This window comes from Microtus pennsylvanicus, chromosome 5 (genome assembly GCF_037038515.1).
Source record: "Microtus pennsylvanicus isolate mMicPen1 chromosome 5, mMicPen1.hap1, whole genome shotgun sequence".
Taxonomy (NCBI): domain Eukaryota; kingdom Metazoa; phylum Chordata; class Mammalia; order Rodentia; family Cricetidae; genus Microtus; species Microtus pennsylvanicus.
In genome coordinates this window covers 43,993,533-44,054,480 of record NC_134583.1, presented here as the reverse complement: position 1 = coordinate 44,054,480, position 60,948 = coordinate 43,993,533, and the positions used below count along the sequence as shown (strand labels likewise).

Below are 60,948 nucleotides of genomic sequence, written 5' to 3'. Positions count from 1 at the left end.
GGTGACCAAGAAAACAAGCAAACAAATGCTAGTTAGAATAACCACTTGAGTCCCACACCATGAGAGAGAGCCCATACCAGAAACTAGACACAAGACAGACCAGAAACCCAGGATAGAACCAAACACAACTGGGGGGGGGGGAAAGCCAATCAGAGAGGTGTCATCCTGCAACCAATGAGAGCAGATACAGAGACCCACAGTCAAACACTAGCAGAGCCAGGGAACCTTTCAGAAGAGGGGAGAAGGAACTGTGGTAGCGCTCTAGAACACAAGAACACAGTCCACAGAATCTAAGTAGGGCTCATAGAGGCTCATAGAGACTTGAAGTGACAAACACGGAGCCTGTCTAAGTCCAGGCTCAGCCTTCTACATATATGTTATGGTTGTGTAGTTTGGTGTTCTTGTGGGACTCCCAAAAGTGGAAGTTGGGATGTCTCTAACTCTTTTTTGTTCATGGGACCCTTTTCTTCCTACTGGATTGTCTCATCCAGCCTTGATATGAGAGTTTATGCCTGTTCTTACTGCAACTTGTTAATCCATGTCCCGTTGATATCCCTGGAAGGCCTGTTCTTTTTCATTTTTTTAGAGAAATGGAGGAAGAGTGGATCTGGGGTAGAGGGGAAGTGTTGGAGGGACTGAGAGGAATGGAGAAAGAGGAAACTGCAGCTGGAATATAATTTATGAGAGAAGAATTTTTAAAAAGGGATGTGGGAAAAAAGGAACCCTGACGCAATGCTAGGGCAAATGAAGCACGCTACAGCTGCTATGGAAATCTGGGAGGATGTTCCCCCAAGAGGTAAGACTGCCAGCACCGTATGACCCAGCTGTGCCCTCTCATTCGCATCTTCCGAAAACTCTTAGCTGACATACTGTAGACATAGTTCCATGTCCATGTCCATTGCTGCATGATTCACAATAGCTAACAACTGGGACCAGCTTAGATGTCCATCGACAAATTAATTGATAAAGAAAACACTGCATAAATGCATAATAGAATTTTCTTGTAATAGGTGCATTTACTTTTTTATTTAAATTTTATTTAATTTTACATAGCTCCAGTTCTCCCTCCCTTCCCTTCTCCTGCCTCCCACCTCCCCTCATCCCATCCCCCATCCATTCCTTAGAGGAGGTGAGGTCTTTCTAGAGGAGTCCACAAAGTCCTCCAAGTTGAGGTAGGACCAAGCACCCTGCATCAAAACTAAGCAAGGTATTCCACTATAGGGAATGGTCTCTAAAAGCTAGTTCATGCACCAAGGATGTGTCTTGGTACCATTGCCAAGGGTCCCCCAATAGGTCAAGCCACATAACTGTCACCCACATTCAGAGGCTTAGTTCAGTTCCATGCAGGATCCCCAGCTGTCAGTCCAGAGTTCTTGAGCTTTCTCTGTGGTTTTCCCCATCATGATCTTGACTGTCCCCCTTACTCATATGATCGATCCCTCCTCTTTCCCTTCAACTAAGTTCCAGGAGCTCAGTCCAATGCTTGGCTGTGGATCACTGCCTCTGCTTCCATCAGTTACTGGATGTAGGTTCTATGATGACAACTAGGACAGTCACTAATCTGATTACAGGGAAAGGCCAGCTCAGGCACCCTCTCACTTTTGCTAGGAGTCTTAGCTAGGGTCATCCTTGTGGATTCCTAGGAATTTTACTGGCACCTGGTTTCTCCCTAACCCCATAATGCCTCCCTTTATCAAGATATTCCTTTCATTGCTCCCTCTCCCTGTCCCTCCCCCAACTTGGTCATCAAGAGACCCCTGTGCTCCTATCCTCCATCCACTCCCTTCTACTCCTCTTCCCAGTTGACTCAGGAGATCTTGACTATCTCCGTTTTTTGGGGTCCTTCATGTTTATCCCTCTTAGGGTCCTCCTTTTTACCTAGCTTCTCTGAGGTTGTAATTGTAGCCTGGTTATCCTTTGCTTTACAACTAACATCCACTTATGAGTGAGTACAAACACAGTAGTGTTTGTCTTTCTGGATCTGACTTTTCTCACTCAGGAGCAGGCACAGTAGAATTTTATTCAGCTATAAAGAAAAATGAGATGCTGACATTTGCAGGAAAATCAATGGAACTAGAGATCATTCTTTTAAATATGTCTGATTCAGAAATACAAATAACATGTTTTCTTTCATAGGCAGAACCTAGATGTATAGGAGAGTGTCGTGAAGGTAGAAAGATGACCATGAGAGGGGAAAGAAAGATCTTCACGGATTAAAGAGGACTGAGAGTGTAAGGCAGTTATTATTCAAGCTTAAGGTTTCAAAACACAAGAATACTAGCTCCAAAATTCAAAGAAAGAAGTGGGAAAAATCCACAGAAATTTGAACATGTTTGTTGTTGCAGCATCAGCTGGCATGGATACAAGGGCCCCAGTCAGGCCTATATTTAGCAAGCAACAACAGTATTTATTCATATGTAAAACAAAGAGAAATGGATTCAAATTCTCAAGGGTTTATTTAACTTGCAGTGGATATGTTCTACATATCCGCCAGACCTTATCTTCTTTCTCTAAACAAACAGAGCCTCAGCTAATGTGTGTTCAAAATGATAAGAAAGATGTTTCCTGTTCTTGTTTGTGTTCAACCTGTTGCTTCCAAATCAGTTATCTAAACAGTGATGATGACCTTTCAAGTTGCAATGTATTTACAAGTTTTTTCTGCTGCTTAATATTTCTGGTATTTTCTACAGCTTGAATATAAAGATTAAGGTTTCCACAGCAAAGTTGTCTGGCTAGGCATTATTCCATTCCATCTTTGCTCATCCTTACTTTCTGAGATAAGTCACAGGCACCACATTTTAGATCCTTTCTTTAAAATGTGCAGATGAGCGCACACACACACACACACACACACACACACACACAAACACCTTCCTTCTTTTCTTCCATTATGTTTTTATAGCCTATTCATGCTTCAGATCCATACACAAACTAATATCAAATGAGGTTAATATGAGTGTTTTCCTCATTGCTATGCCAAGTGCTATAAAATGAGAATGCTTAGAAAATATTTGGTAAGATTATTAAATTAAAATAAATATATTCATTAAAACAACAAAAAGTGAATGAACCAAGAAAGTCAGGAAAGGTGGTTATAATTATCTCAGAAAGTATCAAAAAATGATTAGGATTCAGCTTTTCTTGTTTTGATCCTTTTTTATTTTTTCTTGAGTTTGTCACCTTAAAAGTAAAGAGGAAATGATGTAATTAATCTCAAAAATAAAAAATAGATTACATTAAAAAAACTCAAGCAAGATTTTGTGATAAGCATCTGTTTCTTTCTGTTTACTCTAATGAGTTTTCAAATGTAAAGAAATGAATAAAAACCTCAATGAAGAGTGCTAGATCATAAGGACATAAATGCTCCACGTATCAGGTTGTGTTAAATCTTCACTGTTATCCCTTTTTCCTCCCCTTTGGTGATATTTCCAAAGCAGGGAAGATTTGTATGAAATGTGTGCTTTAATGTCCATTTAATGAGCTCTTACCCAACTCCAGGAGGACTGTGAGGAAACGTACTATTTTATTTTTTCTGCAATATGTTATAGAGTTGGCTAGGAATTCAATCATCAGGGAAAGTCATTTATATAGTACCTTGATCTTGCCAGAATAGCTGATCCTTGATTTTTCTCCCCTTCAGGTATTTCAGAGAGCAAAAGCAGATACTTGGCTGTTTTGATAAACACTTCTAAGTTTACAGATGTCAGCTTCTCTCACTGCTGATAGTTTCTGTGAAGACAAAGTAACATCTCCCAATAACATCGGTAAGATGGTAGACAGGGAAAGGGGAGATACATGGAGAAAAACCAAGACCATAGAGAATCTTAGAAAGTTGGGAAAAGACTGAATCTATTTATTCTGTTTATCTGATCTTTGGGGAATAATGGAAAGGCAATATAAAGAGTTTATAAATATCACACAAGCTTTTTAGGAAGTTTAAACCAAAACCAAATGTTAAGTTATCCCTCCTTAATCCATTCAGGAAAATTCATTTTGTTCTCATTCATGCAAGCATTATGAGACACAGTAAGGATAGTTATTACAAAAAAGAATGAACAAAGAAAGAAAATTAAAGAAAAAAATCTAGGACTACAGTAAGGGAGTTAAGGTTCACTTGCCTCATATGTAAAATTTATGAAAACACAAAACCTTCAATATTATTCAATAATATTCAATATAGCTACTATTATAATAAGCATACAAAATATTATCCATTATTTCAGAGTTGATGAAATATTACAATTAAGTAAAGAAAGAGATATTCCAAGTTGTAATAAAGCCTCAGGCAAAAGAAAATGTGTTCCTAGCTTCAAGTAACCAAAAACATCAATAATATTCAAATTTTGCTTCTTTGCTAATCTATTTTTAACTAAGAGAATTTCTATATTTGATTGATATTTTTTCTTGACTAAGTGAGGATTAAAAATACTTATAACTCAATCTTAAGTAGAATATAATTATAATAGTTTATGTTTGGGTGAAAAATAACTAAATTTAAAATAATTTTGTGGCCGGGCGGTGGTGGCGCATGCCTTTAATCCCAGCACTCCGGAGGCAGAGGCAGGCGGATCTCTGTGAGTTCGAGACCAGCCTGGTCTACAAGAGCTAGTTCCAGGACAGGCTCCAAAACCACAGAGAAACCCTGTCTCGAAAAACCAAAATAATAATAATAATAATAATAATAATAATTTTGTGAGATCAATACACTATCTTCCCAATTTTTCAACATATTTTAAGCATCTTAATGGTCAAGATAAAATTAATTGATAAAATATGTAAAAGTATAATTTCTCTCTTGCCTTAGACTCTAATATGGCTGTCACAACTCAAGATTTTTCTTAGCTTTTTAATAGAATGTCATGTATGAATTGATCAATTTATGTCATTCTCTTCCCTCCAATTCCTCCCAGCTCCTTCCTACTCCTCAAATCTTATGCTGCATTTTGATATTCAACCCGCTGTAAAGTTTGTGCATTGCCATTGAGATTTTTAAAAATATAGGAAATATTATTTCACTGATTGCTGAAGTTTAAAGCACATGGATGATTTTTCTTTTTCTGCCTGATGTCACATACTCTAGGTCAGCACTACTGTTTGTGGTAGGATACGTATGATAAAAAACACGGCAAACAAGAACTTTAAATAGAAGGATTTGTGTTTAATGAAATAGTAAGTTAAGTCTTTAAATGAAAATGAACATCAAAGTCTCCAACTCTGAAATAGTTGTAAGATCTCTATGATTTACAAGAACTATAGTAGTGATCAGAATGCCTGGGAAACAATGGCTTTAACATTTAATGAGCTGTGCCATTTCAGGAACTTCCCACAGACCACCATACTTTCCCTGGCTCCACTTCCACAGTTTTCTTCTTGACTGGAATGCCTGGGCTGGAAGCTTTTCATGTCTGGTTTCCATCCCTTTTTGCTATCACGTGTGTTTGGTCTGTTGGGCAACAGCACTGTCCTCTATGTGGTGGTGAGAGACACCAGTCTCCAGGAGTCCATGCTCTAGTTCCTCTCCATGCTCTCTGCCACTGACATGGGCTTCACTATTTCTTCTCTTCCCACAGCACTGGGTATCTTCTGGTTCAACACCAGGATCATCAGCCTTGATGAATGCACCATTCAGTTGTTCTTTCTGCATGGATTCACCATTATGGAATCATCTGTGCTTTTAGCCATGGCTTTTGACTGATTTGTTGCCTTCTGCAAGTCCCTGCAATATGCTAGGATCTTAACCAACGCTAGGATAACCAAAGCAGGGTTGCTGGTTTTTGTATGTGTGCTGTTCCTTCTGATGCCCTTGCTCCTACCCCTTAAACAACGTCCTCTGTGGCCCTAATGTGCTTTCTCACTCCTACTGCTACCACCCTGATGTGCTCAAGTGTTCTTTGGTGTGGGAAGTCCTTCAGTATATGTGCTGCTTTTATTGGTTAATAAACAAAGCTGCTTTCAGCCAATGACTTAACAGGGTAAAGCCAGGTGAGAAATCCAAACAGAGACATAGAGAGAGAAAGCAGAGTCAGTTAGAAGCCATGTAGCCACCATAGGAAGCAGATATCGGTTGCCGGACGGAACCTTACTGGTAAGCCTCAACCACATGGTGATACATAGATTAATAGAAATGGGTTAAGATATAAGAGCTAGCCAATAAGAAGCATGAGCTAATAGGCCAAGCAGTGTTGTAATAACATAGTTTCTGTGTAATTATTTTGGATCTGAGCAACTGGGAACAAACAAATAACCTCTGCCAACAGTTCTTGCTCAAGTGTCAAAGTCAACAGCATTTGTAGACTGTTTTGACAACATGTATAGACATATCCTGCATTTTCTTCTTTCGTGTGCTGATCATCAAGTCTATCCTCAGCATTGCCTCCCCAGAAGAAAGGCAAAAGTCCTTTGTTTGGCATGTGTGTCTCTCATATTTGTGGTGTCATAATCTTTTACATCCCCTGGATCATCTTGTCTCTGGTATATCAGTTTGGTCATAATATCTCTCCATATGTCCATACCCTAATGTCCAATCTCCATTTCCTCTTACCCCTAGTGTTGAACCCCATTATTTATAGTATAAAGACCAAACAATTTTGTAAACCATTCATCATGATCTTTCCTAGCACAAGGTAGACTATCTGGCCAGGCAATCTTCTTTTTGTCCTCTATTTTCCTCTTTCTTCAGCATTTTACTTCTTAACATCAGGGTTTTTTTATTAATGAGAATACAAGTACATAAGAATACATAAGAACCACTTCTCTTTTCCCAAATACTGTGCAGATAATGAAACAAATACAAATCATCCCTAGAGAAGGCGATTAGCTGCACTGATAATAAGTTACAACAAACATGGATATAATATTTTGAAACCTGTAGCACATCATTGTGAATCCAATAAAAACTATAGCAAGGATCTGTATACAGTCAGTGTAATAGGAACAAATGCTATATCCAGTATGGAAAGGAGGAAGCATAACATATGAGATTATAGATAAATCTTTATGTTTGGTAAAGTTGCAACTATAAAAGCTTCCCAAAAGAAATATAAGTAATGAGACAATTGTAGTGACAATGAAGAAAATGGAAACTCTGCACTGTAGCCTACTGGCAGTATGCCACATTCTATCTTTGACCCAGAAAGATCACATGTTATTTATGAGTCAATTATTTATGAGTCAATATTTAACATTGCAAAAGAGAACCCAGCCAGTACAGCATGATAAAGAAAAATATAAATAGACACATATTAGCAAATAGTATATAGAAAAAAATGAAGAAGTATGCAAACTAACATTTATTTCAAATAATATGCTATAAGGAAAACCAAAAAGAATCTACATATAAACTTTTTATGAGTAAATGATTTGGAAACAGATCTAACACAAGGCTAGCTACCATACAAGCATATGTGTTTATATTTCCTAATACAACAAAATAAATGTAATGGGTTATAATTTTGAAAACACCCAAAGCAATGAATACTTAAGTATAAATTTAAAGAAGTCAAAGATATCTCCAGCCTGATAACTGAATTAGAGAAATCCTAAAGAAACAGAAATAAGCCATTCTCATTGAAAAATTCATTACTTAAACTGTTGTGAAGTTTCTCCCAAAAGTGAATTGTACACTCAATGCAACTCCACCCAAACCTCAAATGCCTCTGTATATTTTTATTATGTATGAATATATTATATATTGTATGTGTATATATGTGTGTAATTATGTTAATCTGATTCTAAATCCATGATACATTGCTATTAACCACAGGAACAATGCTGCATCTCAGACCTATGGAATTTGTTCATCTGGTATAATTGGAAATTTACACACACTGAGCAAAAGTTCCCCATTTCTCTAAAATGTCTTTTACTCAGTATTCATTTATAGCAGAGTGTCCTCAGTAAATGTCCCCCACCCAGATATAAAGCTTTCTAATCCTGACTATGCAGCAACAGCCTTAGTTCTTCATGGTAATGAGAAATGAGTCAATGTTCACAATAGAATAGTACAGGCACAATTTGGTAGAAATAGAATCTTAAACTGTTGTGTAGTTCTAAACAGTGACTCAAGGTCATTAGATGTCTTCAAATCAAAGCCACCTATCAGGGCAGGCCTGTGTCTTCCAGGAATGGGCTTTATTTAGTTTCCAAATCACCACCATTTTCTAGATGCAGTTCATGGAAAAGAGGTCATTATATGATAATATGAGGATCTGGAGGCCATTGGTATTCATAGTTTGAAATGTGAAGGAAGCAATTAGCAGCTGCCAAGTGCATCAAATTAAAAAGAACATAAATAAGACGAAACAAAGAATGGCCAAACAACCAAACCTCCAGATAAAGAAAGCAGAAAATATATGCACTCCTTGAGAGCGGGTCAGTGATATGCCGTTTTTCGGTCTTCATGTGCCTCCCTCCAAATGTCCAATGCTCAGGAAACAGTGTATGAAGACAAAGGATATACAACATATTAATAACCTCCACACAGCTTTTCTTTATCTCTGAAAGTTTTTGAAGTGTGTTCAGAAAAAGGGAAATATTTTGCCAAAGAAATACTCAATACCACTTATACTTACTCATAGGAGTAACAAAACAATTTCATAAAAGAGTATACATATTTTGTCATGTCATGCCTTTCTGACTGGCCATCACAGGCAGAACCAGATACTTTAAAGCAACAGTTAAAAAGTAATCAAGATAAAAATTTATGTTGCTAGACTAAGAAACAATAAAATCCTTTATACATAATTTATATTATTCATAAAATTCTCATGTGTGTAATATTAAAGAATTGCTTATTCTGACAATTATTGCTTTGGGAATCTCATTTAATATTAAAATTTGGCTAATGGCAGATGATGCAAACTATTAGATTGTTAAGAAAGATAACATTTCTTAATCTGTGACAATTTAGGAGAATTAAAATATGCAAAACTAATCACAAAGAATCTCACTAGTAACCTAACTCTGCTTTGCACTCATTGTCCTTTGACCTGGTAGAAATCCATTGTTCAAAATTAATTTCACAAATCATGTCCTTATTGTTCATTGTTTATTCACTAAATATTTCTCAAAACTTGTTCCATATGAATGTTAAATTGTTCCTTTCTGGCCACACATTCCTAGCTAGCCCACAAGGAATTCTTCAAATTCAGAAAGTGGATCCGTGTCAATATAGCTTTCCTTACATGATCCATGCTGCCCCTGTTGTCAGAGTAGAGTGCAAGACAAATAATGCACCATTTTCAGAAAAGAGGTAGATCATTTCTCAGACTCCTGTCTCTGTGTTTAAACTTCATTTTGAAGAAAATAACATTTCTTATTCACTTTTTTGAGATGCCATCCTGTTTGACCAGATAAGCCAAACTTATTAATGCCATCTTTGACTTGTCTGTGCAGTACCATTCAAACTGATTCCATCTTACAGAAATAAAATTAGTTTGGTTTCACTATTCATACATTTTACCACTTTGGCTTCATTTTTCCATCTCTGTAGACTCTCTTGTTATAGACACATTTTTATCAGGAGCCCCTAACTTCATCAATTTCTCACTGAATTTTTTTTGAATCTTCATCCATGTAAGTATGCAATTGATATTATGTTGAAATCCCATGTTGGGGGTAAAAAAATTCCCAAGAGTTATTTTGCTCTCCGAATCACGAATCCACCTTCAAAGAAGATACTGCCCTAAGACTATATATATTGACCTTAGGTTTCTCAGAAGTTACCTTTACCATCATTCTATTTCACTGATGTAGGGACCCCAAAATGTAAGTCTATTCCACCTTATCTGAAAGTCGGAGAGTTTGAGTTTATTTTTGATCTTTCAAAGTTGTTGACAACAGGTTTGTCTACAAAACAAAATATGCTGACGTAGGCTGTAGTTACTTGATGTTTTGGACATTAGGATGGTCCATAGAGATAGACCTGCTCCACCATGACCAAAGGTCATAGAATTCAATTTACTGCTTCTTCTTCTTTTGAAATAAGAGGTTTGACTTATGGAGTGGCTGCCTGCAGAATACTTAGTCTAGCGGGTATTCACTGCCCCAAACATCAAATGATTTCATCAGGAATTAATGGCTTGACATCTCAAGCATTGTTCTGGTTGTCCTTTGTATCATGTTAAAGCAGTCTTTTGTCTTTTATCCCCCCCCCCATTTTTGTTTAGGTATAAAAGTGTATGGAAAATAAACATGGGTGAGAATTCAGCATTCAGTATTCGATGAGGTGCCCTTTCATTACTAATCTGTTACTTCCTTATCTCTCTGTTCTTCCTATCTAACATTTCTAATCCTTACACTCCTACCCTGGAATGCACAAACCCACCGTGGCTAGGATCATGGCAAAAGTCACCCCAAAAGGTGGCTCACAACATGCTGATAAGAAAACCAATGCCTGTCACTGAGGTGTCTTCCTGCTACTGGTATCATCAAGGCAGAGTTTTCTGGATTTCTGCTTGTAATCCATAGAGATCTTGGTGCTCTAAGATGTTCTCCCAACAGCAGGAGTATTTCTGCCAGTTGCCTGTCCTCCAAATATGTCACCTGGTGCTAGCAGATGGACTCTGGGAGATCATTCTCAAACAAACAGTACCCCACTATTCCCTTAAGCAGCTATCATCAATTTTTATATCATTTCTCAATGAGCATGACTATCATAAAAGGGATATTTAAATGACCCATTGAATTTTTGCTAATTACAAGAAAAATTATACAGACTTCCAGTTTTCAGTTTCATTAAAAGGCTCAAAATGAAAACATAAATGTATTTATAAGTCTTAGATTAAAATAAAATGTTAAACATAAGTTAAAATACTCCAGGTTAATGTTATACAAGTTTTGCTGGCTTTTTAATATAATGACCCAAACAAAATTGAATAAAATGGCTTCTTTATTCCCATGATTGTCTTTCCTAGTTTGAAATATTTAAGAGTGAGTATTATATTCCCAGTGAGAATCCATTATAGAAAACTATTATTTTTCTTTGCAGAAGGATGTCAATTGCCCAGAACAGTTGACCAACACAAAACTAGCTCAATGTGTTTTTGTAGACATTTGTCCTATGTTGTTTTGTTGGGGCTTCTTTTTTTTTGTCCTATTGGTCCTTTGCTTGTATATTTTGTTTTCCTGCACTTGCATGAGGTGTGTGTGTGTGTGTGTGTGTGTGTGTGTGTGTGTGTTTCTTGGGTTTATGTATATTTTTTTAAAGAGAGAGAAAGATAGAATAAAGAATGAGTGGGGAGGAAGATCTGGAAGAGATCAGAGAAAGGGCAAATATGATAAAGGCATATTGTATGAAAAAGATTCCAGACCGGGCGGTGGTGGTGCACACCTTTAATCCCAGCACTCGGGAGGCAGAGGCAGGCGGATCTCTGTGAGTTCAAGGCCAGCCTGGTCTACAAGTGCTAGTTCCAGGACAGGCACCAAAAACTACAGAGAAACCCTGTCTCAAAAATCAAAAAAAAAGTAATTTCTTCTGGAAGTCTCTTTCATTTGAGTTCCCAAATTGTCAATTCTTTCTCTATAGAAAGAACAACTCTCAAGGAAGCTATTGATTTTTGTCTCCCTAATTTATTGCTTGCTTTTGAATCTTGGAGATGAATCTCTTGATTTTAACAGATATTTAATGCATGCATACTAGCTATGGGATTGCAATGCATATGTGCTGTGTAGCTGCTGCTAACTGCGATCCTTTCAAAGTTTCTGTTATACACACAACAGTATCACTAACAAGAAACACATGGAATCTTTTAGAAGTGATACTCAGTCCTCATCTTAAATGCTATATTCATCATCAGAGTGGTTATCAATATCTTTTAAAACTGAGGTATATAAACATCCTGTGTCTGTGTTCGTTTTAATTGGTTCTGTTCCATATGTCTAAGCCCCCATGAGCCAAGGCACCAGTTAAGCACCAGGGGACAGAGTACTGAGACAGAGCAGCGTGGCTCAGAAATCCCATATGCTTGGGTTTACTACAACAGAGCCAGTGATTCTCTCACCACACTCCTGATAAAGATTCTCCACTCATCGAAATAAGTGGGTGCCCTTCATGTACCCCACTATGTTAGAGTAAGAGAAACCGCCACTCCCTGTGTAATGGTCCAGACAACCAGCCACATTTCGGTAGGAAATCATATTTTTTCTGTCTGTAATAAGTTTGTCTAGCCATTTTAAGCTGAGTTGTAACTCATTTCAAAAGACACAAGATTTCAGTGGAAGTAAGTATAAAGACCACTGCAAAGTTTATGATGCTTTTCCTTTAACATACCCACCTCCAAGACTTCTATTTCTGCACATTGTTAAAGGTAAGGCCCTTCCTTACTTGGCCCAAGTCATTCAACTCCTCTGAACTCCTCATTATACATATGACCCCTGCTCCGGTCACTTCCGTGGGACTGCCTACTCAGAAACTTCAAACTCCAAGTAGATGTTTCTCTTATATATGTCTAAGTAGTCATAGTAAGTATATATACAAATGTGAAAATGTCTAATTAAACCCAACATTTTGTAAGACATAGTCTATATTTAACTTACATTGTGTTTGTGACATGTGTATTAATGAAACTCCCCGACAAAGACATGGGCACACCCTCATTATTAGTAACTTACATTTCTAGTTGATTGACATTTCTACAGCACATTTATTCCATGCAGGATCCTGGGGAGCATCAATTGAATTCAAACTTTTAATTTAATTCTTAACAATAGAAAGACAGTGTGGCACAGTAATGACCACACTGAGCAGACATGAACTTCCCACACTGGGTTCATTACATCCTCCAGAGGAACATGGGTAAATTCTTCACTCTGAAGCTGTGTTATCATTCTTTTGCCTGTCACTGATGTCAAATAATCATGTATTAACTAGTGGTTATTTGGTGAATTCCACATTTTTCGTGAACCACTGAGTTTTAATGGGGTTACTTGTAGGAGTGTGGGTGAGGGCTTACCTACAGAAGCAGAAATGACTCCTTGTGTTCCATTGTTTCTTCAGCAAGCATATTATCTAACTGAATGGTGTATATCTTTCAAGCATTTCTATCACTTTGTAACCAGCTTTTCAAAGGTGGGAGACATTTTGCTATAAAATAATTCTTCATATTTTACCAAATTGAAAACTTCAATATTTCCCCACTTGGCTTTTAGCTTTCATTTTGTTATTAGAAATTCTGCTTTCACTCTGCAATTATATCAATGTTTACCTGTATTTTGTTCTAAAATACCTGTGGTTTATTTATGTTTAATTACTTAACTACCATGAAATAATTTCAATATATTTTTGTATTTGTGTTTTTTATCAAGTCAGATTACCTAACTGCTTTTATTCACCACCTCCTTCTATTACTACTGGTTTTAACATCTACTTGGTATTTTCCTGGGCCTCTTTCTGTAATTATATCCCAGTACCCCACTACTCTGTTTGTTTCAAAATGGTAACTAAATTCTCCTACTTATGTCAATATCTAATATAACAGTGCAGAAACCACAGCAAATCTTTCTAAGTTGGTAAACATCTGTCAATCGTTTCATATAAAAATTTTTCCTTGTCTGGTTTTGTTCCATTCTCAAAAACATTGCAACATTTCACATTTTATTTTAAAGCTTATATGAAGTTGTATTTTCTGAACTTTTGTTTACTGCTTATGAGAAACCAGCACCACTACCCAATTTTAGAATATTTTCCATCACCCAAAATAGTTTCCTGGTTACTGCCAATGCCCATCCCTAGAGAGACCCACGTGCTAACCTGCTTTCCGTCTTAAAACGGGTTTCTTATCAAGACTAGGTTGATAGCTCAGGGGTTAGGAGGGTTTGTTGGTCGAGCACGAGGACCTGAGTCAGGCACAGCCATTCACACTGGAACCCCAACCCTGGGGGCCCAGTCCAGAAACGGGTGGCTCCCTGAGGCTTGCTGGCCTCCAGCCTAGCTGCAGCTTTGGTGCCACGGTGATAATGTGATAGAACAGGACACCTGAGGACCTCCTCTGATCTCGGAACATGCGCAAGCATGAGCACTTGCACACACATGGATAGTACTCTATACACGCAGCTCACACACCAAATCTTTTCCCTTTTCTAATTATTTCATTAAAATAAATCACACTGGAGTGTCCAAGCTAGGCCTTTCTTCACCCTTCCTAATGTGTCCGTGGAACAGCCTCGGTTGCAGTGATGTCAGTATTTCTTTTACTTTGCTGTCTGAACGTGATTCCATCATATGGGCGTTTCGGAGTTTGTTCATTCAGCAGATAGGATTTGGATTTTCCCCAATTTGGGGCTATTGCAACTACAGCTGTTATGAGCATCAGTGTGTAAGTGTTTATACACATGTTTTCATTTGCCTTTGGAAAGTTTCTAGAAGTAGAATTTCTGAGTCCTATGGTGAAGTTATGGTTAAATATTTAGAAAACTGCTAATTCATTTTTTAAAACTAATGTACTATGACATACTACCAGCCCTGCAGGGTGGTTCCAGTTTTTCCAAATATTGTCAAAACTTAGCTTTTTAGCTTTTTCTTTCTTACCTTCTTCTCAGTTCTAGTCATTCAAATACTTAAGAAGCCTTATCTCATTGCGTTTAGAGAACTGCTATCTTGCTGATGCTGACCTTTCTAATCCACCACAGTATGGGGACGTCCTCCATATTACTATCCTATAATTTATAATGTCTAAACGCTTACTTATTTATATGTTGTAGTTCACAATGTCAAAGTCTTAGTCATTGTTTGTAGACAGAGACTGCCCATTTGTTTACTGACTGCTCAGGTGTGAGTAATCACACATAAACTATTTAATTACAACACTGTTTGGCCTATTAGCTCAGGCTTCTTATTAACTAAGTCTTACATCTTAAAATAACCCATTTCTATAAATCTGTGTATCACCACAAAACTGTGGCTTACTGGGTAAGGTTCTGTTCTGGCATCTGTCTCCTTAAGTAGTTACATGGCATCTCTGTGACTCTGCCCCCCCTCTCTCTATCTCTATCTCTATCTCTATCTCTATCTCTATCTCTATCTCTATCTCTATCTCTATCTCTATCTCTATCTCTGTTCAGATTTCCTGCCTGACTTTGCTCTGCTAAGCCATTGGCTGAAACAGCTTTATTCAGCAATCAATAAAAAGCAACACATATACAGAAGGACATCCCACATCAGTTGGGGAGGTGAATAAGTTTGTGTGGAAGTTTATTATTTCTACAGCTTAATTTTAAACATTTCTTTAGTTAATCTAGCTTTTAAAACGGCTTGATTTAAATTTCTTTATAGAAATCTATACTTTATTCTGAAAATATATAACTTTTAGGAAGTTTTCGTTTTGTTTTGTTTTTTGTTTTGTTTTGGGGAATTTGTATTTGTTTGTTTGTTTTGTTTTGTTTTTCAAGACAGGGTTTCTCTGTAGCCTACCCTGGAACTCACTGTGTAGACCGGGCTGACCTCAAACTCACAGCAATCTGCCTCCCTCTACCTCCCAAGTGCGGGGATTAAAGGCATGTACCACCACTGACCAGGGAAAACGTATAACTTCTAAAAAACAATAAAGTCGGGCATTTTGTATATGATTTCACGTCTTATCAAAGATTTTCTCATTATATCTTTCCACTATTCTATTTTTGTATAAAAATTTTTCAGATGAATTTGTCCAAATTGAGCTGATTTAAACAATTACACTTCAATTTAAATTTTGATTGTATCTAGCATATTCAATAAATTCTATGTGTTCAGTACCGCGTTATTTTGTCTCCTCTTTTCTGTGTATATAGTTTTCTCTCCTGTACAGTGTGCTGGTATTACATGCACTGCTATAGGATATTTTGTCTGAGTTGTACAAAACTGACCACTTATAATGACATAAAACAATTGTCATAAATGTGCTTCCAGATGTTATTACTCTTCTGCATGCATTCAGGCTCTGATTCTCCGATGCTATTTTCTTTCTGCAATGCGTTTAACATTTCGCAGCACTATTTTTTTCTTTATACTTCCTCAGTACAAAGGAGAATCTCTTTAGTTTTCTTCCTGTTTGTTTGGTTGGTTGGTTGGTTTTGGTTTTGGTTTGTTTTTTTGTAAACTGGGTACATGACTCACATTTGGCAGCTGTCTCAATGGGCATCATTGTACGGTGTGTGGTCTGATTCTTGGTTACAGAAGACTCGGCTTCCACTACAGCAACACCCGTCTGCAGCACTGTTCAGTTGTTTCCTATTCTGAAATAATTATGAAAATAGGAATTCTAAATTTCTAAAATGTGTGTTTGTTTCCTTCTTTCCACTTCTGATGAAGACATTCATGGGTTCATGATAATTACAAAAATCAGTGTTTCTCCACCAATACCACCCCATATGCCCTTGTCTTTCCTAATAAGAAGTATATGTCATAAGAAAAAAAATCTAGCTTGATCTTATAGTTAAACATCCTATGAAATCTAAAAGCCTTCTTCTCATAGTTTCTTTGGTAAAAACCAGATTGGTTTGTGTAGACTTGGACATGTATTAAGTGTTGTCTTATTTTTCTACTTCATTTTTGAGATTATAATATAATTATATCATTCCTCCATTCCCCTTTCTCCCTTCAAGTCTTCCCATATGCCTCTCCTTGCTCTCTTTCAAATTCTTGGTCTCTTTTTAAAAATAAATGTTACAAGCATATGTATTCATAACTATATAAATGCAACCTACTAAGTCTCTGTGTGTGTTGCAGAGCTGACCATTGGTACTGGATAATCAATTGGTGTGCTCTCCCCTAGTTAACACTATCTCTCCCACTCTCAGTACTTTGCCTTTGTAGAGATGGGCTTCCTGGGATTTCCCCTGGTGCTTTAGCAGATCTTGTGTTGTTCTTGTTGAACTCATCTTTTTAGTCAATCATGTTGATGAGACTCTTTGGGCATAGGGTCTGCTATTCCTAAAAGACAGTCTTACAGAAAGCTCCCTGATTGGCTGTTAGAATCTCCCCTGCAACTCTCCTGCAATGTCCCCTGAGCCTCAGTGTTTTGTAGATTTATCCACTGGTGCTGAGCTCCACAGCTCTGCACTTTGGTTGTGATTTTGTGCAGTGGTCATACTGCAAAGAGAGTTTTCCTTTATGAGGTCTGAGGACTACACTCGCCCGTGGGTTTAAGGAAATATTGCCCTACTTTTTTAATCAATCCATCTTCATATGCTTTAGGATGATTATCAATTTTAGCAGTAGATCTTATGTTTGCACATCTTTATAAGTGTTAAGAATTTGGCAGAAATAGAATTATTGACAAAGACTTTCTTTCGCACTGTGCTTGTAATAAAGTTACTCTGAAATAAAAGTCTTAGAGAACAGGCAGTAATGTGTGCTAGACACAACTGCAGCAAAACAGGAATTGGTGATTAAAATTCAAGAAAAAGAGGTTATGAATTTTAGAGCAAGTTGGGAAAATGAAGTTCCATGGGAAGAATTGAAGAGAGAAAATGTTGTAATTGTATTTTAACTTCAAAAGAGTTTGGAAGACAGATGGAGTGAGAATGTGCAGATTTCTGGATTAGGGAAGCATGCCTTACAGAGCTGCATGAATCTGCAGACATAATTCTGTAACATTATCGTATAACTCATGTAGAGTTACTAACTGAAGTGAGAAAGAGAATGTATCTGCTAAGTTTCCATGTAGAAGATTGAAGTCTGATACAGTCATGTTGTGTTTGAGCTTGCATTGAGAGCGTGAAGTAAAGAACTAAAGAAAAAGCTAGAAGGATCTACTATTCTTAATGTTAGTCTGAAAAGAGAAATGCTTTAAAATACAAAAGAACATGAAAAAAGTAAAAGCATTGCCCTTTTAAACTTAAACTGAGAAGTTTAAATCTGTAATAAACAATACCTCATACAAAAAGGCAAGTTCATCTTCATCTGCATTCATATGTTAGCTTTGTAATTAGAAGCTAGAAATGCAAAACACTAAGCAAAACTGGTTAAAATGACCATGGAAGTCTTCTACAGAATCAAGAGAAATTTGAAAGAAGTTTAAAATACATTTTGAAAAATCTGTTGGCTTTTTTAGTAAATATATAATTTTCAAACTGCATTACTCTGTGTATTCGCATTTTGCCAAATAATCTACTACTTGTTAAAAGTAACTCCCAGCAGTCTAATTACAGGTCGTGAGGTGGACACACAGCCCTAAAATATGTTTTAAGTCTGGACAATGAACTTATAAATAATTTGATATTCACCAACAAAGATCTATATCTCACATTTCTTCATATATTAGTAGAAAATAATATTACTAATTGAACCAAACTCATATCATAACTATGACATCATCACAAGGTGGTATAGCTTGTAATAGCAGAGACTCTGAAGTCTCTCCTTCTCTGAGTCCAAATGCCACCTCTCTCTTTTTATAAACTTGAAGAGTTTATCCAAACTTCTAATACTTATCCATCTAGACAACCACATCTCTCGGATTCATCAGAAGGCTCAAAACAAATCTATGCAAAACAGTTACTGGAATGTGTATCTCTGTAATGCTGTAACCTATCAACTTCAGGTTAAGGACTAGGCCATATATGTGACCAAAGAAGCTTATAATTTGACTCAGTGACTGCTGCTACATACAAGGAAGATTCGTTGATCACAAACAAGGCAAGGCTTTAGTATTACATAACAATATTTCCAGCTTCAGAGTCATAAGAACTGAAGCATCTCCTCTGTAATAACATGTATGAAGAGGCATGATGGGTGTGCATTAACTAGGGGGGAATCCTAGGCACATCCTGAAACATAACATGTATGAAGAGACATGATGGGCATGTATTAATGGGGAGAAATCCTAGGTACATCCTGGAAACAGCTGTACACTGCTTACTAAATTGATCGAGCATAACTTAGCATACCATGATACTCTAAAAATCCAAGTAAAAATTATTTTCCTAGACTAAGCTCTGACTGTGGTACATTAGCATGTTTTAGAAAACACACATATTCAAATATAAATCAGTTACAAAGCCTGTATTTATACACTATGAACGAACAGTACTATTAAACAAAGACAAACTAAAAACCACTTTTATTCATAGAACACAATAAGTACATTAAAGGACACAGTTTCAATCAATTTTTAAACTTACCTGTATGTGTGAATGTATGCAATGTGTACACAGGTGCCAGTGGCCATACAAGGTGTTCAGATACCTTGGAGCTTGATAGGTAGGAAGTTATGAGCAAGCCAACATAAGGACAAGGAACTGAGCTCATATCCACTACAAAAGCAGCGAACACTTTTAGCTGTGCCAATCTCTCTAGCCCCTAAATAATAAAAGTTTTAATTAAGAGTAAATGATTAATAACTATACAAAACTCTAAATAATAATGTAAAATAAATTTAGCTGGATAAATTTAAATTAATTCAAACCTGTATCTGAGCTTTCTGATAGATCTACATGTAATTTTTAATGGAAAAACCCCAACAAAATATCATTGTTTGCACGGTTCTACTAATAACAAGTTCAAAAGTAGGAATTGGTAATTATGGCTGTTGCCAGAAAAAGAGAACTGCTAAAGTGAACAATAGAATGGTTAGCGTGGGGCGGCGGAACGGAACGCGGCCGGAACACCGGGCAGCGGAACGGAACGCGGCCGGAACACCGGGCGGCGGAACGGAACGCGGCCGCAACACCGGGCGGCGGAACGGAACGCGGCCGGAACACCGGGCGGCGGAACGGAACGCGGCCGGAACACCGGGCGGCGGAACGCGGCCGGAACACCGGGCGGCGGAACGCGGCCGGAACACCGGGCGGCAGAACGCGGCCGGAGGACGCCCAGCGCAGCCGGCGGGGACTCACTGGGACCAGAGCGGCAGCAGAGGACACAGGCTGCTGGCGGCGGGAACCGTCCCAGCAGCAGAAGCAGGCTGCAGGGACCGCGCGGAACACCAAGAACAGATCGCCCCACTACAATTAAACCAAAGAGGTAGGCCTTCGGTTGGGGAGGTCCCTGGCAAAGGAGGAGCCGGGTCATATTCCTGAAGACCTTTCTGAGGGGTGAGAGGTATCTTGGCCCCCGGCAGGAACCAGGAAACAGAGCAAGGGCATTTTGTAAGAGGAGCCCCTGGCCAGCAGGGGAACCTGAACCAGTTTTAAAAGACCCCTTAGATAGCATCGATAGGAGGAGATGGGCAGGCGCCAAGGAAAGAATTCACCCAATAATCTGAAAAACAACATGAAAACACCAGAACCCAACGATCTTACAACAGAAGGTCTCCAACACCATAACACAGAAGAAGTGGAAAAAATTGACTTTATGAAAGCTGTAGAGTCCCTTAAACAACATGTGAAAAATGCCCTTATAGAAATGGATGAGAAGTATAACCAAAAATTTGAAGAAATGAGTAAATACGTACATAATACCCTGGGAAACCAAGAAAGAACGATCAAACAGGTAATGGAAACAGTTCAAGAATTGAAAACTGAAATGGAAGCAAGGAAGAAAACACAAACTGAGGACCAGCTGGATATGGAACATCTAGGTCAACGAGCAGAGCCTACAGAAAAAAGCATAATCAATAGAATACAAGAAATAGAAGAAAGAATGTCAGATTCTGAGGACAACATAGAGAAAATAAACGCTCTGATCAAAGAAAACTGCAAAGCCAACAAATTCTCATCACAAAACATTCAGGAAATATGGGACACAATAAAAAGACCAAATCTAAGAATAATAGGAATAGAAGAAGGAGAAGAGTCACAGCTCAAAGGCCCAGAAAATATTTTGAACAAAATTATGGAAGAAAACTTTCCCAACATAAAGAAAGATATTCCTTTGAATATTCAAGAAGCATATAGAACACCAAACAGACTGGATCAAAGGAAAACATCCCCTCGCCATATAATAATCAAAACACAAAATATACAGGTTAAAGAAAGAATACTAAGAGCTGCAAAGGAAAAAGGCCAAGTAACTTATAAAGGTAAACCGATCAGACTTACACCTGATTTCTCTATGGAAACAATGAAAGCCAGAAGGTCCTGGATAGAAGTACTGCAGAAACTAAGAGACCATGGATGCAAGCCCAGACTACTATACCCAGCCAAGCTTTCGTTCACTATAAATGGAGAAATCAAGACATTCCAGGATAAAAACAAATTTAAACAATACGTAGCCACGAATGCAGCCCTACAGAAAGTAATAGAAGGAAAATCGCAACCCAAGGAATCCAACATTGCCAACACTTACAATAACTCAGGCATCTAGCGACCCTTCACTAGCACAACTCAAAGAAGGGAGACAGACAAATTCTACTTCCAAAAACAATAAGAATATCTGGTGTAAACAACCACTGGTCATTAATATCACTTAATATTAATGGTCTCAATTCACCTATAAAAAGGCATAGGCTAAGAGATTGGATACGAAAACAGGATCCAACGTTCTGCTGTTTGCAAGAAACACATCTCAACGACAAAGACAGGCATCTACTCAGAGTAAAGGGCTGGGAAAAGATCTTTCAAGCAAATGGTCCTAAAAAAAAAGCAGGTATGGCCATATTAATTTCTAACAAAACTGACTTCAAACTAAAATCAATCAGAAGAGATCGAGATGGACACTTTATACTCATAACAGGAACAATTTGTCAGGATGAAGTCTCAATCCTGAATATTTACGCCCCTAATATAAAAGCACCCACGTATGTAAAAGAAATATTACTAAAACTCAAGGCAGACATCAAACCACACACACTAGTAGTAGGAGACTTCAATACACCTCTCTCAGCAATGGACAGGTCAATCAGACAGAAACCTAATAGAGAAGTAAGAGAACTACTGGAGGTAATGAAGCAAATGGACTTAACAGACATCTATAGAACATTCCACCCAAATAGGAAAGAATATACCTTCTTCTCTGCAGCCCATGGAACCTTCTCGAAAATTGACCACATTCTCGGAAACAAAGGAAACCTCCACAGATACAAAAAAATATCAGTGTCCACCTGTGTCTTATCAGATCACCACGGATTAAAGGTAGAATTCAACAACAATCCTACCTCCAGAAAGCCGACAAACTCATGGAAACTGAACAGTCAACTACTGAACCACACCTGGGTCAAGGAAGAAATCAAGAAAGAAATTAAAGTCTTCCTTGAATTTAATGAAAATAAAGGGACAACATACTCAAACCTATGGGACACTATGAAATCAGTGCTAAGAGGAAAGTTCATAGCACTAAGTGCCCACTTAAAGAAAACAGAGAAAGCATACATCGGAGACTTAACAGCACACCTGAAAGCTTTAGAAAAAAAAGAAGCAGATGCGCCCAGGAGGAGTAGAAGACTGGAAATAATCAAACTGAGGGCGGAAATCAACAAAATAGAAACGCAGAAAACAGTCCAAAGAATCAATGAAACAAAAAGTTGGTTCTTGGAGAAAATCAACAAGATCGACAAACCCCTATCCAAACTAATTAAACGACAGAGAGAGAACACGCAAATAAATAAGATCAGAAATGAAAAGGGGGACATAACCACAGACACAGAGGAAATTCAGAGACTCATTAGATCTTACTACAAAAGCCTGTATGCCACAAAACTAGAAAATGCAAAAGAAATGGACATTTTTTTTAGATAAGTACCACATACCAAAGCTAAACCAAGACCAGGTGAACGATCTAAATAGACCTGTTAGTCGCGAAGAGCTAGAAACCGTTATCAAAAATCTACCTTCCAAAAAAAGCCCAGGACCAGATGGTTTCAATGCAGAATTCTACCAGAACTTCCAAGAAGAGCTAATACCTATACTCCTTAATGTATTTCACAATATAGAAACAGAAGAGTCATTGCCAAATTCCTTTTATGAAGCTACAGTAACCCTGATACCAAAACCACACAAAGACCCAACCAAGAAAGAAAATTACAGGCCGATCTCACTCATGAATATCGATGCAAAAATTCTCAATAAAATACTGGCAAACCGAATCCAAGAACACATTAGAAAAATTATCCATTATGATCAAGTAGGCTTCATCCCAGAGATGCAGGGCTGGTTCAACATACGCAAATCTATCAATGTAATCCACCATATAAATAAACTGAAAGAAAAAAACCATATGATCATTTCATTAGATGCTGAAAAAGCATTTGACAAAATTCAACACCCCTTTATGATAAAAGTCTTGGAGAGATTAGGGATACAAGGGTCATACCTAAATATAATAAAAGCTATTTACAGCAAGCAGTCAGCTAACATTAAATTAAACAGAGAAAAACTCAAAGCCATCCCACTAAAATCAGGAACACGACAAGGCTGTCCACTCTCTCCATACCTCTTCAATATAGTGCTTGAAGTTCTAGCAATAGCAATAAGACAACATAAAGGGATCAAGGGGATTCGTATCGGAAAAGAAGAAGTTAAGCTCTCGTTATTTGCAGATGATATGATAGTATACATAAGCGACCCCAAAAACTCTACCAAAGAACTCCTACAGCTGATAAACACCTTTAGTAATGTGGCAGGTTACAAGATCAACTCCAAAAAATCAGTGGCCTTCCTATACACTAAGGATAAGGAAACAGAGAGGGAAATTAGAGAAGCATCACCTTTCATGATAGCCACAAATAGCATAAAATATCTTGGGGTAACTCTGACCAAGGATGTGAAAGATCTATTTGACAAGAACTTTAAGTCTTTGAAGAAAGAAATTGAAGAGGACACCAGAAAATGGAAAGATCTTCCTTGCTCCTGGATTGGGAGGATCAACATAGTAAAAATGGCAATTCTACCAAAAGCAATCTATAGATTCAATGCAATCCCCATCAAAATCCCATCAAAATTCTTCACAGATCTGGAGAAGACAATAATCAACTTTATATGGAAAAACAAAAAACCCAGGATAGCCAAAACAATCTTATATAACAAAGGAGCGTCTGGAGGCATTACCATCCCTGACTTCAAACTCTACTACAGAGCTACAGTATTGAAAACAGCTTGGTATTGGCATAAAAACAGAGAAGTCGACCAATGGAATCGAATAGAAGACCCTGAAATTAACCCACAAACCTATGAACACCTGATTTTCGATAAAGGAGCTAAAAGTATACAATGGAAAAAAGAGAGCATCTTCAACAAATTGTGCTGGCAAAACTGGATGTCAACCTGTAGAAGAATGAAAATAGATCCATATCTATCACCATGCACAAAACTCAAGTCCAAATGGATTAAAGACCTCAATATCAGTTTGAACACAGTGAACCTGATAGAAGAGAAAGTGGAAAGTACTCTACAACACATGGGCACAGGAGACCACTTCTTACGTATAACCCCAGCAACACAGACATTAAGGACCTCATTGAATAAATGGGACCTCCTGAGATTGAGAAGCTTCTGTAAAGCAAAGGACACTGTCACTAAGACACAAAGGCAACCCACCAACTGGGAGAAGATCTTCACCAACCCCGCAACTCACAAAGGTCTGATCTCCAAAATATATAAAGAACTCAAGAAACTAGACCATAAAAGGCTAATCAACCCAATTATAAAATGGGGCATTGAGCTGAACAGAGAATTCTCAACAGAAGAACTTCAAATGGCCAAAAGACACTTAAGGTCATGCTCAACTTCCTTAGCGATCAGGGAAATGCAAATCAAGACAACTTTAAGATACCATCTTACACCTGTCAGAATGGCTAAAATCAAAAATACCAATGATAGCCTTTGTTGGAGAGGTTGTGGAGAAAGGGGTACACTCATCCATTGCTGGTGGGAATGCAAACTTGTGCAACCAATTTGGAATGCAGTATGGCGGTTTCTCAGGAAATTCGGGATCAACTTACCCCTGGACCCAGCAATACCACTCTTGGGAATATACCCAAGAGAGGCCTTATCATACAACAAAAGTATATGCTCTACAATGTTCATAGCAGCATTGTTTGTGATAGCCAGAACCTGGAAACAACCTAGATGCCCTTCAATGGAAGAATGGATGAAGAAAGTATGGAATTTATACATATTAGAGTACTACTCAGCAATAAAAAACAAGGACTTCATGAATTTTGCATACAAATGGATGGAAATAGAAAACACTATCCTGAGTGAGGTAAGCCAGACCCAAAAAGAGGAACATGGGATGTACTCACTCATATTTGGTTTCTAGCCATAAACCAAGGACATTGAGCTTATAATTAGTCATCCTAGAGAAGCTAAATAAGGAGAACCCAAAGAAAAACATATAGGCATCCTCCTGAATATTAACCTTCAGCAAGCGATGAAAGGAGACAGAGACAGAGACCCAAATTGGAGCACAGGACTGAAATCTCAAGGTCCAAATCAGGAGCAGAAGGAGAGAGAGCACGAGCATGGAACTCAGGACCGCGAGGGGTGCACCCACACATTGAGACAATGGGGATGTTCTATTGGGAACTCACCAAGGCCAGCTGGCCTGGGTCTGGAAAAGCCTGGGATAAAACCGGACTCTCTGAACATAGCGGACAATGAGGACTACTGAGAACTCAAGAACAATGGCAATGGGTTTCTGATCCTACTGCACGCACTGGCTTTGTGGGAGCCTAGGCAGTTTGGATGCTCAACTTACTAGACCTGGATGGAGGTGGGGGTTCCTTGGACTTCCCACAGGACAGGGAACCCTGATTGCTTTTCGGGCTGGGGGCAGACTTAATTGGGGGAGGGGGAGGGAAATGGGAGGCGGTGGCGGGAAAGAGACAGAAATCTTTAATAAATAAATAAATAAATAAATAAATAAATAAATAAATAAATAAAAGAATGGTTAGCGTGGAAAATTAGGAAGCCTTCTGGCATTGTCCTAACTGAAGTCAAAAAACTTAACTGGTAGACATTCTCTAAAGTTCTGTGCACTTTACTGAATGCATATCAGACTTAAAAATAATTTTGAAATTCTAGATTTAGGAAGTCAAGATTCTGACTGAACAGACCATCATGCCAACCTTTCATTACCCCACCTCTCCTACTTTTCTCCCGACTGGCACCCGGGTCTAGATGGGCTCATTCCTGGATCTCCACCCACCCCTTCTGCTGCCTGTAGTTCACTGCACTATCCGGAAATTCTTTGACCATATTTGTTGTCCTTACTGAGCCGACCCTCCAAGAGTCCATGTACTATTTCCTCTCCGTGTTGTCCACCACTGACGTTGGCTTATGCATCTCCACAATTGTGACGGTGCTGAGAATACCAATGCCAGGGAGATCAACAGATGTTCTTTATCCAACTCTTCACTGTCATGGAGTCCTCAGTGCTGCTGCCTACGGCCTTTGATCATTTTGTGGCCATCTTAAACCCCCTGAGATACCCTGCCATTCTAACTCATGCGAGGATTGCACAGACAGGCCTGGTAGTAGTTACTAGGGTGACTGTCATTTTGACCCCGCTAGTCTTACTCCTTAAGCGTCTATCATTCTGCCATAGCCACGTGTTCCACCATTCTTACTGTCTCCACACTGATGTGATGAAGCTACATGTTCCGACACAAAAATCAACAGTGCATTGGGACTAACTGTGGTTATTTCAACTGCTACAGTGGACTCCATCTTTATCCTGCTCTACTGTGTCTTGATCTCAGTTCTCAGCATGGCAACCCCTGAGAACAGGAAGAAGGCTTTCAGCAGCTGTACTTCTCATATCACTGCTGTGGTCATCTTCTACACCCCTTGTTGAGCCTCTCCTTTGTCCTCAAGCCCCACCCTTTGTGCCCACTCTCACTGTGAATGTGTATTTGCTCATCCCCCCTGTGATGAACGCTATCATCTACAGTGTAGAAACAGAGCAGATTGAGAGAGCTATTCTCAGACATGGATATTGCCAAAGACCTCGTGTTTTGCAATCATTAATCACATAAAAACTTATTTCAAGATGAGAAGCAATTATCACACATTAAATGTAAGAGTAAGATCTAGGTATAAATCAATCAAACAGATTCAAAATAATCTTTTCTAATGCATTTTCTTTACTGCCAGAACACTTATTCAGATTCTCACTGTCTCTCAGCTTCCTTATTTTATTTTAATTTTTTAACTTTTATTTTATTTTCAATTTAAATTTTTTCATACAATATGTTTTATGATGTTTTCCCTTGTCCTAAGCCCTCTCAGATCCCCCACTACCTTCTTACCAGCCCAACTATATGTTATTTCTCTCTCAAAAAAAACAAAATTAAAATAATAAATTAAAATGAACAATGAATAATACAGAAAACAACAAAACAAAATGAAACAAAAATCCCACCAAAAAATGAGTCAATTTTGTGTCAGTGAAGTATTCTTAGGCATGGGGCCTGCCTTGGAGTGTAGTTATTATACCCGGTGGCATACCATCGACAAAAACTTGTTTTCTCTTTCCAAGAAAGTATAAATTGAAGATATTTTAAATTAATTTTCCAAGTACTCAGCTGGAAATCCTTTTTTAAAAAATAAAGAAATAAATTTATATGTTGCAATGCACAACACAAACTAAATAAGCTATAACTTCTTATAAATTTCCCATGCACAAACTAAATAAGCTATAACTTCTTATAATATGCATCAGTTTTCTCTTAATTTTAATGAATACCTCAAATTCTCAAAAAATAAGAAAATTAGTCTAACTAGTCTATTATATTTTTGTACCTTTCCTGAGGGTGAACTTTACCGTCTACTCCACTTTGATCTTTCAGGCACATTCCAATTGAAGATTATAATTTTATGACTCATCTTTAAATATCTCCACTAAGTTTTTTATACTCTCTCCAGTGACATTCAGCACAGCCTTCACATCATCAGCCTTTCTAGTGTTTCTCTTTTATCTGTTCACCTTTATATAAATATGAGCATCAGTGTATATGTACACTAAACGCTCAAGTTCTCGTGAAGGTATAAACTATATAAGTAAAAATTGCCTTGACTTGTAAAACTGCTACAACATGTAACCGAATGCCATCTATGTAACAGACACTCACTAATATCTGAGTTATATTATTCCTAATAGTTTTTCATACATACCTTCAGAACAACTCCAATGTAACCAATTCCATTTCATATGTGACATGAATGACCTAATAAATTGCTCTTAAAATTGGTGGTAAACTTTCTGTCTATAACATCTAGCAATTTACCTTAGTTCTGGCAAAGCTAAAGTTAAGGGGAGAAAGCTACTTGAGAAACTGAGGTGTCCATAGCTTATTCCAGTTTGAATAAAGTGAATGGCTTAAACTAGTCTTTGAATGAACAAGTTTCCCTTTGGGGGCTTTTATTTTCTAATGTTCTTTAACTCCTAAGGTGCAAGAAATCCCACAAAGTACCCTTCAGCACTTGCCCCCACATACATTGGTTTCCTATCTGCTCGAACACTAAAAATTTCTCATCTTATATATAAATAAATCTTACTCATATGTATGTTTCATGGCTGACCACCAGTTGATGTGCTGTTCCTTGGGGAAGACTGCCTTTACCACTACTGAGCAGTGTATATCTAAGGAATTCATGTGTATACACACATACATATAATCATTTAATAACAGTGAAGAAGAGTCCATGAATTTGAAAGATAGTGGGGAGGGATATGTTGAAGGACATAAAGGAAGGAAATGGAATGGAAAAATGTTGTAATTATGCTAGATTCTCAAAAATAATAGAAAAAAGATAATAAAAGTAAAAATTCTCATCTTTACCTTTGTACTTAGTCTAGAGACAGCCCAATAGTCCCTCAAAATATCGTGACTTTCTCTTTGGTCTATAGGTCTTCAATGTTGTCATTTTTCTTTTGTTTTCTATACAAATATAAAAAAATTACTGTTTTCAGAAAAAATATTTTAGGGGCCTTTTAGCTAAAGTTTAATTACAGAAGAAATAATGATTATGCTCTCATTAATAAAATACAGTACAGAAAAGGATAAAGTCCTCCTTGTTACTCTTCCAAGTCTAATCTGCAGTTCTACTTTCTCAAGTAACAATTGTATATTGTTCATTCTTATCCTTCCTTCTACGTTGAATTTATACACATGGGGAAGCAAAGTATTTTTGAGAGAGTGACATATAAAACAAAATTTTATCATTTATAAATTGGAAAAATTATAAAATTCCTAGGAATGTTTTATTAACATTTGCAATATTCATTTTTGTAGGTTTGGTCTAAGAATGATATTTCATATAGACCTAGAAATGTCTGGATTTCTATCTGTAAGAATTTCTTACCAGGTCCCATTGGCATCAATCCTTGGCTCCCAATGCCATACTATAATTATTCCAAAACATTGCCTGTCAGATTATCACCTTAGAATATGACAACAAAATTTAGTTTGATCCTTGGGAATTTTATGAAGGAAAGAGAGAACTGGCTCCAGCAAGTTGACCTTTAGCCATCTCAAACACACACACACACACACACACACACACACACACACACACACACCACATACAAACACACACAACTAAATAAATGAGTTCTACAAACCACACACACACATAATAGTGCGGCAACCTGATTTAGCCTACTCCTACTTTACACACACTTTTTTGTTTCTCTGTGTAGCCCTGGTTGTCCTGGACCTTACTTTGTAGACCAGGCTGGCTTTGAACTCAGAGATCCACCTCCCTGTTCTTCTTGAGTGTTGGGATTAAAGGTGTCTACCACCATAAGAATATTGCATGTTTTATCATAGAACTGTCAATCTCTTATGATTTGTGGCCTTAGAAATAGAACACTCAAGAGTTTACTATTCTTCAGATAGCAAAATGCATTTTACATCTGTGCAAATTATATTAGGAAGATAATGAGAAGATAAACATACACGTGATTTCCGTAAAAAGAAATAGAATTAGTAAAGATAGTATCTCATGAAAATACTCCTTATAAGTGTTTTTTCTTTCAATAAAATGAACATGAATACTGTGTAATTCAAGTTAGAAAAAAAAACAGTAAATAGTAAATCTTCACAGTACTACAGCCAGGGCATGGCCTCATAGTTTACTTGACATTTAAGTAGACATAAAGAACCCAAACAAAAATAATGGAAGCCACTCAAGATTAAGCTAAATGATGTTCATGGACTTATTATTATAAACACTGGTGGCATTCAAAGGGAACAAACATTCACAAGATAAAAATTTAACTGGCATTAAACATTGGTGATGATATCTTTTCTGTGTGGAATGTTAGAATGAATGTAAAAAAATTATGGTACAAGACTAAACACAGTTTGTTATTTCTTATTTCCTCTCTAAACTTTATTTCTTTGTGTTTCTGTTTCTCTGTCTCTTTGTATCTCTCTCTGTCTCTCTCTCTCTGTCTCTCTGTCTCTCTGTCTCTCTCTCTCTCTCTCTCTTACACACACACCCTGAGGGTGAATCAACCCTACCTAAAGTCCTAAAATATAGGATAATGTTTTGTGTCTCCTTGCCAAAGAAGTATAGAAATTACATCCCTATACTTTAATATGTTCAAAACTTATATTTTTTCCTGGAAAACTTTATTATCAACCACCAGATTTTTAAAAAGCACCTTAGAAACTGCATATGAAGTCACTAGGTAAGTACATTGTAAAAAGCTAATGTTCAGCATACAAACAGCTCATAATATTATGTGGTAAACTTGAAATCACCTATGAAAGTTAATTGTGAAATTCACCAAAAATGGAGTATGTATATGAGACCATGGCCATGCTAATTAGCTAGATGTGCACAGTCAAATTAGCTCAAAACAAAGTTGAAGCTTCAAAAGAAAGAATCTGCTTTATTGTTGTTGGATGACTTTTTCAGGTATAACATGGTCACCATCTTGGAGTATAGATTACTTAGGCCCAGAAGCCATAGCATAGGAATCCGGAGATGACAATGGTAGATAGGTCTTTGGAAATTGTTATAGAGCTATTGACACTATCCAGAAGAAAGAAGAGAATCACAGGCCCTCATTGGGGATTCCTCACATTGCTCCCTCCTGCCATACTCCAGTATGCAAATATCTTGGAGATGCAAGAGGATATAAGAAGTAGAATCTTAATTGAGAGGAAAATTCCATGGTGAGGCCCCCCAAACACCAAAGAATGATTAAATGCAGCACTTCAGAGAGACTATGAGTTGACAGGAACTAGTAATTACAAGTGTTTGAACACAGTGCCCACACAACTAATAGATTTCATAACTGAACTTCACAGTAAGAATATTATTGCAAGAATTCTCATAATACTCATACTACAGTAACATATGCAGAATAGTTTAGAAGCATATTCTTATTACCCAGAACATCAGCATGAACAGAGGAGAGAAACCCTCTGCTAATGTCTTCAAAGATTACACTCTTGGCAGAGCAGAGCAGCTTTCTGAATCACTTTATTCTGGCTCTTGATCACTTCTGAAGCTGAAGAGTCTTGAGTACATTTCTGTTAGCACTGCCAGGTATCTGACATTAGAATAGACAGACAAAAAAAAAAACCACAGGATTTTTTTATTCAAATAAGCCCATTAAAATTCTTTTAAAATAATAAAGTTTTTATATTTGGTATTTATAAATGTTTAAAGACTGTAGGCAAACATTTTAGCAGGTGCTGTTAAAAAAGACCATGTGGGCAATAGCAATTTCAAAGTAATTTGCTTCAAACTATAAGATGATACAGGTTGTCCTTTATTATGTAAGTCAGTTTGACCACTCTGTCTGGAAATTGTTGTTAAAAAGTAAATGCAGTTTTCTTTTAGGGTTGCTGGGTTGGAAAGTCTTTCCTGACACTGGAGGAAAATGTGGCAAACAAAATTAGTTTTCTGACCCCTGAAAAGTTTCTGCACCCTGATGAGCCTCTCTACTGATGCAATAATCTGAATCAGACCAAATCAAACTGAATTAGAAAAAGCCCAGGCTTAACGGACACCAATGCTCACAGATGGCTTTGCAGCCCCCCACCCAGAGAATATGGCAAAGGCAGACCAGAAAAACATATGTTTGTTCTCAGGGGGCAGTTTAAATACCCTAGGTGAGTGCTCAAGAGCATCCCTGAGGAGGGTTCACTATTTGGTTGGTTTTCTTGGGGGTTCGACTCTGGACTGAGGCATCTGGAAGTGGAGAGGGGGACTTTGAGGTGGAACTTCCACCTGAACATTCCAGACTATTTGGAAATAAGGATGTCAGGGGCTGGGGTGAGGCCTTCACCCATACACCTATGCTGGCAAACAGAAAGTCCCATAAAATATGTTATCAACTAAAAACATATAAAAGTGAGTTCAATAATCAGATTAAAGTATCCTCGTTCAAAGACAATTTCCCTTCCTTCTGGCAGTGTAGTAGTTTAAGTAAAATGCTGTGGATCCCCAAGTGGCTGCAACAGACAGCAGAGGCACAAGACCACACTACAGGTCCCCGAAATGGCAACAGGCAGATGGCAGCAGGGCCCAAGAACAGCCAGATCCAGGCAGGGATGGCACAGTTCCCCACATGGCTTCTGTGGGCCATGAAAGGCAACCAATCCCAAAGAGGAAGCAACATGGTGGGTGAGAGATGAAGACAGATAGGCAGTCCATGCAGAGTGAAGTTGGATATTTATTTAGTGGGTTATGGAATGGAAGGGGAGAAGGGGGAAGAGCAGAGAGTGAGGCAAAGAGAGAGAGAGAAACAGGGGAGGGGAGGGGAGAAGGGAGAGACAGAAGCTGCCTCTTCAAGAGAGAGACAAAGAGATGAAAAGGAAAGGAACTCAGGCTGGAAGCTGAAGATCAGCTTGCCTCTATTGATGGGGGAGGGAATGGATGTGGGTTGTCTCTTAAAGGAACAGAGCAGACCATTACATTCCCATCTCTTTTTATAATAAAAAGGAGGGCGTTTAGGCACAACAGGTTAAAGGAATTGGGGCAGTGGATTCTCAAGACTTCTTCCTGCTTATTTGTGGGAGTCATCTTGGGAGGACCTGAGAAAGCTGGGTACTGGTCACATCCTGGTATAGCTGGTCTGTTTGCTCCTGTCTGGTGTTTGTGGTATGGAAATGTCTTACACTTGTTTAAAGTATTGGTAGAACAGAGGACAAAGTTAAGTTTAGGGAAAAAAACTTAGAACCAGGGAATTGAAGGGAGTATATCTGACCTGTTTAAGGTGGATCCTTCAGTTTGGCTCCCTAGAACTCACAAGAATTCTTTGGGTTTGTGAAAAAAGAAGTTATCGACATATACATTGTATAAACAGTAACATATTTATGTCAGAATGACTGTAATAGATATATTTGCACAATGAAAAGTATTTTTAAGACTATGAAAGGCAGAATGAAAAATTTGATAACTTATATTTGTTTTCACACCTTTATAACTTTCAGGTCTTGTATTTGTATTTTAGTGAAATTTGTTTGGTGAGGCTGTCCTTTTAAACTGACAAAACCTCTCATCTGTCAAACTTCATCAGAGAAGTTTGAGAATGATGAAAATTTACTTGAGTTACTAATTAAAAAATGACAGAGAACTTACTTGTTTGGCCCCTAGAGCTTTTCCTCAGGGTCCTCCATGGTCACTGAGGGTTGTATTTGCCTTTTGCTGTTTAGTTCAGGGCCTGCCAGGCTCCAGAAGATCATGTGGGCTATAAACTCTGTAGGAAGACAAGCCTACCTTGACCTGAGCAGCTAGGCTGTTGATTCCAATGATTCTTTATACTGTCTGGTGATCTTCAGTTTAGATGAAAGGCAGTTTTGCCCTGTGGTCAGCACATGGCAGTTGAAGTGAATTGTGGATGAACGTTGTTCTGTGCCCATTTGTCTTCTGTCTTCTGTGGAGGAAGTAGAGTGCTGTTGCTATAGACCAATCTGTCTCTTTTTGTTATAAAAAGTTTTTTAATAATTAAATATTTAAATGTCATATTACCCAGTTCTCTGAACAGTTGAGTGCTGTTTATCAGGTATAACTACAGTTATACCAGAATCTGCCTGGATTCTGGTCTGAGTTTGACTATACCGGCTCTTAACTTAACAGGTAATATTTACACTCGTAAAAGATGGAAAGAAGAAAAACTGCTTGCAATATAAGGTTAACAGCAAAACTGACAATAATAGAGAACAGCTTAATATATTTTAAATCAGGGTTGGATTAACTATACCATATTTTTATAAGAGACTTAAAAGTACATACTAATTTAAAACATAAAACTTATTGCTTTGTAGTCTGGAATGAGGTACAATGAACAGACAATTATAACATTTAACAGTAAACATAGGTGCATTTAAGTCACATGTATGAACACACACACACACAGAGTGAATAGGAATGGGATGAAGCAGATGCTCTTAGTGGGCCCTACCAAAGGCATGCCACTGCACAAAACACATATGCAACAAAGTCAACAATAGAAATTCAGAGACAAAAACATAAGTAAACTAGGGTACCAGGCAGGACACACCTCAGTAAAGATGGTGGGACTTGGTCACCTGACCTGGCTCTCAGCCAAGATGGCAGTGAAGTCACCTGGCCTCAGTTAAGAAGGTGGTAAGGTCACCTGACCTCAGTCAAAATGGCAACAGTCACATGTTGTATGGAAAAGAAACACAGTTAAGATGGCAATGAAGTCACCTGACCTCAGTTAAGATTGCCTGGTGGTAAGGTTGCCTGACCTCAGTCAAAATGGCAGCGATCACATGTTATATGGAAAAGCCACAATTTTTGAGCTGCAGGGATTTTAAGTTTAATAAGAGTGACCTAGAGGTGTGATCCACCCTGTCACTAAACTGCCATGCCACAAGCCACAGCGGGGAGCAAAAAGCTGAAATTGAAAACAACCACCTCGTAGATCTGACCAATCATGTTGCAGCACTAGTGGAGACAGGGACAATTTGAGGAATCTCCTTCCATTTGCCTGTGTGATGACAGTAGTTAGAAAACTGCTGTAAAAATTGGAGCCAGCAGGATACCAGTGGAGTGAGGGTAGGAGCTGAAGAAGTAAGGCATTGAGGCCTGGGGTTTTAGGGCCTCTAAAAGGCTTCCATCCCAGGGGGAGGCTGGATTGACGGACATGGATGGCTTGCTACCCATAGCTGAAACCATGAAAGCATGCAAAAAATGGCAGAGCTTGTTGGAGAGCATCCTCTGCCTACAGGTGGGGTGATAAAGCCTGATGGATCTGGTCGGGGTGACTTGGAAGTCAGAGAGGCCAAAGGACACTCTGAGCAGCCTTTCACAGTAGGGAAAAAAGAAAAGAAAAGAAAAAGAAAAAAGAGAAAGAAAACCAATGGACCCTGGGCCCCCAGTCAAATGCACCACACAGCATGTGCATTGCTAGTGTGGGAGGACAGACCCCAGGTCATCCAGTCATGATTTTAGTTAAGGTAAGCAATCCAGAGATAAATGTCAGTGAAGGGCTCAACCATAGCCTTAAACAATGATTGGGGGCTGCCCCCCCCATTTCTAGGAATACCAGAAGATTTCTGAGAGCTCAATGATCAAGTCCTCAGGTCTGAAGAAATGGTTAAGCTGACCAGAATAAGGGAAGCTCACCAACTGAAGCTGGTAGTGTGCATAAAAATTTTGCTCAGGCAGATAGAATGGAGAGCTGTTGTAAAGAACCCCAAGCCCAGGGTTTCACATGTTCTTAGCTGGCCCACCTGTGGGCCAAAGGGAATGTGGAGAGCCTGGCCGAGTCACAGCACCAATGTAATGGTAAAGATAAAATGCTGTGGATCCCCAAATAGCTGCAGTGGGCAGTGGATCCTAAGACCATACCACAGGTCTTGGCATCAGGCAGTGGGCAGTGGGTCCCAAGACCACAACAGACCATGAAGGCAGCCAAGTCCCAAGCCACGTGGCAGGTGAGAGACTGAGATGGATAGGCACACCATGCAGAGTAAAGTCAGATATTTATTTAGTGGGTTATGGAAGGGAAGGGGAGAGAGTGGAAGATCAGAGAGAGAGGAATAAAGAGAGAAGTGGAGAAGGGAGAAGGGGAGAAGGGAGAGACAGACACTGCCTCTTTGAGAGAGAGACAGAAAGGAAAGGAACTCAGGATGGAAGCTGATAATCAGCTTGCCTCAGACAGGGGAAGGAATGGGCATGGCTTGTCTCTTAAAGAGACAGAGCAGACCATTACAGGCAGCACTTGGGCCTCTGAATATTAAGAGGCAGTCTTTCTGACCACTGACTGTGGGACCAAGATTTACCCCTAGTGTATAAACTGCCTTTTGGAGCCATTCCCTATGGATAAATACTTTTCTTGGTCTCCCTGTAGTAAGGAGGGCCTTGGTCCAGCCTCAAAATGATGTGCCAGATTTTCTTGACTCCCTATGAGAAGCCTTACCCTCTCTGAGGAGTGGAGGGAGGTTACTGGGGAGAAGTTGTGGGGAGCAGGAGGAAGGGAGGGAATGGAAAAGGGATAGGCATGAAAAATGAGAAAACACTGATTTTAAAAAATTAATTTATAAAATAAAGAAGCAGGGAGCTATGTCACTACAAATATAATACAGAAAAGTGAGCATACTAATGACTTTGCCTCTTTGCCTGTAGTAGATTAACTATGATTCTCTGGTTGAACTCTTCTCCTAACAGATTGAATAAAACTCTATTATACCCTTTTCTAAAATATATGTTCCACGCATCCTTCCATGGATTTCTTTGTCTACTTGAGGCCACCTCTGGATGAGAGCTCTCAATGGTGGAACAGAGTTTACTGCCCCATCCTAAGCCATTTAATGATCTAAAGATGCCTGAAATACAATTGTTAGCTCTGCCTTGTGCTCAACTTCTTTTGAGTATCCCATAAAAGCCCCCATCCCAGTTCTTACAGGTCAAACACGTGATTTTATTTATGTATACAAAATCATATACCCACACACCTATATGTATACGTATATCAAATCAGACCCCAGTATTTGTAGATTCTCCATCTACAAAGTCAACCAACCATGGATTGAAATTAATTGAAAAAATATTGTGCTTTGGGGGTACTATTAAATAAAATAAGGATTCCTTGAACACAAGCACTGCAATAGTTTGACAGTAGATCTGCAAACCAAAGAGGCTACTGGGTGACTATCTAGTGTTGCTAGACTAAGTAAATGATGATTTACATCCCAGGTAGGGCAAAGTCAGATGCCACAACATTTTATCCACCTACCCAGGGTGACATACAATTTAAAATGTGTGAACTGTTAATTTTGGAATTTTAATTTAATATTTTCAGACTTCAGGTGAATACAGTTGATTGGAAGAAAATAATTGGCAGTGCAAGTATGGCTAAAGGGAGATTCTGTACTGAAAGAGGAAGCAGTGCAGGACAGGGCAGCTGAAGGAGGCTGAGCAAGGCTACAGTTTCACTCAGAGACCAGCATCAGCATCCACGAGAGATCCTGGATTATGTCACAGTGCTGGTGTGGTGGCTGGAAGGCTACATCGCTTAGCAACTGTTTAGGTTCTTGGCAGTGAAAATGGGATTTAGGTAGGACAGCAATGGATCCACTGAAGCTGTTATTCTTTTCCTGCTATAAGCTGTGTAGTACAAGTATAAACTCTTGATTGAATATTTGGGGAAAATGGAAATTCAAACTTATAGTTCAGGATAGAATTAAGATCATGTTTTTTACTGTAATTAGGTTTTAACACAGTAAAATACATGCTGTTAAATTAATTTGCTTCTGTGTATTGGGCACTGCCAAAGTTAGGGCTAAGGCTAAAAGGAGATCACTAATTTAGTGATAAAGTTAGGTTTCAATGTCAGTTTAAGTTTCTACTACCATTGATGCATTTGGATGATAACCACGTTAGAATAAAATGATGAAATTGATTGCAATTACAGTAAGTAATAACAGTTTTAATTAACTGTTTCTTCATCCATAGTTTCATTTTCCAGGGTCAGAAAATGTTTTATATGAATAATATGATACATATTAAAAATATGGAGTATAAAATACCACACAGGATGTAATACTTTTTTAGCTTGAGATTTAAATGGTTAATAATATCAGAAGGTTGTCTTATTGTTTGACTTAATATAAAATTAGGATTGTAAGTAGAATTAAGTGAATTTTCATCTTGGACTTGATTTATGGTTAGATGAAATTTAGTGTAGCTTCAGAGTTTGGAAAGGCAACGGGATTAGAGTTTTGTTAGAGAATAGGACACTAGGATCAAGGACTGTATGGCATTGAGAGTCTAGAGGACCTGACAATAACTGTCTTTGTCTTTCAGCTTCAACCTGCAGGGTGCTGGCTACACCTCAGTTCCTTCAGAATGGTGGCCATCAACAGCAGTGAACCCAGTGCCACGTATTTCATCTTAATAGGACTCCCAGGATTAGAAGAGGCTCAGTTCTGGTTGGCTTTCCCACTATGCTCCCTCTACCTTATTGCTGTGCTAGGTAACTTGACAATCATCTACATTGTGAGGACAGAGCACAGCCTCCATGAGCCCATGTATGTCTTTCTCTGCATGCTTCCTGGCCTAGACATCCTCATTTCCACTCCAACCTTACCAAAATGATGGCCATTTTTGGTTCAATTCCACTAACATCAAGCTTTATGCTTCTCTGGTACAGTTGTTTGCCATCCATTCCCTGTCTGGCATGGAGTCCACGGTGCTGCTGGCCATGGCCTTTGATCGCTATGTGGCCATCTGCCACCCTCTACGCCATGCCACTGTGCTTACATTGCCTCGTGTTGCCAAGATTGGCATGGCTGCTGTGGTCAGGGGTGCTGCATTAATGGCACCCTTACCTGTCTTCATCAAAAGATTGCCTTTCTGCCGTTCTAATATCCTTTCTCATTCCTACTGCCTACACCAAGATGTCATGAAGTTAGCCTGCGCTGACATCCGTGTCAATGTCATCTATGGCCTCATTGTTATTATCTCTGCCATTGGCTAGGACTCACTTCTCATCTCCTTATCGTATTTGCTCATCCTTAAGACTGTGCTGGGCTTGACACGTAAAGCCCAGGCAAAAGCGTTTGGCACTTGTGTCTCTCATGTGTGCGCTGTTTTCATATTCTACGTGCCTTTCATTGGTCTATCAATGGTGCACCATTTTAGCAAGAGGCATGACTCTCTCCTTCCTGTCATTATGGCTAATGTCTATCTGCTCATTCCTCCTGTGCTGAACCCCATCGTCTATGGAGTGAAGACAAAGGAGATCCGGCAGCGCATCCTGCGTCTTTTCCTCACAACCACACACACTACGGATCACTAGGAATCCATGAGGAACCCACTCCATTCAAAGTTCTCTAATTCATACTTTAATATCAGCATCTTGGAAGACAGTAATATGACAACAAATCTTTGTTAATTAAAGCACAGCTCAGATCTTTCAAAGATGAAACTGGCTGTGGAATTTCCATGGAATTGAATAAAACCTGCAATCTCCATTCTCCAACATCAGATTCCATTTTGTTTTTTTCTCGATATGATTATTAAGCCTAAGGCTTGTGATTTGAAGGTTATTGCCTCCCATTTTATCACCACTTTCTCAGTTCATTTTACTGATGATAGTTCATAGCATTCGGAGATGGAGCAACACATCTAAAATGTTCATCACAGGCATGACAAAAGGAAAGTAAACACAAGACTATAATAAAATTATATAAGTTAGGTTAAATCTCTGATTTCCTCATCAGAATTCACAATGACTTTGGATTTCTAAGAAGTTATAACTGGATTTCTTCTTTAAAACAATTTCCAAAGAAATTACTGTTTTTCTTCTGTGTCCTAGGCCAGAGAAAAAAATCTACATTTGCCTACATCATGAAATGACACACTTCATTATGACAATTGTCACAGCCTAGAAAACATTCTTTTTAACTATTTAAGCTTATCAACTTTTTTATTTGTACCCGATTGCACCAATGGGGAGACTGATATTTACTGGGAACCAGTGAATTGAATAGAATCATGGAAGCTCAAAATAGAAGAAAATAATGAAGTTTTCATGTCCAATTCTATGTTATGTTGAAGAATTATTAGGCAGACTTGCGGAATGTTGAGTTGGAAATCTCTAGAGCCTACACTGCTTTGGGAGGGGGCATTTGGTCCTTTATTTTCCTTTGCCTAGTGCTGCTCTGAGGAACTTCCTGACAATAGAGCCCAAGACTCTAATCATCCCAGTAGAGCTGCTCTGCATCCTTGCCCAATACCACTGTGCCTGTGAGTGTTCGCAGATGGGTTTATCTGAGAAACAGTCTGATTAACTGCAGATTCCCTGCATGTCTTAAGGATGCTTTAGAGGAAGCAGTTGAGAATACCCAGCAGCTTGTGGTATAAAGAGAAGAGGGATAGTCACCACAGAATAGAGAGTCAAAAGCAAGAGACATAATACTGAGTAGGGTCATAAGCTCACATGGCTTGCCAGGAAGTAAGACAAGGGGAAGGGGGGTCTATAGAAAAAGGGGAGCACATAATAAGCAAACACCGCAGACACCTGGAGCTTTAAGCTGTGTTGCAATGAAGGAAATAAGGACAGCATTCCTGCCAATTGTACATAGCACAGATATAGCCTTGAGGCACACCTAGGAATCCTACAGGCTAGTCAGAGGATTTCCAGGAGTGGACTGCCTGCTGTAGGAATTGTAGTAGTGGAGGTGGAGTAGATGGATCAAGGACTGGGATCATCACACACAGAAAAGTCATAGTCAGATCCATTGTGTAGTTGGTGAATATGAGAGGCAGGCAGCAAAGCAGGAGCAGGGTAGAACTTCCTGCCATGGCTAGCAGCACAGAGATCCACTTGCACATAGAAATTTGAACTATACTCCAGAATATAAGAACCGTGTGTGATAGAACTGGCAAGGCAAAGGGGAGGGGAGGTCAAAGGAAATAGCGTGAAATGTACTCAGTGCAAGATCTGGTCACTCTGAACGGAGGGGTGGAAAATCGCCCATTGCCCAGAAGAGCTCTGACATGGCCGTCGAGAGTAAGACAATGAAGAGGATCAGAAAGACACGAATTCCTTACCTGAAAAGTGAATGTGATCACTAAAAGCAAAAACCACAGATATTCTGAAAATGTAAAGAAATTAAAACATAATACAAAAACTTTCATGTATTACTCAAGAGAATTTAAAACCCATTGGTGATTATTTTCCAGGGTTTTAACATAATTTCTGGTACATTTTGCTTGGACATATGATAAGTTTGTGTGTGTGTGTGTGTGTGTGTGTGTGTGTGTGTGTGTGCGTGTGCACACATGTGTTTGTGTGTATGATTGGAGGACATTTGTGTATGAGTGTGTGTGATGGGGGAGTGTCATATATCAATCTGTTGATTTCCTTGGTTAAGCAATAAAGAAACTGCCTTGGCCCATCTCATTGGTTAGAAGATAGGTGGGAGGAGTAGACAGAACAGGATGCCAGGAGGAAGAGGAAGTGAGGTCAGACTCCACAGCTCCGCTCTCCGGAGCAGACGCAGGAGAGACGCCATGCTGCCTGCTCCAGGGAAGACGCACACCATGCCCCAGCTCCGACCCAGGATGGACTTAGGCTAGAATCTACCCGGTAAGCGCACCTAGGGGCGCTACATAGATTATTAGAAATGGGCCAGAGCAGTGTTTAAAAGAATACAGTGTCCGTGTAATTATTTCGGGGCATAAGCTAGCCGGGCAGGGCAGGCGGCTGGGGTTGGGGACGCAGCCCAGCCGCCGCTCCATACTACTACAAATGACGCCCAGACGTGTGGCTAACTAAACCCACTTAAAAAACCTGAGAAGGCTTAAAAATAAGGGAGAGAGACACAGATTTTTGCTGTTTGTTGGTGGCGTGCTGTAGAGACATTTCCTGATTCGGCAACAGCAGCAGAAAAAACGCTGTGTCATTTCAAAGCGTGGCTTCCTGGGGCTATGCCGCCAGTGCAAACTCTGGCTTTATGTTGTGTTCCCGCTTGGGATCGGAAGGAGAGTGCTCTGAGACCTTGACGATGACTCAGAGCTCCCCGCCTGCACCTGGGCAGATGGCCGAATCAGGCTTAGGCAGGCGGAAGAGCATGGCGGATTCCTGCCGCCATACAGAGACGTGTTTTCAGACTGCGCAGTGCTCTGCCTGTCAGATTTGGATGTTACTTGGATGAAAAGAATTTCTGTGCTGCATGCTCAGTCTCAGAATTAAAGTGCTGAGTGCCGCTCCTACCTGGTAGCCCCAAGAGGCTTCCTGACTCAGCTTTAGCTGCAAAACCCTGCGGCTCATTAAGAGGTCCTGCCACAAAACACTTAAACAGTGTTGACCCCATATTACTACAGTGTGTGTGTGTTTTTTTACTTTGGTGATTTTTTTTTAAACAGAATCTCACATACCCAGGCCTCAAAGTCACTGTGTAGCTAGGATGACCTTGAACAGGTGATTCTCCTGTGTTCAGCTCTCATCGCTGGAACCCCAGGTGCATGCCTCCATTCAATCCCATTGCATGTCTGCTTTTTATTTGCAGTCCTCTCGGAGGTGCTCATATTCAGTGCTTGATGAATGGTTAGTTACACTGCCCAATTAAGTTTTTCTTATGGAGACAGAGTTAGTGCCTTAGATTTCAGAAAAGTTTTGAGGTTCCTCCAGTCTGGCACATGTACCCAGCTCTCCTCCTATCTGTAGCTCATACTGGTAGCTACTGGAAAGACATCATGAAATTAGCAGGCAAATGGATGACCTAGAAAAACTCTTCCTGAGGGAGCTGAGATCCAGGAAGACAGAGTAAGTACTCACTTATGAGTGATATTAGCTGTAAAGGAAAAGTATATCATGCTACGGTCCACAGGCCAGGGAGGGTCCGTGAGGAGGATGTAAGGTGAGTGCAAGGATCTCCCTGAGAAGGGGAATTAGAATAGAAAATGTTTCATGTATTTATCAGTCTTTAATCCTCGTCATTGCATCTTTATAATGTAAACAATGAGCAGCTTTGTAACAGGAATAAGGCAGGTGGTCTTCTCCCAACTCAGCACAGCTAGAGACTTCCAGTGTTTACTATGGCTTTCCTTTATGTTGCCTAATGGTGAGATGTTTTAAATATATCAGCCTTGGCCTTTCCCATATAACACTCTGCACATGGCCCCAAAAGCTTCTTATCCCTAATGCTGACACCTGGTTCAAGCTGATGTATTGAGGCTCCAAACTCCGTGAAACAGTACGCTGGTCATACCACTATCTACTTTTTGTACAGATTGAGGACATGTTATATCTCCATGCCTAGACGGAAGTGAGAAGTCCTGTTTGGTAAGAGATAAAGAAATTTAATCCAGGCAGATAGAACAAAAGAAGTTTACTTTTATAGAGCTCAAGGAAATCTCAAAGAGTCTGATTGCCTGAGAATTTACTACTGACTTTTCTCCACAATTTTTCACTTTTTAAACCGAGTTTTTCCAAAGCTCATCTGTTTATGCTTCCCATGGCTTTTCTATGATACATTTTTGACATACGCAAAGTGTTCCATGATTCATACATAACATTTTGGGCTGAATTTATTCATAAAAAGAATCAATAAACTTTTGTGCCAAGGCCACATTTCCTAACCCATTGTACAGAAGAGAATCCCAAGGGTGGAGAGCAGTAAGTGGCCTTCATCAGATGGGCAGCCCATGTATTGTTGTCCTGGAGTTTGAATTCTTGTACATCTGATACCAAAACCAAAACTGTCTCTTGTGGCTTTTCCTGATGACAGAAGTGCTGGAACAGTGGTCTGTAGTAGAAAATACTACAAACATTGCTTTTGTGATTATTATGTTACCAACACATTGCAGTTCTCAAGGCTTTCAATAGTAGCGACTCATTTGATCCCCACAACTATTGTGAAATGTAGACTTTGGGGACTGCTCTTCTGCAGGAGTGTGTTTTGCCCATGGTACGCCTCCTTTAAACATCTTTCAGTGGCCCCTGTGCAGTCTGGTAGCATAAGCGTTGGGTAGTCCTGCGATGAAGCACATTCCCCAACACTCAATTCAACCCAGAGAAAATTGTTCATAATCTTATTGTCTTTTGTTTTAGAGAGCCTGCTCTTTCCCTTGGCTCCTTCCCCCGCCTCTCTTTCCCTCTAACTTTCCTTACAGATTTCTCAAGTTGTCTCAACCAACAGGTCCTCATACCTTTAAACTGGTCCTCTTCTGGTAAACTGAGTTTTATTATCATTTTTTTACCTATCCATCAGTGCTTTAGCTGGAGTACAGCATGGACTTTTATGTACAAACCTCTGGAATTGGGATATGTCAGATAATTTGAACTACATACATCTTCCACTTATTTAAATAATAGCAGCTCACAGGTTTAAACCTGAAAGTAATTTTAACTAGTATATGAAAATAATTTGAACTATTTTTTTTAAATGGAAATAATTAGAGAAAATTTTTGTGGTTTCAGCAATTCTGCTGTATTATCGAATTATGCTGAGCATATATAAACATGTTTGTAGTTTAGTTACCTTTGAGTGAAAAATTAATTCAATATTGCTGTCATCATTTGGTTCAAATGCCTATGGAGCTGAAAGAAATAGTCCATTGCAGCGCTGTTTACCATCAACTCCCTCCTTTTCCCCAACTAAGCTCTCTTACTTCACAGTTTGTCTTAGATCCCAGGGTCATTTTCTTCCCCTTGTCCTGGTTTTCATCTTTGTAAGCCATAAAGGCATTAACTGGATTGTTTGCACTCTGAACTCTGGCCTTTGGTGATTGTAAATCTACTGTTCTTAAAATTCAATCAATCTTTGGGTTCTCCTTATTTAGCTTCTCTAGGGTCACTAATTATAGGCTCAATGTCCTTTATTTATGGATAGAAACCATATATGAGTGAGTACATCCCATGTTCCTCTTTTTGGGTCTGGCTTACCTCACTCAGGATACTGTTTTCTATTTTCATCAATTTGCATGCAAAATTCAAGAAGTTCTTGTTTTTTACTGCTGAATAGTAATCTAATATGTATATATTCCATACTTTCTTCATCCATTCTTCCATGGAAGGACATCTAGGTTGTTTCCAGGTTCTGGATATTACAAACAATGCTGCTATGAACATAGTTGAGCATATACTTTTGTTGTATGATAGGGCCTCTCTTGGGTATATTCCCAAGAGTGGTATTGCTGGGTCCAGGGGTAGGGAGAACCCGTAGAAAGACATATAGCCATCCTCCTGAATATTAACCTTCATCAGGTGATGAAAGGAGACAGAAACAGAGACCCACATTGGGGCACCCGACAGAAATCTCAAGGTCCAAATCAGGAGCAGAAGGAGAGAGCATGAGCAAGGAACTCAGGACCTCGAGGGGTGCACCCACACACTGAAACAATGGGGATGTTCTATCGGGAACTCACCAAGGACAGCTGCCCTGGGTCTGAAAAAGCATGGGATAAAATAGGACTCGCTGAACATAGCGGACAATGAGGACTACTGAGAACTCAAGAACAATGGCAATGGGTTTTTGATCCTACTGCACGTACTGGCTTTGTGGGAGCCTAGGCAGTTTGGATGCTCACCTTACTAGATCTGGATGGAGGTGGATGGTCCTTGGACTTCCCACAGGGCAGGGAACCCTGATTGCTCTTTGGGCTGATGAGAGAGGGGGACTTGATTGGGGGAGGGGGAGAGAAATGGGAGGCGGTGGCGGGGAAGAGAAAAATTAATCAATCTTTCCCATCTCTTTGCATTGCTTATTTATTCCTCTGAATTTACTTCCTTAAAATTTATCTCAATAAGATACATGGGATTATTCCAATTTCTTTTTATTTTTTGTTTGCTTTGTTAGTGACTATGTGTTCAATTTTTGATGTGGGATTTTCCTCTGTATGCTGTGATTACCATTAATGAATAAAGAAATTGCCCTTGGCCTATTGATAGGGCAGTACTTAGGTAGGCAGGGAAAACTAAAGGGCATGCTGGAAGAAAGGAGGCGGAGTCAGAGAGAAGCCATATAGCCCACCTGAGACAGATTATGGAAACTTTACCCGGTTAGCCACAGCCACATGGCAATACACAGATGAATAGAGATGGGTTAAATTAATATGTAAGAGTTAATCAATAAGAGGCTAGAGCTAATGGACCAAACAGTGATTTAATTAATACAGTTTCTCTGTGAGTATTTCGTTTGATGTGTGATTTAAGCTTTAGTAATGCTTCTTTTACAAATACAGCTTCATATACTATTATATTAATGTTGGGCAAGGCAATTTGTAAGAAGAAAAGGGTCCCAAGAGCAGTGGGAAGAGTCACACACACACACACACACGCACGTACATACACACTCCAACTATTAGGTGTCTCACAAAAGCACCAAGCTAATAACCATAACATATTTGCAGAGGACCTAGCAGAGACCCACTCAAGCTCCGTCATTGCTGCTTCAGCCTTTGTAGACCCCTAGCCCTGCTTAGTTGATTCTGTGTGTTACGTTTTTAACTATTTTTCTAAAATCATTATTTCTTATGAAAATATAAAAGTAGCATTTCATTGAATTATATAATGCTAGCATTATTTAAAATACTTCTGTGTTGCTAACTTCAGTTTAGTGAAAAGTATATAATGATGTCTTAGAGTAAGGCACAAATCCTCAACAGTTTTTTTTGTTGGTGTTTTTATTATTTTTTTTCCATTCAATTATTTACACTTCTTTCCCTCCTCCAAATTCCCTCACACTCCCCCACACCCCCTCCTACTTCTCCCTCCCTGCTTGAGAGAGGGCAGGGAACCCAGCCCTGTGGGAAATCCAAGGCTCTCCCTCCTACATCTAGGCCTAGGGAGCTGTGCATCCATATAGACTAGGATCCCAAAAAGCCAGAACATGCCGTAAAAACAAGTCCCAGTGCCTTTATCAATGGCTTCTCAATCAGCCCCCATTGTCAACCACAATCAGAGAGTCAGGTTTGATCACACGCTCATTCAGACCCAGTCCAGCTGGATTTGGTGAGCTCCCATTGGAACAGGCACACTGCCTCAGTTGGTGGACCAACCGCTCGCGGTCCTGACTTCCTTGCTCATTTTCTCCCTCCTTCTGCCTTTCAACTGAACCTTGGGAGCTCAGTTCGTTGCTGTGATGAGGGTCTCTGTCTCTATCTCCATACATCGCCAGACAAAGGTTCTATGGTGATAATCATATTCGAGATAATCATCAGCGTAATAGTGGGGCAAGGACCGTTCAGGCATCCTCTCCTCTGCTGCCCAAGGACCTAGCTGAGGACATCCCTGTGGACACCTGGGTTCCGCTCTAGAGCCCAAGTCTCTTGCCAACACTAAAATGGCTCCCTAAATGTAGGTATCTAGGTCCCTGCTCCTATATCTGCCCTGCCTCCATCTCCACCCTCCCATTCCCCCAAGCTGTTTCCAGTCCTTTCCTTCTCCCTTCCCTCTCCCCCTCACCCCTTTCCCCCAACCTCACCCCCATGCCTGCCCCCACCCCTATGCTCACAACTTTTGCCCTGCAATCTTGTTTGCTTCCAGTTTCCAGGAGGATCTATAAATGTTTTTCTTTGGGTTCACCTTGTTATTTGGCTTCTCTGGGCTTGTAAACTATAGGTTAATGACCTTGGTTTATGGCGAGAATCCACAAATGAGTGAGTACATACCATATTCATCTTTTTGGGTTAGGGTTATCCTCACTCAGGATAGTGTTTTCTATTTCCATCCATTTACATGCAAAATTCAAGATGTCATTGTTTTTTCTGCTGAGTAGTACTCTAATGCGTATATATGCCACACTTTCTTTATCCATTCTTCTATTGAGGGGCATCTAGGTTGTTTTCAGGTTCTGGCTATTACAAATAATTCTGCTATGAACATAGCTGAACAAATACTTCAGAAGTATGATTGGGCATCTCTTGGGTATATTCCCAAGAGTGGTATGGCTGAATCCTGAGGTAGCTTGATTTTCAGTTTCCTGAGAAACCACCACACTGATTTCCAAAGTGATTGCACAAGTTTGCATTCCCACCAGCAATGAATGAGTGTTCCCCTTACTCCACATCCTCTCCAGCAAAGGCTATCATTGGTGTTTTTGATTTTAGCCATTCTGACAAGTGTAAGATGATATCTCAAAGTTGTTTTGATTTGCATTTCCCTGATTGCTAAGGAGGTTGAACATGACCTTAAGTGTCTTTTGGCCATTTGAACTTCTTCTGTTAAGAATTCTCTGTTCAGTTCGGTACCCCATTTTTTAATTGGGTTAATTAGAATTTTAAAGTCTAGTTTCTTGAGTTCTTTATATATTTTGGAGATCAGACTTTTGTCTGATGAGGGATTGGTGAAGATCTTCTCCCATTCAGTAGGATGCCTTTTTGTCTTAATGACAGTGTCCTTTGCTTTACAGAAGCTTCTCAGTCTCAGGAGGTCCCATTTATTCAATGTTGCCCTATTGTCTGTGCTACCGGGGTTATACGTAAGAAATGGTCTCCTGTGCCCATGTGTTGCAGTCTACTTCCCAATTTCTTTTCTATCAGGTTCAAAGTGGTCGGATTTATATTGAGGTCTTTAATCCATTTGGACTTGAGTTTTGTGCATGGTGGTAGATATGGATCTATTTTCATTCTTCTACAGATTGACATCCAGTTCTGCCAGCATGATTTGTTGAAGATGCTTTCTTTTTTTCCATTGTATACTTTTAGCTCATTTGTCGAAAATCAGGTGTTTCTATGTTTGTGGGTTAATATCCGTGTCTTCTATTTGATTCCATTGGTCAACTTCTCTGTTTTTATGACAATACCAGGCTGTTTTTACTATTGTAGCTCTGTAATAGAGTTTGAAGTCAGGGATGGTAATGCTTCCAGAAGTTCCTTTATTGCATAGGATTGTTTTGGCTATCCTGGGTATTTTGTTTTTCCATATAAAGTTGATTATTGTTAGCTCAAGGTCTGAAGAATTTTGTTGGGATTTTAATAGGGATTGTGTTGAACTTATAGATTGCCTTTGGTAGAATTGTCATTTTCACTATGTTGATCCTACCCATCCAAGAGCATGGGAGGTCCTTCCATTTTCTGGTGTCCTCTTCAATTTCTTTCTACAATGCCTTAAAGTTCTTGTCAAATATATTTTTCACTTCCTTGGTTAGAGTTACCCCAAGATACTTTATGCTATTTGTGGCTATCATAAAAGGTGAAGTTTCTCAGACTTCCCTCTCTGTTTCTCTATCCTTGTGTACAGGAGGGCTACTGATTTTTTTTTTTGAGTTGATCTTGTAACCTGCCACATCACTGAAGGTATTTATCAGCTGTAGGAGTTCTTTGGTAGAGTTTTTGGGGTCACTAATGTACACTATAATATCATCTGTAAACAATGAAAATTTGACTTCTTCCTTTCAGATTCAAATCCCCTTTTTCTCCTTATGTTGTCTTATTGCTATTGCTAGAACTTCAAGCACTATGTTGAAGAGATATAGTGAGAGTGAACAGCTTGTCGTGTTCCTGATTTTAGAGGAAAGGTTTGAGTTTCTCTCCATTTAATTTGATATTAGCTGTTGGCTTGCTATATATTGCTTTTATTATATTTAGGTAGGATCCTTGTATCCCTAACCTCTCCAAAACCTTTATCATAAAGGGTGTTGAATTTTGTCAAATGCTTTTTCATCATCTAATGAAATGATCATATGGTTTTTTCTTTAAGTTTATTTATATGATGGATTACATTGATAGATTTTCATATGTTGGACCAGCCCTGCATATCTGGGATGAAGTCTACTTGATGATGATGAATGATTGTTTTATGTGTACTTGGATTTGATTTGCCAGAATTTGAGAATTTTTGCATCAATATTCATGAGTGAGACTGGTCTGTAATTCTCTTTATTTGTTGGGTCTTTGTGTGGTTTTGGAATCATGGTGACTATAGCTTCATAAAAAGAGTTTGGCAATGATTCTTCTGTTTCTATTATGTGGAACACATTAAGGAGTATAGGTATCAGGTCTTCTTAGAAGTTCTGATAAAATTCTGCATTAAAACCATCTGGTCCTGGGCTTTTTTTGGTTATTTCCTCATGACTTATAGATATATTTAAATTGTTCACTTGGTCTTGATTTAATTTTGGTAAATGGTATTTATCTAAAAACAAGTCCATTTCTTTCACATTTTCCAACTTTGTGGCATATAAGCTTTTGTAGAAAGATGTAATGATTCTCTGAATTTCCTGTGTCTGTTGTTTTGTCCCCCTTTTCATTTGTGATCTTATTACTTTGTGTGTTCTTTCTCAGCCTTTTGATTAGTTTGAATAAAGGTTTGTCAATCTTGTTGACTTTCTCAAAGAACCAGCTCTTTGTTTCACTGATTCTTTGGGTTGTTTTCTGTGTTTCTATTTTGTTGATTTCAGCCCTCAGTTCGGGTATTTCCAGTCTTCTATTCCTCCTGGGTAAGTCTGCTTTTTTTTTCTAGAGCTTTCAGCTGTGCTGTTAAGTCTCTAATGCGAGCTTTCTCCATTTTTTTTTAATGTGGGCACTTAGAACTATGAACTTTCCTCTTTGCACTGCCTTCATAGTGTCCCATAGGTTTGGGTATGTTGTGTCTTTAGTTTCATTGAGTTCAAGGAAGACTTTAATTTCTTTCTTTATTTTTTCCCTAACCCAGGGGTGGTTCAGTAGTTGACTGTTCAGCTTCCATGAGTTTGTAGGCTTTCTGGGGTTAGAATTGTTTTTAAATTCTAACTTTATTCCATGGTGATTGGATAAGACACAGGTGGTTACTAATATTTTTTTTCTATGAAAGTCTGCTTTGTTACCGAGTATGTGATCAGTTTTCGAGAAGGTTCCATGAGATGCTGAGAAGAAGGTATATTCTTTCCTATTTGGGTGGAATAGTCTATAGATGTCTGTTAAGTCCATTTGATTTATTACCTCCATAAGTTCTCTTATTTCTGTTTTAGATTTCTGTCTGATTGACCTGTCTATTGGTGAAAGAGGAGTTTTGAAGTCTCCTACTATTAGTGTGTGGGTTTTGATATATGCCTTGAGTTCAAGTAATGTTTCTTTTACTTAAGTGGGTGTTTTTATATTAGTGGCATAGATATTCAGGATTGAGACTTCATTCTGATGAATTGTTCCTGTTATAAGCATAAAATGTCCATCTCCATCTCTTCTGATTGATTTTAGTTTGAAGGCAGTTTTGTTAGACATTAGTATAGCCACATTGGCTTGTTTCTTGGGTCCATTTGATTGAAAAACCTTTTCCCAATGCTTTACTCTGAGTAGATGTCTGTCTTTGTGGTTGAGGTATGTTTCTTGTGAACAGAAGAATGTTGGATCCTGTTTTCGCATCCAATCTCTTAGCCTGTGCCTTTTTATAGGTGAATTGAGTCCATTGATATTATGTGATATTAAGGACAGGTGGTTGTTAACTCCGTTTGTTTGTTTGTTTGTTTGTTTGTTTGTTTTGTGTGTGTGTGTGTGGTCGAGTTTGCATGTTTCCCTTCTTTGAGTTTTGCTGGTGAGGGTTTGTTAGATGTCTGAGTTATTGTGGACATTGTTGGATTCCTTGGGATGTGATTTTCCTTCTATTACTTTCTGTAAGACTGCATTTGTGGCTACATATTGTTTAAATTTGTTTTTATCCTAGAATATTTTGGTTTTTTCCATTGATGGTGAATGAAAGCTTGGCTGGGTATAGTAGTCTGGTCTCTTAGTTTCTGCAGCACATCTAGCCAAGACCTTCTGGATTTCATGGTTTTCATAGAGAAGTCACATGTAATTCTGATAGGTTTACCTTTATAAGTTAGTTGACCTTCTTCCTTTGCAGCTCTCAATATTCTTTCTTTATTCTGTATGTTTTGTGGTCTATTTGGTGTTCTATATGCTTCTTGTACCTTCATAGGAATATCCTTCTTTAGGTTGGGAAAGTTTTCTTCTATAATTTTGTTGAATATATTTTCTGGGGCTTTGAGCTGTAATTCTTCTTCTTCTACTACTCCTATTATTCTTAAGTTTTTTATGGTGTCCCAGATTTCCTGGATTTTTTATGATAAGAATTTGTTGGATTTGCTGTTTTTCTTTTGATCAGTGCATTTATTTTCTCTATAGTGTCTTCAGCATCTGAGATTCTTCTATCTCTTGTATTCTGTTGGTTATGCTTGTTTCTGTAGTCCCTGTTCATTTACCTAGATTTTCCATATACAACCATCCTTCCGTTTGTGTTTTCTTCATTGCCTCCATTTCAGTTTTCAAGTCTTGAACTGTTTCCATTATCTGTTTGATTGTTTTTTCTTGGTTTCCTAGGGTATTTATTCATTTCTTCAAACTTTTTGTTATTCTTCTCATACATTTCTTTAAGGGAATTTTTCACACCCTGTTTAAGGGACTCTATCACTTTCATAATGTCTATTTTTTCTACTTCTTCTGGATTAAAGTGTTCAAGTCTTTCTGTTGTATGTTCCCTGGGTTTTGGTGTTATCATGTTGTTTTTCAGATTGTTGGAAGAATTATTGCATTGGCGCCTGCCCATCTCTTCCTTCAAAGCTCACCAATGGATCTTCTGGTACAGGATTTGCTCCACTTGCTGGCCAGGGACCTCACAGACAGAAGGACTAGCTTCCTGCATGCAGGCTCAGTGAAACAAAGGATCTCCTGCCCTGTTGCACTCACCACTTTGTCCCCAGAGCCTCAGCCCCCAAATAGGCTGAGTTGGGGGATCTTATGACCCTGCATAAGGGAAGGGGTGCCTGGGAGCTGGGATTAGATAGGAAGAGAGAGGCAGTAACCAGGGAGAGAGGCCTCAACAGTTTTTAAAATGACCCTAAGTGTACTTGCTGTCATTTTATCCTATGTATTTAGAAAGCAATGTTCTCAGTAGTGGACATTATTAATTAGAGATGTCACTCAATTCTGAAAAATTTTAAAGATATGTTGCAGCATGCAGTATGAAATACTCAGTTGAGACAGTTATTTATGCAAAAAAAATCAAATTTGTAATCAAATTTGCTGTTAGGTTTAACAATTGGTAAATTACTAAATCTTATGATTTTTTTACCAATCAGTATTTAGTTTCAGTATTTACTTTGTACACATGCATGTCCAGTATTGTGTAAAGATTTCTCAGGTGAGAAACGGTAGGAATGGAATGAATTCTGAAAGCTTCTTGTAATAAATAAATCAATAGTTATTTCAGTTATTAGAATGAAAAATCTTAATTATGACTTATGGCATATATTATTTAGTGTACAAAAATTCTAGCAATGTTGTATAATATAATTATTCACATTTAATGACAGAAAGTACACAAAAGTAAACAGAAAAATATTGTCCTGCTTCCCCAGGACTTAGTACCTACTTTAAACAATGCACCCATCACATCACATTTAATAAACTTTTTTTCCATTTAGACGTTTTGGATATGCACTGAAGTTTAAGATCTACAAAGTAAAGGCAACATGGGAACCATTTTTTATTGCTGGAATCTAAAGTAGGACTAAAAAAATGTTGACTTTAAGAAAATATGCATAAAATAAATAAGGTGACAAAGGAACAAAGCTCATTTTCAGATAGAAGAATGTAGCTCAGTGGTAGAGGGATTGGATAGCATGGCTTTAGTTACAGACTTTAGAAATGATCCCTAGCACCATAGAAAACAATTATAGAAATAACTTTACTACATTCTTACACTTCTTATTGTTGGTGTCCATAAGAAAGTCATTTGTATGACTTGACCCACAGTGTTGTTTCTGTTTCCCAACTACTTCACAGGCTTCAAGTCCCATAAACATCCAGTGTCATCAGCTCTGATCTTTTCCTCTTAGTACCCTGAACATGGCCCCTCTGATGGGCTTGGACTTGACACTGTAGATGATGGGGTTGAGCACAGGAGGTACCACAAGGTACACATAGGCAACAAGGGCATGAACAATGTGGGGCAGGTGCCTCCCAAAACGATGAATGATGGACACTCCTATTACTGGAATGTAAAAGACCAAGACAGCCAAGATATGGGAAACACAAGTGTTGAGAGCATGGACACGCTCCCTGGGAGAAGCTAGACCCATCACTGTGTGAAGAATCAATGCATAGGATATAACAATTAGCAAGGAATCAATACCCACTGTGGACAGAACCACATAGAGTCCATATAGGATGTTGACAGTAATGTCAGCACAGGCCAGCTTCATGACATCAGCATGGAAGCAGGAAGAGTGAGATAGGAGAATCTTACCAGGGCAATAGTTCAGTCGCTTCAGCAAGAAGGGCATTGGGAATAGTGACAGAGTTGCTCGAGCTACAATGACAGCCCCAATCCTGATGATGACATTATTAGTGAGGACAGATGCGTAGCGCAGGGGGCTGGAGATAGCCACAAAGCGGTCAAATGACATGGCCAAGAGTACTGAAGACTCTACCACGGAGAAGGAGTGTAGGAAGAACATTTGTATTAGGCAGGTGTGGAAACTGATCACACGAAAGTTAAACCAGAGCACAGCCAGGGTAGAAGGTAGTGTGGACAAACTGAGGCCCACATCACTTAGGGCCAGCATGGACAGGAAGTAGTACATGGGCTGGTGTAGGCCGTGGGTCCTCTTCACAGCCAGGAGGATGAGGCAGTTTCCAGTGAGAGCCACAGCATACATGGAGGAGAAGGGGATGGAGATCCAGCCATGGGCAGCCTCTAATCCTGGGATGCCAGTCATGAGGAAAGACGGTGGCTGGAAGAAGGAGATGTTGATGAAGGGCTGGGAAGGAAGCATCGTTGGAGACAGTGAAGGGAGCTAGGAAGATGTGGTCTGTTCAATCTCTGTAGAAACCTAAGTAAAATGATGAATTTAGTGTAAAAACATTGGTGTAAAATCTATTGACATGGTTCCCAGCAAGAACACAACGAATGTGAAGCATATTTAGAAATGCAGTGTCTCTAAAAGAAATAAAAATTCTAAAGGAGGAAATAGGACTGGTCAGCTGGCTCAGTGAGCAATGGTGCTGGCTGCCACGCCTAATGACCTTGTCCCCAGACGCAATTTGGTGGAAGTAGAGACCAAAACCATCAATCTGACCTCTGATTTCACATCTACTCTATGGTATACCTCCCTCACATTGAGTAAATAATAATTATCAAATAAAAGGAAACTCTAAATTCAACCCAGTGAGTACCAAAGTAATAGTTAAACATGAGAAGCAGTATTCTCTTCACAACTGAACCCAGCAATGAGAATTTTAAGAGCTAGAATTCCAGGAAGTCTACTGCTACAGTCTCTCTTAGAAATGGTTGTATAAACAAGACTGAAATTATGGCAACACCAATGAACATATTCATGTGGAAGGGGAAATTGCATGGGGTCCCACCTCCAGCCCAAGAACTCCAGGCAACTGGTGACTGCTAGGAGAGCAAGAATTATCACCTCTAGGGCTGAGCCCCTCACTGCGTGTTCTATATGAAGTGAACAACCTTGAAACAACATGCTCACAAATAACAAAAATGGACTGAGTCAGTTGTTTTTTCATATATTTTTTGTAAACTTATACACACATATATACCAGGAATGATCAAAGAAAAGGCTACCAGAGCATTGTGGGGCACGGGTGAGATTCAAGGGAAGGTACTTGGTAAGGATGGAGGGAAGAAAATGAAGGACAGAAGAGATGCAACAATATTGTCATTAAAAATCTATAAAAATTAAATAGAAAAAGCCATACTCATAGGAAGTCCAATAATGAAAAAGAATTCTGTACCAAAGTTTTCTAAATTATTTGAAAATCAAAGAATGAATTGATCCAACAGAGTGAAAATAATTTGATGATAAAGAAATTTAAAATCAAAATGGCAGATCAACGAAAAGAATGATATAAATAGAAAAGCAGTATGAGGTTGAAAATCTTCCTCTTACCAAAGGCAAACAGTTGGAAGAATTAATTAAAAAAGAATAATTGAGGATTGAGCCAATGACCTGAGCCAGAGCAGATCTGAAACAGCAAACTCCACAGGAACAGGTACAGGGTAGCAACCACTGAGCAAGTGGGCCAGAGCCAGAGACCACTGCAGGTCCTGGAGTGAATCTGGGACATTTGAGGAAGTAGACCTGAGCCAGGATCCCTGTATGTCTGGGTGTGAGTCTGGGACCTCCAAGGGAGGAGGCAGAAACCAGAGATCTCTGCGGGCCCAGGCATCAGTCTGGGACCTCTGAGAAAGTATGCCTGAACCAAGAGGGTCTGGGCATCGGTCTGGACATAGAAGGGAGTAGGCAGGATCCAGTAACCTCTGCGGGTCTGGGCAGTCTGGGACCTCTGAGGGAATAAGCCTGAGCCAGGTCCTCTGCGGGTCTGGATGCACCCAAACCTGGGAACTCTGAAGGAGTATATCAGAGCCAGAGACCTTTATAGGACCAACCCCAAGCCAGGGACCTCTGAAGGAGCAGATCCAGACCAGGGACATTTATAGAAACAGGTCTGAGCCAACAACCTAGGCTAGAGTAGGTCTGAGACAACAAACTCCATGGGAGTGAGCAAAGTCTGGAACACTGAGTGACCAACAGGGTAACTAAAACTGTGGCACTGACTGTACCATGAGGAACAACCATCTGAGCCTTGGATGACTGGCACCTAGAAGATTAATCAGCAGAATCACAGATAGCTCCAACCACAACAATTAAAGGAAAAGATGATTAGACAAGGTAAGAACACACACAACACCACGAAGAGCAACACAACACAGTAAAATCTAGAGACCCTACAACAGCAATACTTGGATATATAGAGCAATATATAGAATAAGCAGAAGAAAATTACCTAAAAAATAACTTCAGGAGAATGCTTGAAACTCTTACAGAGAAAGTGAGAAATTCCCTCAAAGAAATGGAGGAAAAGAAACAAAAATTGGAAGACATCAGCAAATTCCTTAAAGAAAACCAAGAAAAAGCAATCAAACATATGAAAGAAACTATTCAAAACTTGAAAACTGAAATAGGAGCAAGGAAGAAAACACAAGCTGTGGGAATTATAGAAACAGAAATCATGAGAAAATGATCAGGAACCACAAACACAAGCATAAACAGCAGAATATAAGAGATGGAAGAGAGACAAGCACTGAGGATACAATAGAGGAAATATTCTCATCAGTCAAAGAAAACATTAAATCTAACAAAAGCTTAGCACAAAATTTCCAGGAAATATGGGACACCATGAAAAGAACAAACCTAAGAATAATATGTATAGAAAAAGGAGAAGTTCAACTCAAAAGCACAGAAAATATATTAAACAAAATCATAGAAGGAAACTTTACCAACCTAAAGAAAGATATGCCTATGAAGATATACTAAACAGACCAGATCAAAAAAAAAAGTCCCCTAGCCACATAATACTCAAAACACTAAACATACAGAATGAAGAAAAAAATTAAGAGCTACAAAGAAAAAGGACAAGTAACATATAAAAGCAGACCTGTCAGAATTACACCTGGCATCTCATTGGAGACAATGAAAGCCAGAAGGTCGTGTTTAAGCATTCTGCAGACATTAAGAGACCACAGTTGCCAGCCCAGACTATTACACCCAGCAAAACCTTCAATCATTATAGAAGGACAAAACAAGATATTCCATGACAAAATCAGATTTAACTAATACTAGCCACAAACCCAGCCCTACACAAAATACTAGAAGGAAAACTTCAACCCAAAGAAGTTGGCTACACCAATAAAAACATAAACAATTGATGGTCTCATAGCAGCAAATCCCAAAGAAGGGAAAAACACACAAATTAACATCACCAATGATGAAAACTAAATTAACAGGAGATAGCAATCACTGGTCATTAATATCCCTTAATATAAATGGACTCAACTCAACTATAAATAGACACAGGCTAACAGATTGGATACAAAAACATAACCCATCCTTCTTCTGCATATAAGAAACATACCTCAACCTCAAAGGCCTCAGAGTAAAGGATTTGTAAAAAAATTTCCATCCAAATGGACCTAAGAAACAAGCTTGTATAGCTATCCTAATATCTAACAAAAGAGACTTCAAGCTAAAATCAATCAAAAGAGACAAAGAAGGACATTTAATATTAGTCACAGAAAAATCCATCAAGAGGAAATCTCAATACTGAACATCTATGCCCCAAATACAAGGACACTCTCATATGTAAGAGAAACACTTCTAAAGCTTAAATCATACATTAAACTCCACACAGTAATAGTGGGAGACTTAAACACTCATCACTCACCACTGGACAGGCCAGTCAGACAAAAAATTAATAGATAAATAAGGGAACTAATAGATGTTATGACTTAAATGGACTAAACAGACATCTATAGAATATTCCATCCAAACATAAAAAAAATGTACCTTCTCAGCACCTCATGGAACCTTGTCAAAAACTGACCGCATACTCGGTAACATAACAAATCTCAACAGACACCAGAAAATTGGAAAAAAAAACCCTATGTATCTTATCAGATCACCATGGCTTAAAACTAGAAGTCAACAGCAACACTAATTCCAGAAAACCCACAAACACATGGAAATTTAACAATGCTCACATGAATCATCATGTCAAGGAAGATATAAAGGAAGAAGTTAAAGACTTTCTAAAATTCAGTGAAAATGACCACACAACATATCAAAATTTATGAGACACAATGAAAGCAATGTTATGAGGAAAGTTCATAGAACTAAATGCCTACATAAAGAAACTGGAAAAATACCACATTGGTGAATTAACAGAACATTTGAAAATTTAGAACAAAAAAAAATCAAACTCACCCAAGAGTACTAGATGGCAGGAAATAATCAAACTGAAAGCTGAAATCAATAAAATAGAAACAAAGAAAACAATACAAAGAATCAATGAGACAAAGAGTTGGTTCTTCAAAAAAAATTAACAAAATATACAGACCTTTATCCAAACTAACCAAAAGGCAGAGAGAAAATATCCAAATTAACGAAATCAGAAATGAAAAGGGGGATATAACAACAGACACAGAGGAAATACAGTGAATCATCAGGTCATATTTCAAAAGCATGTACCCCACAAAATTAAAAAAAACTTAAAGGAAATGGACAACTTTCCGGATAAATATCACTTACCAAAATTAAATCAAGAACAGATAAGCAAATTAAACAGACCTATAAATGCTGAATAAAAAATAGAAACAGTCACCAAATGTCTCCCAAACAAAAAAACTCAGGACCAGATGATTTCAGCTCAGAATTCTTCAAGATTTTCAAAGAAGAACTAATACCAATACTCCTCAAATTATTCCACGCAATGGAAACAGAAGGAACATTGCCAAACTCTTTTTATGAGGCTACTATTACCCTGATACCCAAACCATAGAAAGATATGAAAGAGAATTACAGACCAATCTCACTCATGAACATTGATGCAAAAATACTAAGTAAAATACTGGCAAATTGAATCCAAGAACACATTAGAACCATCATTCACCATGTTCAAGTCAGCTTCATCCCACAGATGCAGGGATGGTTCAACATACAAAAATCTGTCAACATAATCTACCATATAAACAAACTAAAAAATAAAAACCACACTATTATCTCATTAGATGCCAAAAAAGTTTTTGACACAGTACAACATTCCTTCATGATAAAGGTCTTGGAGAGAGCAGGGATACAAGGAACATACCTAAACATAATAAAGGAAATATACAGCAAGCCAACAGCCAACATCAAACTAAACGGAGAGAAACTCCCAGTGATTCCACTGAAATCAGGGACAAGACAAGGTTGTCCACTCTCTCCATATCTATCCAATATAGTTCTTGAGGTGCTAGCTAGAGAAATAAGACAACAAAAGGAGATCAAGGGTATACAAATAAGAAAACAAGAAGTCAAACTCTCACTGTTCACTTGATGTGGGAGTGTCATATATCAATCTGTTGATTTCATTGGCTAAGCAATAAAGAAACTGCTAGGCCCATTTGATAGGCCCACCCTTAGGTGGGTGGAGTAAACAGAACAGAATGCCGGGAGGAAGAGGAAGTGAGCTCAGACTCGACAGCTCTCCGCTGGGGAGCAGATGCTTCAGAGAGAGATGCCATGCTACCTGCTCCAGGGAAGACGCACGCTATGAAGCTCCGACCCAGGATGGACTTAGGCTAGAATCTTCCCGGTAAGACCGGTGCTATACAGATGATAAGAAATGGGCTAGTCCAGGTGCGAGAGTTAGCCTAGAAGAGGCTAGGTAGAAATGAGCCAAGCGGTGTTTAAATGAATACAGTGTCTGTGTAATTATTTCGAGTAAAGCTAGCCGGGCAGGCGGCTGGGGTTTTGGGGACGCAGCCCCGCCGCTTCTTATTACTACAGTTCACTGATGATATGATAGTTTACATAAGCAACCAAAAAATTTCTACCAAGGAACTTCTACAAGTCATAAACACTTTCAGCAATGTAGCAGGATACAAGATTAACTGAAAAAAAATAGTAGCCCTCCTTTACACAGATGATAAATGGGATGAGAAAGAAATCAGAGAAACATCACTCTTTACAATAGCCACAAATAGCTATTTACAATAGCCACAAATATTTCAGAGTAACTCTAACCAAACAAGTGGAAGACTTGTATTACAAGAACTTTAAATCTTTGAAGAAAGAAATTGAAGAAGACAACAGAAAGTAAAAAGATCTCCCATGATCTTGGTAGGTGGAATTAATGTAGAAAAAAGGGCAATCTAACCAAAAGCAGTCTACAGATTCAATGCAATGCTCAGCAAAATCCCAGAAAAATTCCTCAAGGACCTTGGAAGAACGGTACTCAACTTAAAATGGAAACACAAAAAACCCAGGATAAGCCAAAACAACAAGCACCACATATCAGTGCATACATGGTGCTGCTCAGGAAGGAGAGGGAGGGAAACATGTTGGAATCAAGACTGTTCTCATTGTTTCTAATATGAGTTAAAATTATAGGATACATATTTTCAATTTTTTTCAGGCCTTTAGGAGTGAAGATTTTAGAAGTAAAAAAAAATGATATCTAAAAAAAAATCCCAACTCATTCCAAGTAGTGCCTAGGGAAGCTGAAGCAGGGATGACAGAATACATCCTGAACAGAAAACAAAGGCTGTCAAGACTGACCCCATAGTGAGGAGCGTCCTGATGGCTGGATGTGGACTCCAGATGCCATAGACACCTGGAAGGAGTCACATATGCTGGAAACAGTGGTGGGTTGAGGAACTTACAGTGAAAGTATAACAAATGA

At 38.9% G+C, this 60,948-nt stretch overlaps 1 protein-coding gene and 2 pseudogenes across 1 annotated transcript; 2 read left to right on the top strand and 1 right to left on the bottom strand.

Annotated features, from left to right (window-relative positions):
• Positions 1-732: 732 nt before the first annotated feature.
• Positions 733-26,825, top strand: LOC142851262 (olfactory receptor OR51C1-like; annotated as a pseudogene).
• An 11,305-nt stretch (positions 26,826-38,130) lies between these two features.
• LOC142850774 (olfactory receptor 51E1-like) lies at positions 38,131-39,082 on the top strand (annotated as a pseudogene).
• A 14,437-nt stretch (positions 39,083-53,519) lies between these two features.
• LOC142850773 (olfactory receptor 51I2-like) lies at positions 53,520-54,482 on the bottom strand. Its single transcript, XM_075974682.1, has one exon. It carries the CDS (start codon positions 54,480-54,482, stop codon positions 53,520-53,522), a length of 963 nt encoding a protein of 320 aa, XP_075830797.1.
• Positions 54,483-60,948: the final 6,466 nt, after the last annotated feature.

Excerpts from the sequence above, each read along its gene's own strand:
- LOC142850773 (XM_075974682.1), bottom strand. The coding sequence starts at position 54,482 with ATGCTTCCTTCCCAGCCCTTCATCAACATCTCCTTCTTCCAGCCACCG.